This window comes from Bombina bombina, chromosome 1 (assembly GCF_027579735.1).
Source record: "Bombina bombina isolate aBomBom1 chromosome 1, aBomBom1.pri, whole genome shotgun sequence".
Taxonomy (NCBI): Eukaryota; Metazoa; Chordata; class Amphibia; order Anura; family Bombinatoridae; genus Bombina; species Bombina bombina.
In genome coordinates, this window is record NC_069499.1 from 569,614,023 (window position 1) to 569,686,111 (window position 72,089).

The following is a 72,089-nucleotide window of genomic DNA, read 5'->3' on the forward strand; positions in this document are numbered from 1 at the left end:
TTTTTCCCCCTGCACCTTTTAAATACCGCTGGTATTTAGAGTTCACAGAATGGCTGGGTTTTCAGTGCGTTAGGCTCCAAAAAGGGAGTCCAGGACACAAAGTGATGAGCTGCACCAGGGTACTTGTAAAAAACTTTTATTGCAGGTCACAGAAACTCCCCTCAAGAAGCTTTGTTACACAACAACAAAGGACATTGTGGTGTGTGTAGAAATCACCCAAAGAGCTTATCGCTGACGCGTTTCAGCCTAACTGGCCGTAGTCGTAGCATAATGCTCATAATCCCAATCCACCTTTAAATACATTGTGCTAAATTGTGATTGGATAAAAGAATTATTTAACCATTATAAAACATTATTCCTGAATGTTTAATAAATACTAATAAGTAATATAAACATTATGCAATTGCTTATTTTCAGATGAGCTGTTAGTAAGGACTTAAAATAGGCTTAAAGCTTGTGTAGTATAATTCTAGACTTTACAACTTTGAAACTTTTTAGGCTTGATTACAAAGTCTGCCAACATATCCATATCATTCTTTGGGCTCTAAACTACTCCAACTTGATGTTTCCTTATGTGTTTAAGTCCCTTACCAAATCGTTTGATGATTGAGACATTTAAAAACTGAAGAAATATACAACTTTGCAAAGAATTACAAAAAATCTTTTTTCTCAAAAAATTATTTTCTTTTCTCTTTGCTAAAGATTATTGCCAACAAATATATAATTAAATATACTTTAACTTCAAGCCAAACTTAGGTGAAGCCGCCAGACACACAGACCCAAGAACTTTTACTCCCAAAAATTGATTATATCAAATTCTGAATTTAATCCTGTGGGGATTCTAGTCTTGAGTCTGTGTATCCAGAAGGCCTCCCTTTTGGCTAGAAGTTTATCCCTGTCTCCACCCCTTGCCTTACAAGTTACTTGTTCGATGATGGTCCACCTCAGTGTTTCTGCATTTTTATTATGTGTCATTTTAAAATGCTGCACTAATGGCGTTGTCAATTTTCCTGCTTTGATATTGTTTACATGTTCACGTATTCTGTCCCGTGTTTCTCTAGATGTGAGTCCTATGTATTGAACTCCACATTGTACACAGGTCATCAGGTAAACCACATAAGTGGCTCGACAATTCAGGCATGAATAGTGCCTGAATTGTTCACCTGTTACTGAACTTAAAAAACCTTCCCCACACTGTAGGTATCCACAGGCTATACATGACGTGTAACTACATTTAAAGACTCCTTTAAATCTTAACCATGATGATTGATCAGGTTTTGTGGTGCTTATTTGTGTGGGAGCTAAAATATTAGCCAATGTTTTTCCTTTTCTGAAAGCATACCTACATCCCTTAGAGACAATATCACTAAGATCATCATCAGCTGATGGAAATGCTTCCGTATGATGTTACAGACCTGGTGGTACTGGTTACTATATCTAGTGATAAAGGAAACACCTTCAAATACATCCTGTTTCTCAGGCTTCTCTGACTTGAGAAATTGAGACCTGCTTTTTTTGGCTATATCCAATCTAGAAATAGACACTTCCTTTCATTTATAACCTCTTTGACATAAGCGGTCCTCTAATTCTGAAGCCTGTTTATCAAATTCCTCTTGTGTTGTACAATTACGTTTCAAACGTATAAACTGCCCTTTTGTAACAGATCGAAAGACCCTTTTTGGGTGATTACTTTTCGCGTGGAGCAGTGTATTTCCTGAGATAGGTTTTCTAAACACCTTTGTGAACACTCTGTTTTCTCTACTCATAAGTGTTACATCCAAATAGTTGAGTTGCGTAACATTAAACTCATGTGTTAGTTTAATCCCCACCAGATTATTATTAAGGTGCATTAAGAAATCCTTAGCCTCTGATTCGCTGCCTTCCCAGATGATCAGAAGATCATCTATGTATCTTCTGTAGTAATTGATCTTAGCTTTCCAGGGTCCACTACCTCCATAGATGTGGGACAGCTCCCACCAACCAATAAACAGGTTGGCATAGGAGGGGGCAAATTTAGCCCCCATAGCTGTCCCACATCTCTGGAGGTAGTGGTTTCCCTCAAACATGAAAAAATTATGAGTTAATAAAAACTCTGTAACTCTTAGGATATAGCTGCAAAACTGGGGACTATACTCAGTCATTCTTTTCAGGAAAAATGATAATGCTTCTAGACCTTTGTCATGAGGTATAGATGAATATAAGGAAGTTACATCTATAGAAAGCCAACCAAAATTGCTTTGCCAAAAGATAGATTCAAGCTCAATCAAAAGTTGCTTCGTGTCTCTCAAATAACTAGACAACTTGGATACCATTGGCTGTAAGATGGAATCTAACCATTGTGACATAGGCTCTAATATAGAGCCAATGCCGCTGATGATGGGACGGCCCTTAACATTTGTTAAGGACTTGTGTACTTTAGGAAGGAAATTGAAAACAGGCTTCACCGGAGAATCTACTATCAAAAATTCACTTGTTTTCTCATCAAGGTAGCCTGCTTCCTTTCCATCGTCAATAAGGTGCAATAACTCACGCTTAAATCTTGCTGTGGGATCATTTGACAAAAGTGTATACTGGGATGGGTCTGATAGCTGTCGTAGTGCTTCTTGAACAAAGAAACATTTGTCCATGACAACCACAGACCGACCCTTGTCTGCTGACCTAATGACCAAATTTTTATCTCCTTTGATACTTTTAAGGGCTAGAAGCTCTTCTTTATTTAAATTTGGATGTACAGTTTGTTTGGCAACATAAGCTAAATTCGTTAGATCCCTCTCCACTCTTTTCTGAAATTGTTCAAGAACATTTCCTCTTATATGTATAGGATAAAATTTGGAGGCGCTTGAAAACAAAGGGCCACTTGATACTATACTTGTATCTACTTGTGTTTCATTGTTGCCACTTTCAAAATACAAATTTTCCAGCGCCTCCAAATCACATGCCTCTTGAAATGTGAATGTTGTGTTTGAAAGGGATTTATTTTCCTCTTCAATTTTATCATGACTCATCTCTGTACCACCTCTGGCAAAGTATTTCTTTACTGTAAGATTCCTGATTAGTCTGTTCACGTCCACTAAGGTTTGGAACAAATTAAATGTGCCAGCTGGCACAAAACTTAAGCCATAATTTAAAAACTTAGTTTCAATGGCACTTAGTGGACGCGAAGATAGATTAATCACTGAATTTACTGATACTTGGTTTTTGATCTGCCCCTCTTGGGGGGTTGTCGTTGTTGTAAGGGGATTCCTTTTAGAATCCCTTTCCCTTTTGTATCGCTTCCCCCCCTTCGAATCCTTCTGGAACCCTTGAAAAAACCTGCGCTATATCTGATCTATCTTCTTCCCTCTGGGTCCCAGGACTTATTTCATTCTCATGATTTGGCTGATATCTAGAAGTGCTCATTTCTGTATTGGTCCTAGTTGTAGGGGCTAATGTGCAATCTGAGTTACATGTTGAAACTTTATTTTTTGCTGTGTCCTCCTCTTCTCCTGAAGTAGAGCAATCCCCAGAGGACTCAGCCTCACTTTCGTTAAAGGTTACCTTTTTAGATTTAAAAGCTTGTTTATTCTGTTTCTTGCCTGATTTTTTACCTTTGGGAAACCTCTTTTGATCATTTTCTCTTCTATAATTTGTTCTATGTTTTCTATTCCAAATATAGATTTTATTATTTTCAGAATCACTTAAATCCCTTAGATACTTATCGTGTTTAATCTCCATAATTAATGCTTTTGATTCTGCCAGTGTAACCTGCAGTATTGAATCAAATTTCTTAAATTGTAACTCTTTGCTACGCACATTTAGTTCAATTTGCAAAACATCAATTTCTTTTGACACAGTAATTAACAGCTTAGATTTAAACTCTATTAACATTCCCATCAGTTTGAGTGAACAGTCTGATAGCACCCCATTCCAGACCCTTATGAACTCTTCGTCTTCCACCACAAAAGTGGGAAACTTGTTGACCCTTAGGCCCCTGGGTATCATACCCTGATTCAGATACTTTTGCAGTGTCCAAATGTCCCATTTGAGTCTTATTTCTTTATCTAGGAGAGATTCCATATGCTCAAATAGTTTGCTAAGTGTATAGGTGGAAAAATCAGAGGAAAACACATTCTCAATCTCTAAAGTATTCTCCACACGTTCATCTGAACTTCGCAATGAATAAAATTGAATTACTTCAATGTCCCTCAATTCTTGTTCCATGTTGTGTGCTTCTGTGTGACTGTTGCCGCATACAAGCCAGAAACGTTATTAGTGCTCAACCACAATTAACAGGAAACAAACTGTGTGATAATCAATAGTCATAGGTTGTGTGAGCACCTAATATAACTGCCCAGTCTTTTTACTTGATATAATAGGCAATCCCAATTTTGTATTTACACCAAGGTAGAGATGTCTTGTAAATAGACTCACCCCTGCTGGAGAATGTTCCCGGGTTGTTGCCGCTTACCGCTGCTCGCAGAGACTGGCCCGTCCACAGAGAGCTTACTCGTACTCCCGAGGCAATGGGATGGTATCAATCAGAGCCCCTCTTTCTGCCTCCGGCTTATCCTCCGCTCTCCTCCTGGGTCCCTCTCTACTCGCGGTAGCTTGGCGTCTGACGTCACCAGAATCTCCACATTCGGCTTCCTTTTCCTCAGCTGTTCAATCAGCTGTCAGATCCGTCCAATGGGTGCTGGCTGGATAGATAGCGGACACAAGCTACCAATGTGCACGCTCCGTTTCAGTTAACTCCAGGACACAAAGTGATGAGCTGCACCAGGGTGCTTGTTATAAACTTTTATTGCAGGTCACAGAAACTCCCCTCAAGAAGCTTTGTTACACAACAACAAAGGACATTGTGGTGTGTGTAGAAATCACCCAAAGAGCTTATCGCTGATGCGTTTCAGCCTAACTGGCCGTAGTCGTAGCATAATGCTCATAATCCCAATCCACCTTTAAATACATTGTGCTAAATTGTGATTGGATAAAAGAATTATCCTGGGCGTTTTCTCAGAACACACCTCTTATATATATTTAACCATTATAAAACATTATTCCTGAATGTTTAATAAATACTAATAAGTAATATAAACATTATGCAATTGCTTATTTTCAGATGAGCTGTTAGTAAGGACTTAAAATAGGCTTAAAGCTTGTGTAGTATAATTCTAGACTTTACAACTTTGAAACTTTTTAGGCTTGATTACAAAGTCTGCCAACATATCCATATCATTCTTTGGGCTCTAAACTACTCCAACTTGATGTTTCCTTATGTGTTTAAGTCCCTTACCAAATCGTTTGATGATTGAGACATTTAAAAACTGAAGAACTACACAACTTTGCAAAGAATTACAAAAAATATTTTTTCTCAAAAAATTATTTTCTTTTCTCTTTGCTAAAGATTATTGCCAAAAAATATATAATTAAACATACTTTAACTTCAAGCCAAACTTAGGTGAAGCCCCCGGACACACAGACCCAAGAACTTTTACTCCCAAAAATTGATTATATCAAATTCTGAATTTAATCCTGTGGGCATTCTAGTCTTGAGTCTGTGTATCCAGAAGGCCTCCCTTTTGGCTAGAAGTTACACTGGCAGAATCAAAAGCATTAATTATGGAGATTAAACACGATAAGTATCTAAGGGATTTAAGTGATTCTGAAAATAATAAAATCTATATTTGGAATAGAAAACAAAGAACAAATTATAGAAGAGAAAATGATCAAAAGAGGTTTCCCAAAGGTAAAAAATCAGGCAAGAAACAGAATAAACAAGCTTTTAAATCTAAAAAGGTAACCTTTAACGAAAGTGAGGCTGAGTCCTCTGGGGATTGCTCTACTTCAGGAGAAGAGGAGGACACAGCAAAAAATAGAGTTTCAACATGTAACTCAGATTGCACATTAGCCCCTACAACTAGGACCAATACAGAAATGAGCACTTCTAGATATCAGCCAAATCATGAGAATGAAATAAGTCCTGGGACCCAGAGGGAAGAAGATAGATCAGATATAGCGCAGGTTTTTTCAAAGGTTCCAGAAGGATTCGAAGGGGGGGGGAAGCGATACAAAAGAGAAAGGGATTCTAAAAGGAATCCCCTTACAACAACGACAACCCCCCCAGGAGGGGCAGATCAAAAACCAAGTATCAGTAAATTCAGTGATTAATCTATCTTCGCGTCCACTAAGTGCCATTGAAACTAAGTTTTTAAATTATGGCTTAAGTTTTGTGCCAGCTGACACATTTAATTTGTTCCAAACCTTAGTGGACGTGAACAGACTGATCAGGAATCTTACAGTAAAGAAATACTTTGCCAGAGGTGGTACAGAGATGAGTCATGATAAAATTGAAGAGGAAAATAAATCCCTTTCAAACACAACATTCACATTTCAAGAGACATGTGATTTGGAGGCCCTGGAAAATTTGTATTTTGAAAGTGGCAACAATGAAACACAAGTAGATACAAGTATAGTATCAAGTGGTCCTTTGTTTTCAAGCGCCTCCAAATTTTATCCTATACATATAAGAGGAAATGTTCTTGAACAATTTCAGAAAAGAGTGGAGAGGGATCTAACGAATTTAGCTTATGTTGCCAAACAAACTGTACATCCAAATTTAAATAAAGAAGAGCTTCTAGCCCTTAAAAGTATCAAAGGAGATAAAAATTTGGTCATGAGGTCAGCAGACAAGGGTGGGTCTGTGGTTGTCATGGACAAATGTTTCTTTGTTCAAGAAGCACTACGACAGCTATCAGACCCATCCCAGTATACACTTTTGTCAAATGATCCCACAGCAAGATTTAAGCGTGAGTTATTGCACCTTATTGACGATGGAAAGGAAGCAGGCTACCTTGATGAGAAAACAAGTGAATTTTTGATAGTAGATTCTACGGTGAAGCCAGTTTTCAATTTCCTTCCTAAAGTACACAAGTCCTTAACAAATGTTAAGGGCCGTCCCATCATCAGCGGCATTGGCTCTATATTAGAGCCTATGTCACAATGGTTAGATTCCATCTTACAGCCAATGGTATCCAAGTTGTCTAGTTATTTGAGAGACACAAAGCAACTTTTGATTGAGCTTGAATCTATCTTTTGGCAAAGCAATTTTGGTTGGCTTTCTATAGATGTAACTTCCTTATATTCATCTATACCTCATGACAAAGGTCTAGAAGCATTATCATTTTTCCTGAAAAGAATGACTGAGTATAGTCCCCAGTTTTGCAGCTATATCCTAAGAGTTACAGAGTTTTTATTAACTCATAATTTTTTCATGTTTGAGGGAAACCACTACCTCCAGAGATGTGGGACAGCTATGGGGGCTAAATTTGCCCCCTCCTATGCCAACCTGTTTATGGGTTGGTGGGAGCTGTCCCACATCTATGGAGGTAGTGGACCCTGGAAAGCTAAGATCAATTACTACAGAAGATACATAGATGATCTTCTGATCATCTGGGAAGGCAGCGAATCAGAGGCTAAGGATTTCTTAATGCACCTTAATCATAATCCGGCGGGGATTAAACTAACACATGAGTTTAATGTTACGCAACTCAACTATTTGGATGTAACACTTATGAGTAGAGAAAACAGAGTGTTCACAAAGGTGTTTAGAAAACCTATCTCAGGAAATACACTGCTCCACGCGAAAAGTAATCACCCAAAAAGGGTCTTTCGATCTGTTACAAAAGGGCAGTTTATACGTTTGAAACGTAATTGTACAACACAAGAGGAATTTGATAAACAGGCTTCAGAATTAGAGGACCGCTTATGTCAAAGAGGTTATAAAAGAAAGGAAGTGTCTATTTCTAGATTGGATATAGCCAAAAAAAAGCAGGTCTCAATTTCTCAAGTCAGAGAAGCCTGAGAAACAGGATGTATTTGAAGGTGTTTCCTTTATCACTAGATATAGTAACCAGTACCACCAGGTCTGTAACATCATACGGAAGCATTTCCGTATGCTATCAGCTGATGATGATCTTAGTGATATTGTCTCTAAGGGATGTAGGTATGCTTTCAGAAAAGGAAAAACATTGGCTAATATTTTAGCTCCCACACAAATAAGCACCACAAAACCTGATCAATCATCATGGTTAAGATTTAAAGGAGTCTTTAAATGTAGCTACACGTCATGTATAGCCTGTGGATACCTACAGTGTGGGGAAGGTTTTTTAAGTTCAGTAACAGGTGAACAATTCAGGCACTATTCATGCCTGAATTGTCGAGCCACTTATGTGGTTTACCTGATGACCTGTGTACAATGTGGAGTTCAATACATAGGACTCACAGCTAGAGAAACACGGGACAGAATACGTGAACATGTAAACAATATCAAAGCAGGAAAATTGACAACGCCATTAGTGCAGCATTTTAAAATGACACATAATAAAAATGCAGAAACACTGAGGTGGACCATCATCGAACAAGTAACTTGTAAGGCAAGGGGTGGAGACAGGGATAAACTTCTAGCCAAAAGGGAGGCCATCTGGATACACAGACTCAAGACTAGAATCCCCACAGGATTAAATTCAGAATTTGATATAATCAATTTTTGGGAGTAAAAGTTCTTGGGTCTGTGTGTCTGGCGGCTTCACCTAAGTTTGGCTTGAAGTTAAAGTATATTTAATTATATATTTGTTGGCAATAATCTTTAGCAAAGAGAAAAGAAAATAATTTTTTGAGAAAAAAGATTTTTTGTAATTCTTTGCAAAGTTGTATATTTCTTCAGTTTTTAAATGTCTCAATCATCAAACGATTTGGTAAGGGACTTAAACACATAAGGAAACATCAAGTTGGAGTAGTTTAGAGCCCAAAGAATGATATGGATATGTTGGCAGACTTTGTAATCAAGCCTAAAAAGTTTCAAAGTTGTAAAGTCTAGAATTATACTACACAAGCTTTAAGCCTATTTTAAGTCCTTACTAACAGCTCATCTGAAAATAAGCAATTGCATAATGTTTATATTACTTATTAGTATTTATTAAACATTCAGAAATAATGTTTTATAATGGTTAAATATATATGAGGTGTGTTCTGAGAAAACGCCCAGGATAATTCTTTTATCCAATCACAATTTAGCACAATGTATTTAAAGGTGGATTGGGATTATGAGCATTATGCTACGACTACGGCCAGTTAGGCTGAAACGCGTCAGCGATAAGCTCTTTGGGTGATTTCTACACACACCACAATGTCCTTTGTTGTTGTGTAACAAAGCTTCTTGAGGGGAGTTTCTGTGACCTGCAATAAAAGTTTATAACAAGTGCCCTGGTGCAGCTCATCACTTTGTGTCCTGGAGTTAACTGAAATGGAGCGTGCACATTGGTAGCTTGTGTCCGCTATCTATACAGCCAGCACCCATCGGACGGATCTGACAGCTGATTGAACAGCTGAGGAAAAGGAAGCCGAATGTGGAGATTCCGGTGACGTCAGACGCCAAGCTACCGTGAGTGGAGAGGGACCCAGGAGGAGAGCGGAGGATAAGCCGGAGGCAGAAAGAGGGGCTCTGATTATTACCATCCCATTGCCTCGGGAGTACGAGTAAGCTCTCTGTGGACGGGCCAGTCTCTGCGAGCAGTGGTAAGCGGCAACAACCCGGGAACATTCTCCAGCAGGGGTGAGTCTATTTACAAGACATCTCTACCTTGGTGTAAATACAAAATTGGGATTGCCTATTATATCAAGTAAAAAGACTGGGCAGTTATATTAGGTGGTCACACAACCTATGACTATCCAAAAAGGGAGTGTAGAGCATAATTTAACGACACTGCATCTCTCGATACCAGCGGTGCTTACGAACATGGCCAGCTTCAAAAACGTGCTCGTGCACGATTCCCCCATAGAAAACAATGGGGCTGTTTGAGCTGAAAAAAAAACCTAACACCTGCAAAAAAGCTGCGTTCAGCTCCTAACGCAGCCCCATTGTTTTCTATGGGGAAACACTTCCTATGTCTGCTCCTAACACTCTAACATGTACCCCGAGTCTAAACACCCCTAACCTTACACTTATTAACCCCTATTCTGCCGCCCCCGCTATCGCTGACACCTGCATATTTTTTTAACCCCTAATCTGCTGCTCCGTAAACCGCCGCTACTTACATTATCCCTATTTACCCCTAATCTGCTGCCCCTAACACCGCCTACCCCTATATTATATTAATTAACCCCTAATCTGCCCCCCACAACGTCGCCTCCACCTGCCCACACTTATTAACCCCTAATCTGCCGAGCGGACCGCACCGCTACTATAATAAAGTTATTAACCCCTAATCCGCCTCACTCCTGCCTCAATAACCCTATAATAAATAGTATTAACGCCTAATCTGCCCTCCCTAACATCGCCGACACCTAACTTCAATTATTAACCCCTAATCTGCCGACCAAATCTCGCCGCTACTGTAATAAATGGATTAACCCCTAAAGCTAAGTCTAACCCTAACACTAACACCCCCCTAAGTTAAATATAATTTAAATCTAACTAAATAAATTAACTCTTATTAAATAAATTATTCCTATTTAAAGCTAAATACTTACCTGTAAAATAAACCCTAATATAGCTACAATATAAATTATAATATATTATAGCTATTTTAGGATTTATATTTATTTTACAGGTAACTTTGTATTTATTTTAACCAGGTACAAAAGCTATTAAATAGTTAAGAACTATTTAATAGCTAAAATAGTTAAAATAATTACAAAATCACCTGTAAAATAAATCCTAACCTAAGTTACAATTAAACCTAACACTACACTATCAATAAATTAATTAAATACAATACCTACAATTATCTACAATTAAACCTAACACTACACTATCAATAAATTAATTAAATAAAATACCTACAATTATCTACAATTAAACCTAACACTACACTATCAATAAATTAATTAAATACAATATCTACAAATAAATACAATGAAATAAACTAACTAAAGTACAAAAAATAAAAAAGAACTGTTACAAAAAATAAAAAAATATTTTCAAACATTATAAAAATATTACAACAATTTTAAACTAATTACACCTACTCTAAGCCCCCTAATAAAATAACAAAGCCCCCCAAAATAAAAAAATGCCCTACCCTATTCTAAATTAAAAAAGTTCAAAGCTCTTTTACCTTACCAGCCCTGAACAGGGCCCTTTGCGGGGCATGCCCCAAAGAATTTAGCTCTTTTGCCTGTAAAAAAAACACATACAATACCCCCCCAACATTACAACCCACCACCCACATACCCCTAGTCTAACCCAAACCCCCCTTAAATAAACCTAACACTAAGCCCCTGAAGATCTTCCTACCTTATCTTCACCATACCAGGTTCACCGATCCGTCCTCGGAAGTCTTGATCCAAGCCTCGGAAGTGTTGATCCAAGCCCAAGCGGGGGGCTGAAGAGTGACGTCCATCCTCAGGCTGAAGTCTGGATCCAAGCGGCTGCTGAAGAAATCCATCATTGGGCTGAAGTCGGAAGTCCATCATCGGGATGAAGTCTTCTATCAAGCCGCATCTTCAATCTTCTTTCTTCTGGAGCGGAGCAGAGTCATCTTCTTTCCAACCGACGCGGATCCAACCTCTTCAACCGACGCCTACTTGCCGAATGACGGTTCCTTTAAATGACGTCATCCATGATGGCATCCCTCGAATTCCGATTGGCTGATAGGATTCTATCAGCCAATTGGAATTAAGGTAGGAATATTCTGATTGGCTGATGGAATCAGCAGGTGGAGGCGACATTGTGGGGGGGCAGATTAGGGGTTAATAAATATAATATAGGGGTCGGCAGTGTTAGGGGCAGCAGATTAGGGGTTCATATGGATAATGTAGGTGGCAGCGGTGTGCGGTCAGCAGATTAGGGGTTAAAATATTTTAATAGAGTGGCGGCGATGTGGGGGGACCTCGGTTTAGGGGTACATAGGTAGTTTATGGGTGTTAGTGTACTTTAGAGCACAGTAGTTAAGAGCTTTATGAACCGGCGTTAGCCCAGAAAGCTCTTAACTACTGACTTTTTTCTGAGGCTGGAGTTTTGTCGTTAGATTTCTAACGCTCACTTCAGCCACGACTCTAAATACCAGCATTAGAAAGATCCCATTGAAAAGATAGGATACGCAATTGACGTAAGGGGATCTGCGGTATGGAAAAGTCACGGCTGTAAAGTGAGCGTTAGACCCTTTAATGACTGGCTCCAAATACCAGAGGGCGGTAAAAACCAGCGTTGGTTGCTGTATGCTACATGATCATAAAGCCATGAGGTTGCCTCTGGAAGGCTGAAATTGCGCCAAAAAAAATTGTGAGATGTTCGTGCTGTTTAGCAGGTGAGATTTGAATTACTTTGTTGTGTTTTTTTTTTTTTTTTTTTTATAATTATTTATTAACCAATTCAACATTCCATTCCATTGGCAAAGAAAAAAAAAACAATAATGCAATACAAAAAAAAAACATCTGAAGTCCCTAATACAAACGATAGACTTATTCTTAGTGTCACAACACATTATAACGCTGGTTTTGACGGCTACCGCCCAACTCTAAATCTAGGCCTTGGGTAGCACTTACTGATTTGTGGCTAAATGTAGCAAACCAATCAGCAAGCGCTACCCAGGTGCTGAACTAAAAATGGGCTAGCTCCTAACCTTTCATTACTGCTTTTTCATATAAAGATAACAAGAGAACAAAGAAAAATTGATAATAGGAGTAAATTAGAAAGTTGCTTAAAATTGTATGCTCTATCTGAATCATGAAAAAAAAAATTGTGGCTAGTATCCCTTTAATAATGAAATCATTTTTTTGGGGTTTCATGTCCCTTAAAGCTATTGCCCACAATCACTGCCGCAGCAAAGATCAAAACATTACTATTTACCTCATAAAATGCCACCTTCTTGTGAAACTTTTAATAGTGTCTTAGCAAAAGTAAAACATAAAAACAAATCCCCAACATATATTGTTCTCCGCAGCCCCAATATAGCAGTTAATAGGTTAAACACATTGAGGTAATATCACTGTTTAATTTCAGGCTGTGTAACATCTATATGGTATCTATGTGATGACCTGCTACACAAATGCTGAAGGGTTAATAATTTAACCCTTGCTTGTTTATTTTGTCACTTGCTATAAAGATATTCTTCCTATGTCAGTTATGTGCTTGAGAGTAAGAGAGATGCTTTAAAGTTTAACCTGCATTAAAAAGGCTATAACTGTGCATAAAGAAAATGCTCTAATAAGTTTAATTATTGCACTATAGCTTTCATATAACCATGTGTTTAACCTCTGCAAAGTTATTAAACATCATTAAAATCAGTTCTAGAGCAGCAATGCACTGCTGGGAGCTAGCTAAACACATCTGGTGAGCCAACGACAAAAGACAAATGTGTGTAGCTACCAATCAACAGCTAGCTCCCAGTAGTGCATTGCTGCTGCTGAGGATATGTGCATATCCTTTTTTTAACAAAGGTACCCAAGAGAACAAAGTAAAACTTTCCTATCCTTTTAAGCAACGAGTAGGGCTAAATTATACTATTAAAGGCTTGCTTTGGTTTGGATCGGAGTGGGGGAGCTATGGAAACCACACATGAGCATGGCTCTGTTGCAAAGTGTCCTTGAATTTTTTTTTCAAATGTTGGCAACTATGTTTGAATGGTTGTGCATTAAAGGTATGCACAAACATTTACTGATAGCTACATTTTATTAAATCAGTTTTATTTAAAGGGACAATTTCCCCAAAAACATTCCCCCCTTTAAATTGTTCCCAATTATCCATTTTACCTGCTGGAGTGTATAAAATTGTTTACAAGTAGCTATTTACCCCTATTTGGCATTTGATTTAGCCTGTGGTATCCCCACCTATATTGAAAGTTTCTATACTGGAGTCTATGCTATTGACAAGCCTATGTAAACACAGCCAGCAGAAGAAATTACACTCTCAGTGGGGTGCAGTATAGTTAAAGGGACAGTCTACACCAGAATGTGTATTGTTTAAAAAGATAGATAATCCCTTTATTACCCATTCCCCAGTTTTGCATAACCAACACTGTTATATTAATATACTTTTTACCTTTGTAATTACATTGTATATAAGCCTCTGCAGACTGCCCCCTGATCACATGACTTTTTATTTATTATCTATTGATTTGCATTTTAGCCTATTAGTGCTGTGTTGTGCTGACTTTTAAATAACTTCCCGGGTGTGAGCACAATGTTATCTAAATGGCCCACATGAACTAAGTCTCCTGTTGTGTATAGCAAATAAAAAGCATTTGAAAAGAGGTTGTCTCTAAAGGCTTAGAAACAGGCCGAAATTTAGAGGTTTAAATGCTATAAAGTATATTAATATAACTATGTTGGTTGTGCAAAGCTGGGAAAGGGGTAGTAAATACATTATCTATCTTTTTAAACAATAACAATTTTGGTGTAGACTGTCCCTTTAAGTAATAAAATGCTAATTGTCCATTGTTCTCTCTAGTATTGAGCTTTGGTTTAGAGTCAAATATAAGATTAGGAAGCAAGTCTGTGTTCACATAGTGATAACATAATGATATATATTACCTGCAAGCACAAAACCAGCTAATTCATATAAAGAAATAAAACTGAAAACGCAATTTCTTGTACACTTTATAGTTTGCAGCTGGTATAACAAGTAATTGAAAATTAATTTATAGAAAAAAACTATTTTACAGTATACTGTCCCTTTAACCCCTGCCTTCCTGACTTATTTGTCTACATCTGAACAAAGTTCTAAGCCTTCAAGGGTTATGATATTAGCATATGAGTCTTCCAAGGTTTAGCTTTCAACAAAGAATACCAAGAGGAAAAAGCTAATTTGATAAAAGTAAATTGTAAAGTTGTTTAAAATTGATTGCCCTATCTGAATCATGAACTTTTAATTTTGACTAGACTGTTCGATATCATATCCGATCAGTTTGATCAGTTTAGGATGACTGACAAGCCCTGCTATCACCTGATAGGTTGCAGTAAAGCAGCGGGCGGTGCTGTAAAAACAAGTTTTTGCAATGATGAAGGATACATCCTGTTATCCCCAAATCCAGGTCGTCAGGTTGGAACCTAGTTTCTCCAGAACATGATAAATTGGCCCCATAGACTGAAAAAAAAAAAAAACATTTCGTTTATATAAAATATGTTCTTCTTATCTGTCAGTACATTTTCTGAATGCCTTGTGGTATTGGGAGGCCTGAGCTGAGTGAAGAAGACTTGTTGGTAGGATCAGGAGTGACTTTTGGGGCAGTCATAGGTGGTCCATGGGTAGGGTTTCCACCTTTTCTGAGAAAAAATACCAGCTATTCTCATTACCATAAATGTGAATAAATAATTATGTAGAATTAATCAAACTAAACTAAAGCTGTTATTTTAAATGATCAGTTGTTTGTAATTAGATTCCAATAAACTTGAATACATTTGGCCATAATAGAATCTTTGTTACTATAGTTAATCTTTATTTTCCAATTTGACCTGAACCTTAAAAGTAACGGCCATGTCAGTAAAATACTGGGTGGGCAGCAACTCTTTCCCTGGGTGGAGTTGGAGCAAGCCTTAGGCGGAGCTGGGGAAATCCATTGTTTCTAATTTGGAAAAGGAAAGCTGTGGGCGCGAAGTGGGCAAAGTGCCTAAACCACTACAATCCCACAGTGTGGGATTCGGTCGGGAGCACTGCTAATAAATTATGGCCTCAACAAAATGAAAGTGAATAGAGCATTACATTTACATGGCTTATCATAGGATTTTTCGAAGTTAAAGTATTAGACCGCCAGGTGATTACCTATTTATCCTTTTCAAACATATTTATTTTGGCATAAAATTCCCTATACCTTACATGGGGACAATTTACCTGCAGTATTGCAAGAACCAAAAAACAGTTCTCTTTCAGCTTTAGACTTTTCTGCTTCATCAACCTTGATGTTTTCAAAACCTATTTTTCAAACCTATTTGAAAACCTTCTTTCAAAAGCATATTTTGGCTATCTGCACTGATTTTTTTTACAATATTAAAGGTTTGAGATCAGTTCATTGTGTTACTAAACACAATACGTTTTTACTTAAAAAACAGCAAAACAAGGTTAGTTAAGAATCTCCATTGTATGATTGCAATAAACTGGATGTTTTAAAAAAAAAAATGTAGTTTATAAAACGACTCAAAATAACAAAGTTTGACTTGCTCACACTTCATGAATTGGTATTATTGCTTAAAAGGAAACAAAAATGAATTAGACAATGCAAATTCATTAGACAATGTAATTTTAACACTAGCTTCCCTGCTCTGCGACTCCTAAGATGTATTTAACTATGTGTTTAACTGCTTTACAGGGGGTTAAACACAGAGCTTTGCCGGATCAGTAGTGTTAAAATTACATGGTCTAATAAATTAGTTAATTTTTTTTTATTATTATAATGGATCTTTTTTGTGTGTGTGGGGGAATTAAATACATTTAATAAAGTCATTATCAATAGTCAATTAGCTGTCATGTTCTCTTGACTTACAATGGGTCTCTTGTTTTGAAGTTAGTTTGAACAGTGCTCCAAAAGATTATTTTTTTTCACAGCATTGCCTTGCAAATCCACACTTTCCCAAAATGACTAATGTGCTCTTGAAACATAATGTAATAAAATGCACACAAATTGTTTGACTTTGTCTCGCATAAAAAAGAAAGATACAGAGAACGGTCTGTTCAATCATAAAATAATATTATTTTTACTTCTTATAAATGTCATTGATTTAAGATTATAAATTAAACTTTTATATAGTTAAGATCTGCATATAAAATGCTTAAAATGATTGCAATTACATTAGATATACACATACTGTACATAGAAAGGATATGTTGCTTATTTTATTTCGCTGTACTAGGAAATATAAGGAATAACGGAAAATCCTTCATAATTAAGTGTTTTTTTTAACAAGCTTTATTTAATTTAATGATGTCAGTAAATAACAAAGGGAACAAGTAAACAATAAATAAAACAGAATGAAATAAAGTGTACATCAGCATTTAGTATATGTAAGAAAAGATTTAGCAGATCATTGCACCAGTTTTTGCTAATTTGCAATTGCAAGTGACTGGGAGAGGCTTGCAAAGTTTGGTAGTGAAATGGTTATAAAAGCTTTAGCTCACCTCCCAGCAACACTAAGGTAACCGAGGCAAACAGAAAGCTAAGCACTGCCTGCAATTCAAGACATAGTGTGTGTACTAATATAGCCCTATATCTCTGCCAATTTTCTAAGACCACGGTAATGGGATTCAAAACTCCATGTCAGTTTCCTGAACGAGATGGGCATTACAGTGCAGTAGAGCTCAGGTGAGAATCAGGCATCAAACTCATGAGCTTTCAGTTTAATTGGTAAACAGAGGAGCATAAAGCACAGTAACTGTAAACGTGATAATTCAGCGAAAAGGTACAGTTGTGCATAAACAGTAGCATGGTGAGGTATGTCAGAGTGTGAATGTATAAAGTACAAGCACAGGATAAACTAGTTTACAATGGCCACTCATCTATATAATCTCTCAAAATGTGAAAAATAAGTAAGGTAATTACTGTCTAAATTTGAAGTGAGGCTATAAGGAAGTATATGCTTATCTACAGCTGAGTGCTAGGACTTTATGGTTCACAAAAAGTAAAAAAAAAAACAGGACTGTATTTCAATTTGAAACATTCTGTTTTAGATGCAACAGGAAAAATAAGGCATATGATGTCCTTTTAACCCCTAGTTAACAGAAGACAAACCTTTTTCATTCACAAAATCCAGACAACAATGTAATCTTCCTGGGGCATTCTCCTCTGATCTGCATCCTGGGGACCCTTTGCATTGAATTCTTTTTTAAATGTATTTATTTTTTAACACCTGCTGAGGAAGAAACACGCTGTAACACAGGTGCACATCAACCGTGAACTCTTTGTTGAGACAGGGAATTCCAAGTTTTGAGCTTGGGGCCAGGGGAGTGCTTTAAAAGCAGACCCCCAGACCGCTTAAAGGGACAAGCGACCCCTCATTTAAAATAGGTGTCCCTGCACGATGCAGCTGATTTAAACCTTTAGTGACTAGACCATTTTTCAATTTTCCTAATGTTAGGGACCAGGGCTATTTTTACATTTCTGCAGTGTTTGTGTTTAGCTGTAATTTTCCTCTTATTTACTGCACCCACACATATTATATACCTTTTTAATCTCACCATTAAATGGACTTTCTAAAGATACCATTATTTTCATAATATCTTATAATTTACTATAAAAAAATATAAAACATAACAAAATTGAAAAAAAAACCCCACTTTTTCTAACTTTGACCCCCAAAATCTGTTACACATCTACAACTACCATAAAACACCCATGCTAAATAGTTTCTAAATTTTGTCCTGAATTTATAAATACCCAATGTTTACATGTTTGCTTTTTTTTGCGTTATAGGGCAATAAGTACAAGTAGCACTTTGCTATTGCCAAACCATTTTTTCTTTTCAAAATTAGCGATAGTTACATTGTAACACTGATATCTGTCAGGAATCCCTGAATATAACTTGACATGTATAAAAAAATTTTTAGTAGACAACCCAAAGGCCCATTTTGGTATATTTCATGCTATCATTTCACCTACAAATGCGATCAAATAATAATAAAAAAAAATTGTTTACTTTTTCACAAACTTTAGGTTTCTCACTGAAATTATTTACAAACAGCTTGTGCAATTATTGTATACATGGTTGTAAATACTTCTCTGGGATCCCCTTTGTTCAGAAATAGCAGACATATATGGCATTGGCATTGCTTTTTGGTAATTAGAAGACCGCTAAGTGCCACTGGTGGTCACCACAAGTGTATTATGCCCAGCAGTGAATGGGGTTAATTAGGGAGCTTGTAGGGTTTATTTTAGCTGTATGTAGTAGACAACCCAAAATGTTCATTGAGGCCCATTTTGTTATATTTCATGCCACCATTTCACCGACAAATTTGGTCAAATATTGTTTTTTTCACAAACTTTAGGTTTCTCAGAGAAATTATTTACAAAGACCTTGTGCAATTATGGCACAAATGGTTGTAAATGCTTCTCTGGGATCCCCTTTGTTCAGAAATAGCAGACATATATGGCTTTGGCATTGCTTTTTGGTAATTAGAAAGCTGCTAAATGCTGCTGCACACCACACTTGTATTATGCCCAGCAGTGAAGGGGTTAATCAGGTAGCTTTTAGGGTTAATTTTAGCTTTTAGTATAGATATCAGCCTCCCACCTGACACATCCCACCCCTGATCACTCCCTGACCCCTCTCAAACAGCTCTCTTCCCTCCCCTACCCCACAATTGTCTCCGCCATCTTAATTACTGACAGAAAGTCTACCAGTACTAAAATAAGTTTTTTTGGTTTTGATTGTTTTTTGTTGTTGTTATTTTTGTTTTAAATATATATTCCGCAGTGTAGGATCCCCCCTTAGCCCCCAAACTCCCTGATCTTCCACAAACAGCTCTCTAACCCTCCCCCCTCTACCTATTTGCAGCCATCTTGGCTCTCTCTCCATCAGTTGTTAAAGAAAAAAAAAAAAAAAAGGGTATTGCACGATGCCTCCATATCAGGATCGCTTCCACTGCTTGAAACCCGGGGGGGGGGGGTGTCTTTTAAAGAAGTCCCTATCACTTTGCTGCTTTTGCTAGAGGGACAAGTGACACCTCATTTGAAAGGGCAGACTCCCTTCTTTCAATTGCAATGCTATTTTTTGTTTTTCATATTGTTGCATTTTCCCATGTTAGAGTATTTCTACACCCTAAAATTATTTTCTTAATTGTTCTGCTGACAAAAAATGAGGTATAGAGTTTGTGTGTGTGCACCTGACAGAAAAGAAAAATTAAATTTAAGTGTATGCAATGAGGACCAAACTAATGAAAATAGCTCCATGGGTCTGAAATGGCATCAAAAAGGTTAACCTGTATGGATTTGAGCAATTAGTTTGTTTTCTTGCTAAAACAAGTATTCCTCTTTCACAGAAGCATGTGATCATCAAATAACCACTAGCCATTTGAGTAATGTTCAATATTGTTTGATTTAAAGTTATAGAATATTTCATTACATTATAGTCTTTGACTATGTGTTTGTCTAAGGATGTGCAGATGAAATCATTTACTCTAGTCATCAAGCGGGAAGACCTTTTGCAGTTGTGAACAAAACACACTGATTTTCATAGAAGATCCTTTGTGCACACAAACTAAGTAAAAAAAACATTCCCTCTAATACATAAAAATACTGAAACATGACAGGTGTTAGTTGAGCAAATATCTTACGTGTTTTCCTATTATGAATGTAAATCTGAAACATTAGCATAATTTTTAAACCAATTAAAACACGTTTTAACTTATTTTATAGGTCTTCTAATAGTCCTTTTATCCTGTTTTTTTTTTAAAATACACCTTTTTTTTTATCTGAAGCATCAGAGCTTTCTGTTTAGTGTTTTGTCTACCAGTATTTCTTCAACAGATATATCTTGTTAATCTTAAAGGAACATTAAACCCAAAATTGAAATGCAAATGTGTGTGTATGTCTCCTCACACTCCAATTAGGGTTGCGACCGCAGCCATGTTTTCCTGGACACTAATAAGTTACGCATGCTGCAGGGTAAGCAGGGGGTTACATGCATCGGACATCACATGAATAGTGCTGATGAACAGCACAATACATGTTCTTCCCTGCACACCCTACAGCATGTGTAACTCATTAGTGTCCAGGAAAACATGGCCGAGGTAGCAACCCTAACTCAAATCCACCCCAAAATATACACATAAATAATAATAGTATAATTTAGCTTTACTGATTGCTTAAAGGGATATGAATGTTTAAATTAAACTCATGATTCAGACAGAACATGTAATTTTTAAGTTTACTTTGTTCTCTTGGTTACCTTTGATAAAAAAAGATATGTATATATCATCATCAGCAGCAATTAACTACTGAGATCTAGCTGTTGATTTTTCTTTTGTCATTGGCTCACCAGGTGTGCTCAGCCAGCTCCCAGCAGCGTATTGCTGCTCTGAAACTGACTAACTATGTGTTTAACCACTTTGCAAACACATGGTTACATGAAAGCAATAGTGCAATAATGAATTTGCCCTGACATATTAGAGCATTTTCTTTATGCACTGTTATAACCCTTTAATGCAGTAAAAGCATTAATCTCCTCATCACCTCCTTTACTCTCAAGCACATAACTGATCTTTACAGCAAGTACCAACATAAGCAAACATAGGTTATATCATTAACCCTTCAGCATCTGTATAGCAACAACACAAAGCATGCTAGTTTATATAGATGTTACACGCCTGAAATTAATGAGTAATATGACCTAGATATGTCTAAGCTGCTAACTGGAGTCTTGGGGCTGCTGAGAACAATATATGCAGATATGTTAAGGACTTGCTAAGACATTATTGAAAGACTCACAAGTAGGTGACATTTTATGAGGTAGCTTTTCATCCCTCTCTCTCCTCTTTCCCCTGCAATGTGAATGCAAGATTAATGGTGATAATGGCCCCCTGTCTGCTTATAGGCGGTGACAGTGACACCTGCTCACCAACAGGCACCTCATTTAAGTGGCCCCTGCTCACCAATATTCACGTAGGTACCCCTGGAAAGTGGCTCCTGCTCACAAATAGATTCCTAGCAAACTGGGAAAGTAGTCCCTACTTGCTAATAAGTCCCACAGCTCATCAATAGGCACCTAGGAACTCTCGAGGAAAGTGGCCCCTGCCCAGTAATAGCTGCCTATGAACCCTCAAGGAAAGTGGCCCCTGCTTATACCACCTAGATACTCAAAGAAAGTGGCCTCTGCTCACCAATAGTTGCATAGGTACTCCAGGAAATGTCCCCTGCTCACTTATATGTACCCTGGAAAGTGGCCTCTGCTCACCAATAGTTGCACAGGTACTCCAGGAAATGTCCCCTGCTCACTTATATGTACCCTGGAAAGTGGCATCTGCTCACTAGTAGGTACCCAGCCCCCCCCTGAAAAGTGACCGCTGCTTGCCAATAGATTTCCAGACACTCCAGCAAAGTGGTCACAGCTCGTCAATAGGAACCTCGGCAACCCAGAAAAGTGGCACCTGCTTTCTAATAGCCACCTAGGAACCCTCAGGGAGAGTAGCCCCTGCTCGCCAATAGGTGCCTAGGCATCCCAGGAAAGTGGCCGCTGCTTATCAATATGCTCCCAGTCACCCCAGGAAAGTAACCACTTCTGGCTAATAGGTGCCCAGGCACCCCAGAATAATGGTTCCTGCTTGATGATAGCTGCCTAGGTACCCTCAAAGAAAGTCATCCCTGCTTACAAATAGCCACCTAGGAACCATCAAAGAACACGGCCCCTGCTCACCAATAGCAGTCCAAGCACTCCAGGATTATGGCTCTAGCTTTCTAATATGTGCCAAGGGACCCAAGGAAAGTGGTCCCTGCTTGGCAATAGCCACCTAGGAACCCTCAAGGAAAGTAGCCCTTGCACTGCAATATATGCCCAGGCACCCCAAGAAAATGGCCTATGCATGCCAATAAGTGCCTAGACACTCAGGAAAAGTTGGCCCTGCTCATCAGTAGAGTAGCCACCTAGAAACTCTCAAGCAAAGTGGCCCTGCCCCCCAATACCTGCCCAGGCCCTCTGGAAAAGTGGCCCCTGTTTGCCATTAGAAGCCCAGGTACTCCGGGATAAGTGACCCCTGCTTGCTAATTGGCAGTGACAACCTGCTCACCAACAGTTGCCCAGACACCCTAGGAAAGTGACCCCTGCTCACCAATATACACCCAGGTACTCCAAAGAAGTGTTCCCTGCTCGTTAATAGGTACCCAGGTACACCTGGAAAGTGGGTCCTGCTTACCAATAAATGACCAGGCACCTTGGAAAAGGGGCCTCTGCTTGTCAATAGGCACCCAGGCACACCCAGAAAAGTGGCCCCTGCTTGCCAATAGATTTCCAGACAGTCCATGGAAGTGGCCACAGCTCATCAATAGGAACCTAGGCAACCAAGAAAAGTGTTGCTTGCTAATAGCCAACTAGGGACCCTCAAAAAAAGTGGCCCATTCACCCCAGAATAGTGGTCCCTGCTTGCTTAAGGCTTCCTAGGAACCCGCAAAAAAAGTGACCCTGCTCACTAATAGCCAGCTAGGAACCCTCAAAGTAGTCCCTGCTCGCCAACATGTGCCCAGGCACCCTGGGAAAGTGGTCCCTGCTCACTAATAGCCAGCTAGGAACCCTCAAACTAAGTAGCCCCTGCTCGCCAACATGTGCCCAGGCACCCTGGGAAAGTGTCCCCTGCTCACCAATAGCCAACCAAGCACTCCGGGAATATGGCCCCAGCTTTTCAATAGGTACAAAGGGACCCCAGGAAAGTGGTCCCTGCTTGGCAATAGAAACCAAGGAATAGTGATAATTAGAGCATATATTTTTTTCACAATTATCTCCTTTTTAAGCCACTCCTCTGGGAAAATCAGAATTGTGTCTAATTTTGTAATGTATGTACTATAGCTATGGTTGGATGTATATTTTTACTTATTTTCTGTATATATAACACATTTTTTTTTTTTTTTTTTATTATTCAGATTTTTAAAGTATTTTTCATTGTACAGTAAAGGTATAAAGTCCTACATAGTGGTGTTTTGGAATGGTGAACTGATACTAAACCAGCTCAATAACATTGTTAGCCTGTTCTATGGTGAGTTGCAGCTTATTTTTAGCCCAGTAATGCTTTTCACAGAGTAGAACTTTCCTGCAGTACATCAGTCTGATCCCGCCTATTACAGTCACTCCAGTGCCGAAATACCAGGCAATTCCTCTCTGAACAAGGAACACAGCAACCCCAGATGATCATTTCAGTCATTTCTTCCTTCATTGGGCCTCACCAGTGAGGTGAGGCCATATTCCTATAAGCACACTGAGCAAGGAGTCCACGTCTGGTTGCCCCTTTTTCCCTTAGGGAGACAATACATACAGAAAGAAGTGCACTCACAGGAACAAACAACTAGCGCAATACCATTGTTAGCCTGTTCTATGGTGATTTACCACCTGGGTGCAGCTTATTTTAGCCCAGTAAAGCTTTTCACAGAGTAGAACTTTCCTGTAGTACATCAGTCTGATCCCGCCTATTACAGTCACTCCAGTGCCAAAATACCAGGCAATTCCTCTCTGAACAAGGAACACAGCAACCCCAGATGATCATTTCAGTCATTTCAGCCTTCATTGGGCCTCGTCAGTGAGGTGTAGCCATATTCCTCTAAGCACACTGAGCAAGGAGTCCACGTCTAGTTGCCCCTTTTTCCCTACATACCCTATCCAATATTTATTTAGTGTTTTATGCCCTTTTGAAGGGATAGGGAAGTCAAAATTAAACTTGCATTATTCAGATAGAGCATGCAGTTTTAAGACACCTTTAAATTAACTTCTATTTTCGAATGTGCTTTGTTCTTTTTTTTTTCCTTTGTTGAAAAAGAATATGCATATATCCTACACTAGTAGGAGCTAGCTGCTGATTGGTGCCTGCACACATCAGTCTTTGGGGGATATTTATCAAAGGTCTGGCGGACCTGATCCGACAGTGCAGATCAGGTCTGCCAGACCTCGCTGAATGCGGAGAGCAATACGCTCTCCGTATTCAGCATTGCACTAGCAGCTATTGTGAGCTGCTGGTGCAATGCCACCCCCTGCAGATTTGCGGCCCGCCAGCAGGGGGTGTCAATCAACTCGATCGGGTTGAATTGCGGCGATGTCTGTCCGCCTGCTCAGAGCAGGCGGACAGGGTTATGAAGCCGCGGTCTTTAGACGCTGCTTCATAACTGCTGTCTTTGGTGAGTCTGAAGATTCACCAAAAACACGGGCCCTCAAGTTCCATACGGAGCTTTATAAATGGGCCCCTTTGACTAGATGTGGTGTTCAGTTAGCTGCTAATTCCTTCAGCAAAGGTTAACAAGATTTTGAAAATAGAAGAGAATTGGAAAGTTGTTTAAAATAGTTTGTTCTATCCAAATCATGAAAACAATTGTGGGGTTTCCTGTCCCTCTTTAAAAATCTGTATATTATTAGAATTATTTATGTTGTCTGTTACAAGAAACCAGGAATCGTCTCTGCACAATGTTGATACCTTTGTTTTACACATTCATCATCACATATTCACAATACTCGCGTTATCTCCAGACATTATTACTGATTTAATATCATTATTACTATTTATTAATAAAGGACACTGGGCAGGATAATGCATATATGTTGCATTAGATATAACTATATTGTTAGTTATAAATATCTTATTTTGAATGAGAGCTCACAATCACATACTCTTCTTCTCTATATCTTAGATTAAAAAACTAACTAAATACACACAATTACATCTATGCACCCCTTAACAAGCTCATGCACCTATACAACTCTACATTAGTTTTATGCTTCTCTACAAATATTGCCTCACTAATTAATTGATAAACATACACATGTGCTAGTATTTCTTCTACATTACTTGGCACAATCATACTGTATATCTGTAGTTACATATTTGACTGATCTTCTCTTTCTATCTTTTAGCATGCTGGCAGCTGCTCTTGGGGTAAGTAAACATTTGGACACTTAAGTGTATTAGTCTAATTCTATTTTTAGTGGTTCCATCACATCTTTGTCTCTATTCTCTAGAAAACAATTTTTTAAACTAGTGTTGTCCAACCATAGGTCCATATGGTCACAATGCAACATCCCCATTACTTGTGTACCTCTCTCAGTAGTCAACACATAGATGGGTTTTTATGACTCCTTATCTTGCTTATGTTCCACATTCAGTTGCAGACTTTCTTAAGAGGGCCATAGTGCAAAAAAAGGTTTTGTGTCTCCCAAAGGTAACTCAGCTTCCTACATTAATAAAAGGCTCCCCTGCATTAGGATTAGAGCGATATATATATATATATATACTGGCCGTTATTGGCTCCAGTCTGGATGTGCATTCCTTTCTCCTGATTTTGCTTATGTCCAGGGTGATTACATAAGTCTGTGAACCCTGACCTGTTCTCAGTTTATTTAATTATTAGCTTGCATTTGTGTGCATGGCTGCAGTTGTGTGGCTGTATTAGGGACCCAGGTATGTGGAAGAGACCTTGACGTGGTACCTGGGCATGTCACATTTGGCCAAATGCGGTAACTAACTCTTCCAGTTTTGCTTTTTAATCCTAGCTGAGAGCTTATGAGTGAGTACTGGACTTTATGTGTATTGTATTGTGTGTATATATATATAATTTGTTTGTAGCAGCAGTAATAGCTCAAAATTTAGATGTATTTATAGTTGTGAATCATTTTAATGTTGAGTCACTTTATTAACTATAGCAGATCTTTCAAACACATAGTTACATTTTTAGATTCTACCTTTTCTTGCAAATCTGGCAAGAACAGCAAAATAAAGGTACATTTGAAACCATTAACTTTAATGCATGACGTCCATGTCTTTAATAGGACTACAGAACAAATAAAAGTACTAGGTACTTGCAGTCTCCAGTAGAGTTGCCACCACTGTGCCATATAAAGGCTAAACTGCCCAATCCATTGTATTCAGTGGTAGTGTTCACTTGGGAGGTTATTTACCATGGGGCACCGAGCACTTGGGAACACTTTGGAAAATAATGGCTAAGGCCTCTGACTGTAAAGCATGTGGTGTTTTTTTTAATCATCTCTGCTAGTTGGAAGACAGGAGGCTAGAAGCATAAATAGATGTCATTTAAAAATCCGCATAACAATATGGACATGGACGCGATGCACTAAAGTTAATGCATCACTTTAAAGGGACATTAAACTGAAAAATGAATTTGCTATTAAATGATCTGTTATGCATAGTGTAAGAAAAATAAATCAAAACAATTCCCTTTTTATTATGTATTTTCTTACTTTTGTAGGGGTTTTTCACCATACAACAAAGCAAACCAAATTTTGCTATGAATTTTAGATTGAAATGTTTTAAAACATTTATGTGTTGTGTGTGTGTGAGTAGATCACATTAGTTACAAGTGGGATCCCCTTGTAAATTGTTAACAAATCTTCCTTAGACCTCAACTTGAACTTGTATCTCATTATTCTCATGAGCTTTAGCAAATCTAGGACTTGGGCCACTTTTTCATGATCTCATTTATGGTAAAAATAAGATATGTACACAGCCTTTCTTCCTATATTCTGTAATATATGGGAAGGTTTATTACATCTGAATATTTTCTTGGTTTAAAAGTTGCATCAGTAAAAGGTAACAGACTGCATAAAATTATGATTGCTAAAATGAAATGTGCAATTTACACTCAGTTTTATTTTGCAACTCTAGTTTCAACGGAACTCCCTTCAGAGTTGTGTTCCTTCTGAAACCCTGCTGAAAGATGAGATCAGTTCCAAGGTAACTTGTGAGGGGCAATCTGTTGGGGGGGACCACTGGTGATTTGAACGTTTGTTTTCACATTAAATAAAACATTTTTTTTCTATTTACTTTTTATGTTAAACGTCTCTTAAGTTGTCAGTTATTTAGTACATTAATTAAAGTTTGTGTTTCTTTATAGTTAAGTGCAACTTAATTTGATAGTAAGGATTTTAAAAATATAGATAGTATACTGTTTAGCTTTTTGTATTTTAGCATACTTTATGGGGTCGATTTATCAAGCTCCGTATGGAGCTTGATGCCCCTTGTTTCCGGCAATTCTTCAGGCTCCCCAAAAACAGAAGTTATGAAGCAGCATTCTAAAGACCGCTGCTCCATAACTTGTCCACCTGCCCTGAGGTGGCGAACAGAAATCAACCAAAGAGAATACGATTGGGTTGATTGACACCCCCTGCTAGCGGCCGCAAATCTGCATGGGGCGGCATTGCACCAGCAGTTCACTTTTTCTAGCATTTTTCTAGTGAAAAATTGGGATTCCCCCCCTTAAGACATTCAGGGAATTTGTTGGATGTCTGCACAAATGTAATAAATGTATTTATCCGATATCCCTCAAAGGGAACAAATCTTGCACAGTCCAATATATCTTCAGGGAATGTCCCTTTCATTCCCTTACTAATATAAACAAACAAAGAGAGCCTGTAGTACTATATAGAGAAATAGCAAAAAATGGCAAATCACTCACCCCTGAAAGAGTGTGTGCTGGATTCCTTTAGAACTTGTTTTCAGCCTCCTTGGTCCATTTTCCAGTGCAGAGTGAACCTTTAGCCTTGCCGGTATCCTGTACTCTTGCACAAATCCCTGGAGTGCTGCTTTTGTCTTTATAGAGTGTCCAGCTTCACCTATGTTGCAGTGTGCTATATTCTCTTGGCCCCATTTGTTGAGGATCAATCATCCAAGTCAAAAGCCTGTCCTCCACAGCTACACCTTTTAACCTGTGCTCACTGCTAGCCAAATAATATGCGAAAAGAAAAATTTGCAGGAGCACCAAGCTTAAAGATAAAATTGAATACTTTATTGGTAGCAAGTCAGGCTACATACACCCTAAGGGTAAAAAACAGTGATATATCAAATGAAAAATAGGCTGACCGGTTTCGGCATGTTGCCTTTCTCCTAGCCTGCTTAAAATCTAAACATGATCTTCAAACTTAAAACTATTTTAACATTTTCAGAACTCTCTTGGATGTCAATAAATTGATACGTAACTTGACACTAAAAAAGGTTTTTAAAACTAAGGACTCGGACAGAGTCAATGAGAGTCCAAGTTCCAGTACCAGCATTGGTGTGTATAGCACACCTCCTACTACCTTAGATCTAAACTTTCAGGAGATGTGAGATGTGAGGATTTTTGAATCTCTCCAAGAGGAATGATTGGGTGATGTAAGGGAACCATTGGTAACTCCCAATTTAACCAACAAATCCACTTTTTACCCTATTCAGGGTAGGGGGCCACTCTTGGAGAAATTCCAAAAAAGAGTGGAAGAGGATCTTTAAAAACTCCAATATACTGTACAGAGAGGCAAAAATTCAAACATCACCAGGAACCAAAAAGCAGCTTTAGAGAGCCTAAGGAACAATAAAGACATAGTCATCAGGTCAGCTGATAAGGGCGGAGTGATTGTAGTTCTGGATAAAGATTTTGTGCGGGAGGCACATAGACAATTAAGAATCAAACAGGATAATGGCAGCTTACAGCAGGACCCTACAGGGGCGTACCAACGACAATTGGTCTCCCTTGTGGATGATGGGGTTGAATGGGGTTTTATTAACCAGAAAACTAAAGTTTACTTGTTGGTGCAGAACCCAACAGTTCCAGTGTTTAACCATTTACCCAAAGTCCATAAGTCATTGGCAAATGTCCAAGGGAGTAAGTGGTATAGGTTCCCTGTTGGAGCATTTGTCAGAGTGGCTCAATGGCATTTTACAGCCACTGGTAGGTGCCCTTTGGAGCTATTTGTCAGATACGAAACATGTTCTGAATCTACTCTCAGATGTGGTATGGCAGAGGGATTATAAATGGCTTACAGTGGACGTGAGATCCCTGTACTCTACCATACCACATGAGAAAGGTCTGGAAGCATTACATTTTTTCCTAGAGAGAGAGTATGGATCAGACCACGGATTTGTAGAGTATGTGATTAGGGTCACCCACTTTCTTCTCACTCACAACTATTTTGAATTTGATGGGGAGTTCTTTCTGCAGAGACGTGGGACTGCAATGGGGGCGAAGTTTGCCCCCTCCTATGCCAACCTGTTCATGGGTTGGTGGGAGCAGTCCCATGTCTTTGGAGAATAGAACCCCTATAGGCAGGAGATTATATGGTACAGACGATTCATTGATGACCTCCTATTTATATGGGGGGGGATCAATGAGAAAATTGGAAACCTTTGTGGAAGCTCTCAATCAGAACGATTTGGGCATCAGTTTCACATCGGAAATTCAGGAATTTTCCATCAACTTCCTCGATATTACATTAATAGGAAGGGTAGGTCAGAGAATAATTACTGAGACATAACGTATACCCATCTCAGGAAACTCTCTCCTGCATGCCGCCAGTTGCCACCTGAAGAGAGTGTTTGGAGGGGTGGCGAGGAGTCAGTTCATCCGCCTGAAAAGGAATTGTACCTGCTTAAAAACATGTGAGACAAGCAGACAAACTGTCTATTAGGCTCAGAGAAAGAGGATATGACAGGTCCATCATTTCCAAGGCAAGGGATTCTGTTACCAGAATACCTAGAGCAAGTCTCTTAACGCAAGGGAACAAAAGAGAGGAATTGAGCAATCCAAACAGGGTCACATTTACAACAGAATACTCACAGCAGTACACTCAGGTCTGCCAGATAATAAGGAATCCTTTTCAGCTTTTACAAGCTGATGATGACTTGAAGAATACAGTGACGAAGGGAGTCTGGTTTGCCTATAAGAGGAATAGAACGAAAGGGAATCAAATGGCCCCCACCAGATTGAGGAAGGAAGGAACTAGTAATTCCTCATGGCTAAGATTTAATGGCACGTATCGGTGCCATTTTCAAACTTGTAAAGCCTGTGAGCGAGTGATTACAGGGGATTCCTTTCAATCCTTGGTCACTGGAGAGAACTTTCAGAAAAGTTGTTGTTTAAATTGCAGGTCCAACTTTGTAGTGTATTTAATTTCATGCACACATTGTACTCTCCAGTATGTTGGCCTTACGACCAGGGAGGCAAGGGTGAGAATTAAAGAACATCTGTCTGACATCAGAGCAGGCACTCTAACAACTCCCCTTATCAATCACTTCTCTGTCTTTCACCAAAAGGACGTCAGGTTCTTCACCTGGCCGATGATAGAAAGGGTGCCCCCACAAAAAAGAGGGGAGGATAGAACACGCAAACTTGGTGAAAGAGAGGCCTTCTGGATCTTCAGGTTGAGGACTAGGGTTCCAGAAGGTCTACCAAAAATTGATGAGATCAAACTCTGAGTTTAAAGAAGTCCCTATTGAGTCATAGTATGACACCTAACAAGGTGGTTAGATCAAGGTTCAATGTGATAGACTCATTGAATTTAAATTAAAAATAAAAATAATTATATCCAGTAAAGGTCCCTGTATACAAGTACACTTACAATCTATAGGTAGACTCTATTATAGATTCAACAATTCTATTATCACTAGACTATACTGTTTTTATTTGTGTATATCTGCAACTGTAAGTGCAACACTATTATATAATATCACCTAAGGAAAATGTGATACACTGCCATCACTAGGGGAACTATATTCTATATTTTATATTTAAGTTATTTAGTCAAATAGCTACACACTAGTGAACGTGACAATCCCTATAACATTATTGTTAGCTCCCTTACCGGTGGTTAGATATTATGGCAGGAGGAAGACAGAATCTGGCAACATATTACAGTGAAAGCATTTATATGGTAAGAAATATACTTGAATATACCTTAGTTGGAACAGTAGTTACATCAGTGTTTATTGTCTCAGTTAGCTGTAGTGGTATAAACCCCCCCTCCCCGGAGCATAAATAGAGCCCAGCAGAATAGTGTGTACACATCTCAACTATTATGAACAAACGTCTAATCGTTTACCAAATTGGGACCACTAATAAACAGAACCGAGATGAGCCTTGCGCTTCCCCCCCCCCCCTACTCCCATAAAGAATCCCCACTATCCTTTTTAAATCCGTCATATATATGGAACTCTAATGGGATACTTGAGAATTCCAGTTCGTAGCCTAGGGCAAGCAAAGTACGCATAAGGTGTGAATTACGTAACTAGGGACTCCACTGTTGCTAACTTATTTAGTTTAGCACGCCTTGCTGACAGACGTGGTGAGTCTGCACAGCAAATGGAAGATAGGGAGTGGCTGTTTAGACCCCGCTTCTGATAGCGAATACTGTCGGAGTATTAATGTGAGTGGGGAGTATATGATCAGAGCTCCATGTTTGTAGGAGAGTGTTAGGTGTATTTATGAATTTATACACATGCAGTTTAAGCAAATGTCCAGATACAGCCCTGACAATGGAAGGCGTCTGAGCATGTAATAGGGGGGAGAAGTGTACACACTGGGTGTTGGGAAGTGTGGGTGAGTTCAAAGTGTATCATAATAGTAGTAACAACACTTGCAGTTCAATTGTGCTTATACTGATTTTGTACTGAGGGTTTTTTGAAGTACAGAGGCGAGGGATAGGAAAGTGGCTATCCTAATTTGCATAACCAGGGATACAGCCTATAGCGCCAGTACTAAGGGTTGATTAGTCACACCTGGTCGAAAAAGAGGAGTGTACATTAGGACAGTCTGATTGGTTGAGGTGAGGGAGGATAGTGAACCCTACATTCAATAGGCTATCAAATGAATGGTTTTAAGTTTGCAGATCATGTTTAGATTTTAAGCAGGCTAGGAGTAAGGCAACATGCCGAAACCGGTCAGCCTATTTTTCATTTGATATATCACTGTTTTTTACCCTTAGGGTGTATGTACCCTGACTTGTTACCAATAAAGTATTCAATTTTATCCCTAAGCTTGGTGCTCCTGCATATTTTTCTCCCCCCCCCCTTAGTTCAGTAAGCACATGGAGGTCTATTTATGAAGCAGCGGGTGCTGCTTCCGACCCTCTGTGCTTCAGTTCTGACTGAAACGGAAGTTAAGAAGCAGTGGTCATAAGACCGCTGCTCCTTAACTCGTCCGTCACCTCTGAGGTGGCGGACAGCAATCAGCCCGATCGAATACGCTCGGGTTTATTGACACCCCCTGCTAGTGGCCGATTGGCCTCAAATTTGCAGGGGGCGGTATTGCACCAGCAGTTCACCAGAACTGCTGGTGCAGTGATAAATGCAGACATGATTGGCTATAGAGGATCATGTGTATCTGCACCTACATAAATAGACCCCATGGACTTTTGACATATTCTTTGACTTTCTTATCAAATGTATGTACAAGAAGGGAACTGAGAAATACACTATTTCTACTTATTTATCTTTTCTTTTTTTTTTTTATACCACCAAGTTGTATAAGATAATTTCTTTATTATTACTGACTGTGACTGACAATATTAGAGAATACTTGCTAGAATGATTTGTATATAGCAGTGTTATACAAGCAACCTGCAGAAGGAGCTTTAGTGAAGTAACTTCATCCACTCTTAGCAGTGGCTCTAGATTTACAGCTTAAGGAGACAAGAGATTGCATCAGTCGTTGAGTAAGACACATGAACAGTGTGAGGGCGCAGTTGTAAGTGAAGGCAAAGATGCTAGATCAACATCAACAGGATTACATTTAGGGAGCTTTCCTGGGTAGATTATTTTCTTTAAAGGGATACTAAACCTAAATTGTTTCATGATTCAGATAGAGCATGCAATTTTAAGCAACTTAGTTGCTTAATTATCAATTGTTCTTCTTTCTCTTGCTATTTTATTTAAAAAGCAATAATGTAAAGCTTAGGAGCCGGACGTTTTAGGGTCAATGCCCTGGTTAGCGCTTACTTAATTGGTGGCTACATTTAGCCACCAATAAGAAAGCGTAACCCAGGTTCTGCACCAAAAATAGGCCAGCTCCTAAGCTTTACATTCCTGCTTTTTAAATAAAGATAGCAGGAGAATGAAGAAAAAATGATAATAGGAGTCATTTAGAAAGTTGCTTATAAGTGCCTGATCTGTCTGAATCATTAAATAAAAAAATTGTGTTTAGTATCCCTTTAAGTATCCCGCACAGGTCTTTAGGGTTACAAGATAATGGGGTATTACATTGTATTTAAGTGGAAGCTGTAATAGGTTGAAAGAACCTCCTTCAATGCATGAAAAGAGCTCAATAAAATAACCTAAATTTATTATACATTAATGTTAGCAGCAATGACGATAAGACTTTCTAAAATGCAGATGAAATATATCTCTGTGTACAGATGTATTTGTGACTTTACACTGTGGGACTTAATATAAAATAGTTTGATTTGATGGTCTGTAAACGTTCATCTCAACAAATGCTCATGAAGTAACTGGTCCTGCTGCAAATCATGCTAAGCTGTCCCCTGGGTTTCATGCTTCAGTATACTGTCTTCAGTTGTATCTGTTGTGAGAGTGATGTGTTCATTATGAGATACATTTGTGCTTCTCTGTATTGGAGCTGGGAACAATGTAACCCAAAAGAGACAGGAGCGGCCCTGGAGCCAAACTGATGTACATCTTGTTGCTAGAGCAAAATAAACCAAAGCACCACCGATTGACCACCACTAATAGAACAATGATTACATCAAGCACCGCAGTCTGTTTGGGCTAACTAGACTGGGAATGGACAGTATAGCAAACAATTATTCACAATTCGGGTTCTCATGGATGGGAAATTCTTTATACCCATTGCCCTTAGGTTATTTATATAGTAAAAATGTCTGACAAGTAGAAAAGACACTAAATATTGTAATACAATATGAATATAGTAAATGTAGTGTAATATGTACAATACATTTACAGTTGATAACACAACAGTCCAGCATTAAGAACACAGGTTTGCTGCAATAGAAATTTACATTGCTAAGTGTGCCCAAGTGTGAAAAAGTTTGAGAACCACTGGCCAAGTGATTACTTTAAAGGGACAGTCTAGTCAAAATTAAACTTTCATTGTTTAAATAGGGCATGTCATTTTAAACAACTTTCCAATTTACTTTTATCGTCAATTTTGCTTTGTTCTCTTGGTATTCTTAGTTGAAAGTTTAAAGGGACAGTAAAGTCCAAAATTAAACTTTCATGATTCAGATAGGGCATGTCATTTTAAACAACTTTCCAATTTATTTTTATCGTCAATTTTGCTTTGTTCTCTTGGTATTCTTAGTTGAAAGCTAAACCTAGGTAGGCTCATATGCTAATTTCTTAGCCTTTGAAGGCTGCCTCTTTTCTGAATGCATTTTGGATTAGTTCATGTATGTCAAATAGATAACATTGTGCTCACGCACGTGGCTTTACCTAGGAGTCAGCACTGATTGGCTAAAATGCAAGTCTGTCAAAATACTTGAGATAAGGAGGCAGTATGCAGAGACTTGGATACAAGGGTCTCAGATACAAGTATATTGATATAACAGTGCTGGTTATGCAAAACTGGGGAACGGGTAATAAAGGGAGTATCTATCTTTTTAAATAATAAATATTCTGGTGTAGACTGTCCCTTTAACAGCATTTAGTATAAAGTATATCTGGTTAAGAAATTATTAAAAATTCCCTCTGTATATATTTGAGTAATTTATTTTAGGCATCCAGTAATAGCATTATAAAAGGAAATGTACTGTATTATACTGCAATGTTGTCATAAGGTTGCCTGTTAGTGTAAGAAGCTGCCCTTATGATACACCTATCCCCAAATCATACATAACCATATGAAGGTGGGGCTGTTTATTTATAAAGGTATCTACATAGCTTGATGATATCTACATTATGTGAAGTAACTTTAAGAGGTTCTTACAGTAGTGATTAGAGTATAGTCAAGATTGTCACTATATGTGACATCTGAGGTTCCATTTTGAACCCATTCATTGCCTGAAAATGTAATAGTAAATTAACTACAAATACAGAGAATAATGAAAGTGTTAATATTTAGAAATCACATTATTTACCACCGATTTAGCTATGGAAAATGTTTCCAATCTCAGCCACTGAGCTTAAAAGGAGAATAATGAGGCAAGCCAATGTGCACTGTTCCATAGACTTTCTTCCATTCATTTAAATTATCACTCAGCTGTCACTCATAATCGGAAACCACTGGTGCCCTGAATGATTCTCTGAAGCACTGGACTGTTTTGATGTTGAACTACCAGCCAAAAGACCCATGTTGTCTAACACACTAAGATGCAGCAGCATTGTGTTTTACAGGGCTAGACTGGGAATAAGTATGAGCACTGCAGATCAGACTGTATCCCAAACCTTATTTTATGTCTTATGCATATTATTTTTGCATGTGTGTGTTCTGGAGTGTTAATGTATGCATACACTATACATTTGATCATTAGACTAGATTCAAATCCCCTGCGTGCACACACACACATCAGAAAGTAACCGTCCCAGACACATGCCTAAGCACCTTACATTTGTTTGATTCTTAAACACTGACAGATACTGTGACCTCTCTCCTCCATTAATGTATATATTGGATCACAGAACAGAACTATTCTGCTGTAGCTCTTTTGCATTAATGAGAACAAATCAAACTCCAGAGCAGGACCTGGCAGTCATGTAGAAATTCAGAGAGGCAGTAATACTGATGCTTGCAGCAACCCGCATAAGGAACCTGAGACAAGGCTCATACTTTAACACTACCCAGTTCAAACAAAAATACTCCATCAAAGAATTCCTGCCTAAAGGGACAAGAAATCCAAACATTTTCTTTCATGATTCAGATAGAGGATACAGTTTTTTTTTAAACAACTTTCCAATTTACTTCTATTTTCAAATGTTCTTTTTTTTCTCTTGATATCCTTTGTTGAAAAGCATGGAGCTAAGCTCAGGAGTCTGCACTTGTCTGGAACACTATTTGGCAGCAGTTTTTCAAGAATATACATATGCAAGAGCACTAGATGGCAGCAATATTACCTGCAATGTAGTTCACGAGAAACATCAATGCTACTTACCGAGGTATCTCTTCAACAAAGAAAATCATGTGAACAATGCAAATTTGATAATAGAAGTACTTTTGAAACTTGTTTAACACTTTATCCTCTATCTGAATCATAAAAGAAAAAATGTGGGTTCTTTGTCCCTTTTAATTAATTCTCTGTTAACCGTCTCTGGTAAATCTGTTTTATCATGGACTTGTATTATTATTTTGCCAGTGATATTGATATTGCTCCCAACGCTAACATTAGCGCTCCCCATGTATTCTGGAGTGATGTGTTAAACTAGCTCTGAGTAGTGCTTTGCTGCTCCTTCAACAAAGAATACCAAGAGAATGAAGCAAAACTGATAATAGAAATAAAATGTGAAGTTAAAATTGTATGCTCTAGCTGCATCATTAACATAAAAACACATGAGTATGCTATTCAGACATTATTTCTGCAATGGACAACTTCCTATAAGATCAATATTGTTGTATATAAATGTATAACTATTTAACGCACAATTAATAATAGGTTTCTTAAAATTGTCCAGTCCAGGTAGGGTCACAGGGTACCCTTTGCTCCAGAGAATCACAAAACACACATTTTTACTTCTGCTTTTTCCTGGGGGCCTCACAAACTATTGCACACATTCTTCTTTTTCCTGGAGACCACAAAAACTAGTAGAGGGCTGCATGTGGCACTTGGGCCATCCTTGCATTATTTCATATGGAATTATAATATACAGTCCCTGATTTCCAGATAAAGCAGGTCTAGGCAGGTACTCCTTGCTGCATCTTCTCTGAGTGATCAATGTTTAAACTGCCACAAATCAGAAGAAAAACACTTACAAACAACTCCTCCACACTGGGTAAGGAGCTGTGATAATTTTGTAAAAGAGGTGTGTGTGTGTGTGTGTGTGGGGGGGGGGGGTACTTGGCTACTACTGTAGATAATTTGTTTGCATTTCTGCATTATTTATTCAAACAGTAATCTTCAAATTTTAGCACTCTGGATCGTCTGCAGCTTACTGATAAGTTTTAAATGCCTTTGAGAAAGCTTAACGGCGAAATGCGCATCAGGCGTATCTGTTGAATCCATCAGTATTTCTATTTGTCTGTTTAATTGTGACTGTGGGGAGTCTTAGATTATTTTTGCAAACATGAATGCATGGACCCAACAAGTTTTAATTATTGTGTGAGCAATACTACAGATTAGTTAATTGTTTGGGGGACTATGTCCTCTTTTGTTATTTAGTATTTTTTCTGTAGCACTCACACAATGGGACAACCGATATTGATTGCATCTCTGATGCCCTCTTATTAATTGTGCATTGATATTTGACTCATTATACTGTTTGGATTCGATTTCCATTTTGGATTTTTTATATTTTATTATTTCCCTTTTTTTTTTTTTTTAGTATAAATAAAAGTTATGTTTTAGAGTTTTCCTGGAAGATAGTCTCTTCCTGTACTTAGCGAGTGCTTTGTATGTGCCACTTTCTTTCCTTTTTTTTAAATTATTTTTTTCAATTATATATTTGGCATTTAGCACTACCCACACTTATAGATATGGGTTTTTTGTTCATAGTTTCCCTACATTTCTCCTTTTCTAAGTTTTAAACATACACCACTTCCTACACACAGTGCAAAAATATGAAAATTGCTATCAGACTAAAGAACAAAAACCCATTTGCCCCCAACAGCTCACCAAGTCCGGTGCTGTACATAATCACACAGTAAGATCAGTTGCACTGAATGTTTTGTGCCTCTCCTCCCTTTTTTTATAGTAGTTTGACACACTGCAGCTTAGCTCCTCCCCTTCACCTCTGCTCCCAGAGTGTCATTAGGAGTCCAGGATAACGTAGGAAGCCTTGCTGCTGGTTATTAGGACAGAGGATCTAAGATGGTGTATGTCTTTAAACACTCAGCCCTGCAATAGTGTAATATATAAGGAAGTGATAATATATAAGAGCTGGACAATTGATTAGGAGATGGTTTATGTTTCATTATAACTTTAGTACAAGAGTGCTTCTATTTTTATGTTCTTTTGGAAGAATTAATGACTGGTAATAGTAAAAGTTTTATAAATATATGTGCACATGTATTTGTTTAAATTAGACAATTTATACAATTTTGATTAGTGACTGTTTACTGGTACAAATTCTAAAGTATGGGAATTCATTCTATTCTTTAACATTTTTAAAAGTCTGTTTTGCATATATGTGTGTGTATAATTTAAATATAATTAACTCCTACTGGAATATTGTTATTATTATTGAATAGGTTTACAAATTATTTGTCTGCCTAATTTTGATGCTGTGTTGTTACAATAACCATGTGCCCAGAATGTGTTCAAGAGACTGTTGCTGTCAATATTATGAGGTAGGTGTAAAGCTTGGTGCTGTAATCTGTATAATTAGCTATAGATGCATCTAAATTATAATTTTAATATCAAATGGGTCTGCTTTGATCGCAGAACAGAGTGGGCAGTTGAATTGTAGGTCGTCAATACTCTGGTAACTTGCTTGCTCTAATGCAAAGTGTCTCTTTTTTTCAAATGTTAGCCACTATAATATTGTAAATGTTATATTTAAATGTAACTGTTATTTGCTATGTAATCTGGGGCGGTATCAGTGATGCTAAACCTATGTATAACAACTGTTATAATGTGTTTGCTAGATTAGTAGAACATATGATACTAAATGAAATCCATACCTACCTTTGTCACATAGTCACACATCTAAGGCTGGTAACTGTTTCTTTTTTTTATGACTTTGCATTCTCCTTATTTGTCATGAAACCTCCCCTAGGATCTCCGTAGGCTTCTGGACGTTGGATACTTCACATCTGCCTTGCATTTTACCTACAATATGAAGAGTGGTTTATACAACATCAAAGTAGTCACTAAATGCCTCGATCTGCTGGAACAAACTGTTCTCAGGTACAGCAGTAGAGCTTTGGGATTGTAGATTTTTTTCAGTGTGTTATAAATCGCTAAAGAATTGTTTAAACCTACAAAGAACATAATGAGCAATATCATTTTTTTTTTATTTTGTATAAAATTCTTACAACCCAGAAAATACATTTAACTTTGCAAAGAGCTGCGCATATTGTATCCAGGTTTGCAGTAACCACACGTACAGCAGAGGCCAAACACAAGAACAATACAGACATGAAATTGAGGACTAAAGTTTTTCCTTTTTTCAAATGTCAATAAAAATTGTAATTCCTAAGTGTCAATGGCTTGTGCAGGAGGACATCGCTAGAACACAACAGGATAGAAGTTTAACAGCTTTTTACTGCCACTGCCTCTCACTAAAAGGATGTTTAATGCATATTTGTTTTGGAGGTAACGGAACAAAAATCTCCACATGCTGGTGCAGCTGGTATGTGCTCTGTAAGAGAATAACTTCCATTAAACTTAGGTTAGGTTTGGGATTTAGTCAGGATTCAGCTTTCAGGACCATAATGGAGTCTTAAACTGAAATATTTTCTATCACACCTATTGGTAGAGAGACATATTTCCATAGCAAAAAACTATTAGGTTTTCGTGTTTAATGCTATATTAGCATCAAAATAAAATAATCCAGTAGTGTCTCTCTAAGGTTTCTATATCAACCTAGCTGTATGATACTTAGGGCTCCATGTACTAAGAGGCGGGCGGACAGCTTCTTAACTCGCGAAGCTGTCCGCCCGCCTCCGCTACACACGGGCAGCGGATCTATTGATCCACTTGCCCGTATGTATCATTACACACTCAGCGGAGTGTGTAATGCCCGCCCCTTCAGTCGCGCGACCAATCACGCGACTGAAGGGGCTGTCAATCACCGAGAGCGAGCGAGCTCTCGGTGATTTTGCTTCGCCACCTAAGGGGTGGCGTAGGGTGTAGGAAGCAGCGGTATAATGACCGCTGCTTCTTACATTGCGGGAAGCAGGCTCGCATATGCGAACCTGCCCCGCAAAGGCTCCGGAGCAGCTTTCGCTGCTTCGTACATGGAGCCCTTAGTTTAGTTATTTTGCATATAACATGTTTATATAGAAATGTATTATTGCAAACTGGTTTCATTAACATTCATACTTTTTGCTAATTTTGGGCTAGATTATGAGTGGAGCGCTATTTATAGCTCCCACTTGTTCACTAACTCCACTAGATGTAAGGCTTTTTTGTGCACGTTGGGCAGGGCACATATTACAAGTTAAAAGTAAAAACGTTTTCACTCTTGTGCTAACCCGATGCACTCAAAAAGTTAAAGTTAGAATATTGCAATTACATTAATGTATTCCCCCATAGAAGTCAATGGAGCACGAAAAAGTGGAAAAAAAACGCCCTAATCGCTCGCAAACCCAATAGCATTTTCTCAAGTGTGCTAAACTGACATGAAAATATGAATATTTCACATTCCAATGTTCTTCACATAGAAGAATATGTTCTCTCTCTCTCTCTCTCTCTCTCTCTCTCTCTCTCTCTCTCTCTCTCTCTCTCTCTCTCTCTCTCTCTCTCTCTCTCTCTCTCTCTCTCTCTCTCTCTCTCTCTCTCTCTCTCTCTCTCTCTCTCTCTCTCTCTCTCTCTCTCTCTCTCTCTCTCTCTCTCTCTCTATATATATATATATATATATATATATATATATATATATATATATATATATATATATATATATATATATATATATATATATATATAGAGGTATTTTGGTACTTAACTGCAAAGAGCTCAGAATATTGCATATATATATATTTTTTTTTTTTACAGCAAGCTATAAGACAAGAAATAGGACATACAATTCAATGAACTATATAGGAGATAGGGAATCAAAAGATTTAATATCTTAATAATGGAGTTACATCTCTAATCCATATATCACCAATAGTCAAGACATAATATATGTATACCAACACATGACATCAAATTATTTAACCCTGAAGGTGTGCACACCTAGTACAAATAGCACAAAATATGCTAATGGTTTATAAATATTCCAAACACAGCTAGCACACAGTGGTCAGCTAGAACACATGAGCAAATATTATAGGCAGTCCCATGCAATAAGCACAATGTTTAAGCGATATGACACTGGACAGCTAGCACACAGTGATCAGCTAGCTCATAGTGAAATTTTTTTTATTGGCAATCCCATGCAAAGAGCACAAAAATTTAAATTTCAGCGTTATGCATATGACAATATGAATCATTTAGAGAGACCTCAAAACATACTACACCCTACTGCACTCGGTACCCAAGAAATTACAAGGGATAATTACCGGACAGAAACAATCTTGGGATCTAAGTATGATGAGGTGCCTTATATATGGCATACATATGATCCTATTATAGCAATAGTAAAACAGCAGTTACGTGCAGATATTTTCAAACAAATGCATGTCAGCAAGGAAAAAGTTGTTACAGTTCACATGTAGCATATCCAACACAGAGCAATCAAAGTCAGACCAGGCTGACCCTCCACAAATAGCGGTTATTGCAAAGTTAAGTTATTTTCCAGATATTAGCAAATGTAGGTGTTGTTACACTTATCAGACATATAATTGTAATCCACATGAACCGTTAGGTCTCTGCTGTAGTATTCACTTCCAGTGCTCCTTCAATATCCCAGCTGCTACAAAGTGTGCTTTAGACGCCGAAATCCACATGGCAAAAGCAAACAGCATCATCACTTCCGGGCTAGTCATGTGAGTAGTTCATCCAATGCCTACGATCGTTTCACCCTTAGTGTCAATTCAAAAGACAGGGCTTCCTCAAGGCAGATGAACCTATGCCCTGTACATGGAGATTATAAAGGCAAAAAAACTCCTCCTATTAACTTGTTATTTGCTATATAAAACAGAATAGTGAGTTATGTGTATACATATAAAGAACTATTGTCAACATTTGGTTCTATATAAACCCATTCTTATATACAGGGAGTGCAGAATTATTAGGCAAGTTGTATTTTTGAGGATTAATTTTATTATTGAACAACAACCATGTTCTCAATGAACCCAAAAAACTCATTAATATCAAAGCTGAATAGTTTTGGAAGTAGTTTTTAGTTTGTTTTTAGTTATAGCTATTTTAGGGGGATATCTGTGTGTGCAGGTGACTATTACTGTGCATAATTATTAGGCAACTTAACAAAAAACAAATATATACCCATTTCAATTATTTATTTTTACCAGTGAAACCAATATAACATCTCAACATTCACAAATATACATTTCTGACATTCAAAAACAAAACAAAAACAAATCAGTGACCAATATAGCCACCTTTCTTTGCAAGGACACTCAAAAGCCTGCCATCCATGGATTCTGTCAGTGTTTTGATCTGTTCACCATCAACATTGCGTGCAGCAGCAACCACAGCCTCCCAGACACTGTTCAGAGAGGTGTACTGTTTTCCCTCCTTGTAAATCTCACATTTGATGATGGACCACAGGTTCTCAATGGGGTTCAGATCAGGTGAACAAGGAGGCCATGTCATTAGATTTTCTTCTTTTATACCCTTTCTTGCCAGCCACGCTGTGGAGTACTTGGACGCGTGTGATGGAGCATTGTCCTGCATGAAAATCCTGTTTTTCTTGAAGGATGCAGACTTCTTCCTGTACCATTGGTTGAAGAAGGTGTCTTCCAGAAACTGGCAGTAGGACTGGGAGTTGAGCTTGACTCCATCCTCAACCCGAAAAGGCCCCACAAGCTCATCTTTGATGATACAGCCCAAACCAGTACTCCACCTCCACCTTGCTGGCGTCTGAGTCAGACTGGAGCTCTCTGCCCTTTACCAATCCAGCCACGGGCCCATCCATCTGGCCCATCAAGACTCACTCTCATTTCATCAGTCCATAAAACCTTAGAAAAATCAGTCTTGAGATATTTCTTGGCCCAGTCTTGACGTTTCAGCTTGTGTGTCTTGTTCAGTGGTGGTCGTCTTTCAGCCTTTCTTCCCTTGGCCATGTCTCTGAGTATTGCACACCTTGTGCTTTTGGGCACTCCAGTGATGTTGCAGCTCTGAAATATGGCCAAACTGGTGGCAAGTGGCATCTTGGCAGCTGCACGCTTGACTTTTCTCAGTTCATGGGCAGTTATTTTGCGCCTTGGTTTTTCCACACGCTTCTTGCGACCCTGTTGACTATTTTGAATGAAACGCTTGATTGTTCGATGATCACGCTTCAGAAGCTTTGCAATTTTAAGAGTGCTGCATCCCTCTGCAAGATATCTCACTATTTTTGACTTTTCTGAGCCTGTCAAGTCCTTCTTTTGACCCATTTTGCCAAAGGAAAGGAAGTTGCCTAATAATTATGCACACCTGATATAGGGTGTTGATGTCATTAGACCACACCCCTTCTCATTACAGAGATGCACATCACCTAATATGCTTAATTGGTAGTAGGCTTTTGAGCCTATACAGCTTGGAGTAAGACAACATGCATAAAGAGGATGATGTGGTCAAAATACTCATTTGCCTAATAATTCTGCACTCCCTGTAAGTAATATCATTAAAAGGGAGTTCACTAATTTGTCAAAACTAAAGAATTTCATTATTTTCTATTATACCCAATGTTTACATATTATTTACATTTTCCACAAACACAAAATCACAAGAGAGCAAGAAGGCATCAGAGAGAATGCCTACAACATATAATGACCTAAGCTAGAATACCAGTGTTGATCATTTTCAAAAGATATTATTTGCAACAAAATTGCAAAGTGAATAGAGGGCAACATCCAGTGCCTTAATATTAAGCAGCGCATAAAAGATACTTAGATAAAACTAGCCATGTCTAGTTTTTCATTCATACCATTCGGGGAAAGTGTCTTAAGGGTGTAAATCCACTTGCATTCTTTTTGTAGGAGGCATTTGTTATTATCTCCTCCCCTCCCATGCAAAATACCCTTGTCAATCCCTGTGAATTTTAGACAACTTGGATTACTTTTGTGTTTTTCTTGATGATGTCTAGCAACACTGCTCGTTTGAATTTGTCCTTTTATATCGTCCCTATGCTCTTTAATACGGTCCTTAAAGATCTTGGATGAACAATTCCGCCTTAAGCGAAGAAATTGTCCTTTTCGGATTCCATCGATCAAATGTGGTGGGTGGTGACTACTTGCCAAATGCAAGCTATTAGTAGCAGTTGCTTAACGGAAGTTCTCAGTATCTTGCTCAGCGATGAGAGCATCGCTGAGGAGGTAGGAGGCTATCCCAGTCTAACGGCAAAAAGGGCCATGAATTTAAAAGACAACCTGGTCAGAAGCCAAGTCAAACCGACGTTACAACAAGGGGGTTGGTTAAAAAAATATATACCCAGTGGTAACTTTCCCTGTGGCAAGTGTGTCACCTGTGAATATATGAAAAGGACGAAGGTGTTCTCGGGTAACTGTGATAAGGTTTTTCATATTAATCATTTTTTCAACTGCAACACGGAAGGGGTAGTCTATCCTCCTAGAATGCTCATGCCCGGCGTTTTACGTGGGAAAAACTAAAAGGATCTTTAAGGACCGTATTAAAGAGCATAGGGACGATATAAAAGGACAAATTCAAACGAGCAGTGTTGCTAGACATCATCAAGAAAAACACAAAAGTAATCCGAGTTGTCTAAAATTCACAGGGATTGACAAGGGTATTTTGCATGGGAGGGGAGGAGATAATAACAAATGCCTCCTACAAAAAGAATGCAAGTGGATTTACACCCTTAAGACACTTTCCCCGAATGGTATGAATGAAAAACTAGACATGGCTAGTTTTATCTAAGTATCTTTTATGCGCTGCTTAAGTTTAAGGCACTGGATGTTGCCCTCTATTCACTTTGCAATTTTGTTGCAAATAATATCTTTTGAAAATGATCAACGCTGGTATTCTAGCTTAGGTCATTATATGTTGTAGGCATTCTCTCTGATGCCTTCTTGCTCTCTTGTGATTTTGTGTTTGTGGAAAATGTAAATAATATGTAAACATTGGGTATAATAGAAAATAATGAAATTCTTTAGTTTTGAGAAATTAGTGAACTCCCTTTTAATGATATTACTTATATAAGAATGGGTTTATATAGAACCAAATGTTGACAATAGTTCTTTATATGTATACACATAACTCACTATTATGTTTTATATGGCAAATAACAAGTTAATAGGAGGAGGAGTTTTTTTGCCTTTATAATCTCCATGTACAGGGCATAGGTTCATCTGCCCTGAGGAAGCCCTGTCTTTTGAATTGAAACTAAGGGTGAAACGATCGTACGCATTGGATGAACTACTCACATGACTAACCCAGAAGTGATGATGCTGTTTGCTTTTGCCATGTGGATTTCGGCGTCTAAAGCACACTTTGTAGCAGCTGGGATATTGAAGGAGCACTGGAAGCGAATACTACAGCAGAGACCTGACGGTTCATGTGGATTACAATTATATGTCTGATAAGTGTAACAACACCTACATTTGCTAATATCTGAAAAATAACTTAACAATAACCGCTATTTGTGGAGGGTCAGCCTGGTCTGACTTTGATTGCTCTGTGTTGGATATGCTACATGTGAACTGTAACAACTTTTTCCTTGCTGACATGCATCTGTTTGAAAATATCTGCACGTAACTGCTGTTTTACTATTGCTATGATAGGATCATATGTATCAAAAGGAGAGAGAGGATATAAGTAACCCTCAAGATTGGGGTGTGTTAGCACTCATTCCTACTAAATAGTAAAGATATTAAAAAATTGAATTTTTAATTAAATCAAGTTAAAAAACATATATAATGTCATGTAATATGTGATTCAAAGTGGCCTTACATATAGAAAATACCTATACAACTTACAAACTAAACTCACCTTGTCCCCCTGTTTCCTGGCCGATAACTGCTCCCTCGGCTTCAGGTGACAGGGACAAGAGACCAAAAACTAAAAGTTAAGAAGTTTAAAACCAAAGAAAGTGCACCGAGGTGCTTACTATTTACACAACAAACGTGTTTCGGCTGTAAGTAGCAGCCTTTTTCAATGTGGCAAAGACAAGCCGAGGCTCAGGTGCCGCCCCTTCTTATAGTCCTGAACAACCGGTGGGCTGACCAATCACAATGACTGACGCCTAAAAAGAGGCTTGTATTCAATAAGGAATCTGATTGGTTCTAACCCGTTTATTATCGTATGGACATTAGATATCTTATAGTAAATAGCCTATATACCCATGGGAGACACTATTCTTGTAGCGTCTATTTCTGAACAAGCGGAGATTATACTGTGTTGTCATATATTTCATCTATGACTATCCGTGCATGGAAAATAAGTTCACCAATGGAAAGCTTCTCTCATTCCCTCACATTTTATAGGCGATCCTATTGGTCTTAGTGGAAAGCACGAGTCAAATGTAGAACTATACTTATACAGAAATGCCCGCTTATGATCAAAATATTAAAGGTATAACATATAAACCTCAGCTTGTATTTTGCCTAGACTTAGAGGTATATTTCACACAGGTTACACAGCGGCACAAGTGAAAAAGGTCCCTATATAGGTTAACATATATCCCCATATATTTAGGATGCAGGAGTTAAAAATCTTCTAGGTCATCTCTGGTAATGTTGTAACATTGAATTTACAGCTCTATGATAAAAATGACAGTCTCCGGAACTTCCTTTATTGTGCTTAGTAAATTGCCCTTGTGTGATGATCTTTTATAAAATTGGAATAAACCGTATTATATTACTGATACCAGAAAAACCATCTTTAACATTTAGACGAGGTAGAAACATTATGGACAATCTCACCATGAGTCATTTTGATAGAAATAGGAATAAGAAACCAATACACCAAGGTTCCACCCCGTGTGGTCACTGCAAAACATGCCAATATATGATTAGAAAAGACTGCATTATTGATAGGTTTTCCAAAAAATGGAAAATAAAGACACATAAATTGCTAGAGTGATAACGTAATTTATTGCCTTTCCTGTTCGTGTAATTTAATTTACACTGGGATGACTACACGCAAACTACGAACACGAATCACAGAACACCTATGCAATATACGTAATGCAGAAAAAGATCAACTTGATGGCAAACAGATTACCAGTGTGGCCTTACATTTTCTGTTAAAACACTCTGGAAAACCCAACTCTTTTAGATGCTGGGGCCTAGAAAGGGTGAAACCAGGTATTAGAGGAGGCGATACAGAAAATGTTCTATTAAGAAAAGAAACAGGTTGGATCTTTAGGCTAAATTCAGTTACCCCACATGGTATGAATGAAGCAAATAATTACTGGGTATTCCTTTAATATCAATAAAATTATGGATGAATTTTTGTATGTCATATAATATCTAATTGGATCTGAATTATCCTAATCTTTTACTATATCTATGGTGAAATGATGGTATAGATTCTCCATATGTTATCCCTAGGACAACGGAAGCCTAATGCCAGGGAATAGAACTACTTACATAGGCCTAGATTTGGAGTTTGGCGGTAGATGGGCTGTTAACGCTCCGCGGGCTTTTTTCTGGCCGCACCATAAATTTAACTCTGGTATCGAGAGTTCAAACAAATGCTGCGTTAGGCTCCAAAAAAGGAGCGTAGAGCATTTTTACCGCAAATGCAACTCTCGATACCAGAGTTGCTTACGGACGCGGCCAGCCTCAAAAACGTGCTCATGCACGATATCCCCATAGGAAACAATGGGGCTGTTTGAGCTGAAAAAAAACCTAACACCTGCAAAAAAGCCGCGTTCAGCTCCTAACGCAGCCCAATTGTTTCCTATGGGGAAACACTTCCTACGTCTGCACCTAACACTCTAACATGTATCCCGAGTCTAAACACCCCTATCCTTACACTTATTAACCCCTAATCTGCCGCACCCGCTATCGCTGACCCCTGCATATTTTTTTTTAACCCCTAATCTGCCGCTCCGTAAACCGCCGCAACCTACGTTATCCCTATGTACCCCTAATCTGCTGCCCCTAACACCGCCGACCCCTATATTATATTTATTAACCCCTAATCTGCCCCCCTCAACGTCGCCGACACCTGCCTACACTTATTAACCCCTAATCTGCCGAGCGGACCTGAGCGCTACTATAATAAAGTTATTAAACCCTAATCCGCCTCACTAACCCTATTATAAATAGTATTAACCCCTAATCTGCCCTCCCTAACATCGCCGACACCTACCTTCAATTATTAACCCCTAATCTGACGACCGGAGCTCATCGCTACTATAATAAATGGATTAACCCCTAAAGCTAAGTCTAACCCTAACACTAACACCCCCCTAACTTAAATATAATTTAAATCTAACGAAATTAATTAACTCTTATTAAATAAATTATTCCTATTGAAAGCTAAATACTTACCTGTAAAATAAATCCTAATATAGCTACAATATAAATTATAATTATATTATAGCTATTTTAGGATTTATATTTATTTTACAGGCAACTTTGTAATTATTTTAACCAGGTACAATAGCTATTAAATAGTTAAGAACTATTTAATAGTTACCTAGTTAAAATAATAACAGATTTACCTGTAAAATAAATCATAACCTAAGTTATAATTAAACCTAACACTACCCTATCAATAAATTAATTAAATAAACTACCTACAATTACCTACAATTAACCTAACACTACACTATCAATAAATAAATTAAATACAATTGCTACAAATAACTACAATTACATAAACTAACTAAAGTACAAAAAATAAAAAAGAACTAAGTTACAAAAAATAAAAAAATATTTACCAACATAAGAAAAATATTACAACAATTTTAAACTAATTACACCTACTCTAAGCCCCCTAATAAAATAACAAAGACCCCCAAAATAAAAAATTCCCTACCCTATTCTAAATTAATAAATGTAAAAGCTCTTTTACCTTACCAGCCCTGAACAGGGCCCTTTGCGGGGCATGCCCCAAGAAAATCAGCTCTTTTGCCTGTAAAAAAAAACATACAATACCCCCCTCCAACATTACAACCCACCACCCACATACCCCTAATCTAACCCCAACCCCCCTTAAATAAACCTAACACTAAGCCCCTGAAGATCTTCCTACCTTGTCTTCACCATCCAGGTATCACCGATCCGTCCTGGCATCTGGTGCTGAAGAGGTCCAGAAGAGGGTCCAAAGTCTTCCTCCTATCCGGCAAGAAGAGGACATCCGGACCGGCAAACATCTTCTCCAAGCGGCATCTTCGATCTTCTTCCATCCGGTGCGGAGCGGGTCCATCTTGAAGACCTCCATCGCGGATCCATCCTTCTTCTCCGACGACTAGACGACGAATGACGGTTCCTTTAAATGACGTCATCCAAGATGGCGACCCTCGAATTCCGATTGGCTGATAGGATTCTATCAGCCAATCGGAATTAAGGTAGGAATATTCTGATTGGCTGATGGAATCAGCCAATCAGAATCAAGTTCAATCTGATTGGCTGATCCAATCAGCCAATCAGATTGAGCTCGCATTCTATTGGCTGATCGGAACAGCCAATAGAATGCGAGCTCAATCTGATTGGCTGATTGGATCAGCCAATCGGATTGAACTTGATTCTGATTGGCTGATTCCATCAGCCAATCAGAATATTCCTACCTTAATTCCGATTGGCTGATAGAATCCTATCAGCCAATCGGAATTCGAGGGACGCCATCTTGGATGACGTCATTTAAAGGAACCGTCATTCGTCGTCTAGTCGTCGGAGAAGAAGGATGGATCCGCGATGGAGGTCTTCAAGATGGACCCGCTCCGCACCGGATGGAAGAAGATCGAAGATGCCGCTTGGAGAAGATGTTTGCCGGTCTGGATGTCCTCTTCTTGCCGGATAGGAGGAAGACTTTGGACCCTCTTCTGGACCTCTTCAGCACCGGATGCCAGGACGGATCGGTGATACCTGGATGGTGAAGACAAGGTAGGAAGATCTTCAGGGGCTTAGTGTTAGGTTTATTTAAGGGGGGTTTGGGTTAGATTAAGGGTATGTGGGTGGTGGGTTGTAATGTTGGAGGGGGGTATTGTATGTTTTTTTTTACAGGCAAAAGAGCTGATTTTCTTGGGGCATGCCCCGCAAAGGGCCCTGTTCAGGGCTGGTAAGGTAAAAGAGCTTTTACATTTATTAATTTAGAATAGGGTAGGGAATTTTTTATTTTGGGGGTCTTTGTTATTTTATTAGGGGGCTTAGAGTAGGTGTAATTAGTTTAAAATTGTTGTAATATTTTTCTTATGTTGGTAAATATTTTTTTATTTTTTGTAACTTAGTTCTTTTTTATTTTTTGTACTTTAGTTAGTTTATGTAATTGTAGTTATTTGTAGCAATTGTATTTAATTTATTTATTGATAGTGTAGTGTTAGGTTAATTGTAGGTAATTGTAGGTAGTTTATTTAATTAATTTATTGATAGGGTAGTGTTAGGTTTAATTATAACTTAGGTTAGGACTTATTTTACAGGTAATTTTGTTATTATTTTAACTAGGTAACTATTAAATAGTTCTTAACTATTTAATAGCTATTGTACCTGGTTAAAATAATTACCAAGTTGCCTGTAAAATAAATATTAAACCTAAAATAGCTACAATATGATTATAATTTATATTGTATCTATATTAGGGTTTATTTTACAGGTAAGTATTTAGCTTTAAATAGGAATAATTTATTTAATAAGAGTTAATTAATTTCGTAAGATTTAAATTATATTTAAGTTAGGGGGGTGTTAGTGTTAGGGTTAGACTTAGCTTTAGGGGTTAATCCATTTATTATAGTAGCGATGAGCTCCGGTCGGCAGATTAGGGGTTAATAATTGAAGGTAGGTGTCGGCGATGTTAGGGAGGGCAGATTAGGGGTTAATACTATTTATGATAGGGTTAGTGAGGCGGATTAGGGGTTAATAACTTTATTATAGTAGCGCTCAGGTCCGCTCGGCAGATTAGGGGTTAATAAGTGTAGGCAGGTGTCGGCGACGTTGAGGGGGGCAGATTAGGGGTTAATAAATATAATATAGGGGTCGGCGGTGTTAGGGGCAGCAGATTAGGGGTACATAAGTATAACGTAGGTGGCGGCGCTTTGCGGTCGGCAGATTAGGGGTTAATTATTGTAAGTAGCTGGCGGCGACGTTGTGGGGGGCAGGTTAGGGGTTAATAAATATAATATAGGGCTCGGTGGGGTTAGGGGCAGCAGATTAGGGGTACATAAGTATAACGTAGGTGGCGGTCTGCAGATTAGGGGTTAAAAAATTTTAATCGAGTGGCAGCGATGTGGGGGGACCTCGGTTTAGGGGTACATAGGTAGTTTATGGGTGTTAGTGTACTTTAGGGTACAGTAGTTAAGAGCTTTATGAACCGGCGTTAGCCCAGAAAGCTCTTAACTCCTGCTATTTTCCTGCGGCTGGAGTTTTGTCGTTAGAGCTCTAACGCTCACTTCAGAAACGACTCTAAATACCGGCGTTAGAAAGATCCCATTGAAAAGATAGGATACGCAATTGACGTAAGGGGATCTGCGGTATGGAAAAGTCGCGGCTGAAAAGTGAGCGTTAGACCCTTTAATCACTGACTCCAAATACCAGCGGGCGGCCAAAACCAGCGTTAGGAGCCTCTAACGCTGGTTTTCACGGCTAACGCCGAACTCCAAATCTAGGCCATAGTGTGGGAATTTTTATCTATACACTAAACTACAGATGGATCTAATTTATTTAGAACTCATCTCACTATATATATAGAGATTGGGATACAATCTTTGTGCCGCCCATAGTACTCCTATCTAACTTATTTATTTGTAACTTATATAATTTTGAGACCAATCCATGGTTATGTTATCTTTAGGGTAGTACTCAACTTAAGGACACACCATATTTATAATTATGAGACAAGGTTAGTGCAAAGATACAGTAAAAGCTGCAGTAATCTTAACAATATGTATTTTCATACTAATTATGTGGCACTGCCCTAAGGTATGCCCATAGCGTCTTTCATTACCATGACTATAGTACTACACACTAGCCCAATATTGCTGATGTCAACTTAACCCATCTAGAGAGACCCCTATACCCTGTATGCAACAGTAGAAAGGTATTTGCTCAATATAACATCTAACAACGAATATAGATCAATGTACTATATCCTTAGATTCTGCCATATCAAGAGCCATTCACACAAAACAGCTCATCCATCATTGGAGGGTTTATACTGCACAGTGATAGTTGACATTTATATTGTGTGATCAATGTATATAATATGGTTTATTCCAATTTTATAAAAGATCATCACACAAGGGCAATTTACTAAGCACAATAAAGGAAGTTCCGGAGACTGTCATTTTTATCATAGAGCTGTAAATTCAATGTTACAACATTACCAGAGATGACCTAGAAGATTTTTAACTCCTGCATCCTAAATATATGGGGATATATGTTAACCTATATAGGGACCTTTTTCACTTGTGCCGCTGTGTAACCTGTGTGAAATATACCTCTAAGTCTAGGCAAAATACAAGCTGAGGTTTATATGTTATACCTTTAATATTTTGATCATAAGCGGGCATTTCTGTATAAGTATAGTTCTACATTTGACTCGTGCTTTCCACTAAGACCAATAGGATCGCCTATAAAACGTGAGGGAATGAGAGAAGCGTTTCCATTGGTGAACTTATGTTCCATGTCTTATAGTTTGCTGTAAAAATATTACTTATAGGGTCTGCACCATTTACGACTATACTATTATTAATCTATTATTATAAGGTTCCCCTTTGAATCTATATATATATATATATATATATATATATATATACACACACACACACGTGTGTGTGTGTATATATGTTAATATATATATATATATATGCACAGTCCTTTTTTGTTTGTTTTTTATTTATTTTTTTCCCTAGCACTTGAGACCTCATATCTTTGAGACCTTATAACTTTTGTGCAATTTATTTTATTAAATCATTTTATTAGTGTTGTTTGTTGTTGTTGTTGTTGTTGTGATTGTAACTGTAGTTTTAGATGTGTTTTGTGCAACTTTTTTGATTCGTTTAACAGTTAACCAGAGCTCTGAAGTTGCGATGTCCTGACACATGTTAAATTAAATTGCGCTCAAGCCATCGCGTTTACTTTCAACCTGTAATACAAGCGATCCTTCTGACGTGCACAAACAGCCACGATAAACCCCTTTACACTTGCGTGCCACTTGTAATCAAGCCCTTAGTGTCTCTAAAAAAATTACATTAGAGTTTATAGGACAGCAAGTTTTGATATTTTTTTCTGTTTGTTAGTTTTGCTGATATCCAAGAGGTGAAAATGGCTTTCTGTGCATATGAGCCTTTGGATCAGAGGGGCCTGAAGGCGGAACTGAGGACACTGCTGAAAGCGATCAAGGTAGGCGAAGCAAGCATGTGAGCTAACCAGAGCAAGCTTGCACCATCAAATACTCAGGCCCAACGAAATATTTGTACCATAGAATATTTGTACATCATTTACTTACATAATATTTCTAAAACAGGTATGCTTTTACATTATATTAAAGGGATATTGAACCCAATTTTTTTTCTTTCATGATTCAGATAGAGCATGCAATTTTAAGCAACTTTCTAATTTTCTCCAATTATCAAATTTTCTTCATTCTCTATGTATCTTTATTTAAAAAAGCAGGAATGTAAGCTTACAAGCCGGCCCATCTTTGGTTCAGCATCTGGGTAGCACTTGCTGATTGGAGGCTAAATGTAGCTATCCAGGGTGCTGAACCAAAACTAGACCGGCTCGTAAGCTTACATTCCTGCTTTTTAAAAAAAAAGATACTAAGTAAAGCCCATGTGGCTCGACAATAGGTAGTCCACAGCACCATAAAATTTAACCCATCTTTATTAGGAACAGACTAAAAACAATGCAAAGTTTCGGGAGACACCTTATTTATGCATCATGAATAAGGGCTCTCCCTGAATTATCGTATTGTTTTTAGTCTGTTCCTAACAAAGATGGATTAGATTTTATGGTGCTGTGGACTTCCTATTGTATATGGGATATGAGCAGGATCCCTAGTCTTCACGTGCACTGGATTCTCAGTAAGCTGCTGTATTTGGAATAGAGTGATGCCCCTTGTGGCTGATATTGTGTAACACAATACAGATGTATTATTTAAACTAATAAAACTTACGGCTAGATTACGAGTTTTGCATTATGAATAAAAAAGCAGCATTATGGGTTATAACGCTGCTTTTTCACTACCGCTGCTATTACGAGTCTTGTAGGTACAGTTGTCCCGCACACTTTTTTGGCCATACCGCAAATTAACTTACGCAATTTGCGTAAAGTCTTTTTTCAATGGGACTTCCATAGCGCCGATATTGCAAGCTTTTTTTATGGAGGCCAAAAAGTGAGCGATACAGCCTATCCCACAAAATTCTTAACGCATTCTAAAGTCAGTAGTTATGAGTTTTACACTACAAAGCTGTAGCATAAAACTCATAACTAAAATGCTGAAAAGTACACTAACACCCAAAAACTACCTATTTCCCCTAAACCGAGGCCCTCCCGCATCGCAAACACTAAAATAAAATTATTAACCCCTAATCTGCCGCTCCCGACATCGCCACCACTATAAAAAACATATTAACCCCTAAACCGTCGCACTCCCGCATCGTAAACACTAGTTACATATTATTAACCGCTAATCTGCTGTCCCCAACATCGCTGCTACCTACCTACATTTATTAACCCCTAATCTGCCGCCCCACTATAATAAATTTATTAACCCCTAAACCTAAGTCTAACCCCAACACCCCCTAACTTAAATATAATTAAAATAAATCTAAATAAAAATTAATATCATTAACTAAATAATTCCTATTTAAAACTAAATACCTAGAAAATAAGATTTTATTTGGGGGGTTTGGTTGTGTGGGTGGTGGGTTTTACTGTTGGGGGGTTGTTTGTATTTTTTTTTTTACAGGTAAAAGAGCTGATATCTTTGGGGCAATGCCCCGCAAAAGGCCATTTTAAGGGCTATTGGTAGTTTAGTTTTTATTTTGATAGGGCTATTAGCTTAGGTGTAATTAGTTTAAATATCTGATAATTTGTTTTTTATTTTGTGTAATTTAGTGTTTTTTTATTTTTTTATTTAGGTAATTGTATTTAATTTATCTAATTTATTTAGTTGTTGTGTAATGTTAGGTGTTAGTGTAACTTAGGTTAGGTTTTATTTTACAGGTAAATTTGTATTTATTTTAGCTAGGTAGTTGGTAAATAGTTAATAACTATTTAGTAACTATTCTACCTAGTTAAAATAAATACAAACGTGCCTGTAAAATAAAAATAAACCCTAAGCTAGCTACAATGTAACTATTAGTTATATTGTAGCTAGCTTAGGGTTTATTTTATAGGCAACTATTTAGTTTTAAATAGGAATTATTTAGGTAATAATAGTAATTTTATTTAGATTTATTTAAATTATGTTTAAGTTAGGGGGTGTTAGGGTTAGGGTTAAATTAGGTTTAAAGGGTTAATAAATTTAGAAGAGTGGCGGCGACGTTGGGGGTGGCAGATTAGGGGTTAATAAGTATAGGTAGGTTGCAGCGACATTGGGGGCGGGAGATTAGGGGTTAATAAATATAATGTAGGTGTCGGCGATGTTAGGGCAGCAGATTAGGGGTTAATAAGTGTAAGATTAGGGGTGTTTAGACTCAGGGTTCATGTTAGGGTGTTAGGTGTAAACATAAATTCAGTTTCCCCAAAGGAATCAATGGGGCTGCGTTACGGAGCTTTACGCTGTTTTGTTGTAGGTGTCAGGCTTTGTTGTTGCTGTCCCCAACATCGCTGCTACCTACCTACATTTATTAACCCCTAATCTGCCGCCCCACTATAATAAATTTATTAACCCCTAAACCTAAGTCTAACCCCAACACCCCCTAACTTAAATATAATTAAAATAAATCTAAATAAAAATTAATATCATTAACTAAATAATTCCTATTTAAAACTAAATACCTAGAAAATAAGATTTTATTTGGGGGGTTTGGTTGTGTGGGTGGTGGGTTTTACTGTTGGGGGGTTGTTTGTATTTTTTTTTTACAGGTAAAAGAGCTGATATCTTTGGGGCAATGCCCCGCAAAAGGCCATTTTAAGGGCTATTGGTAGTTTAGTTTTTATTTTGATAGGGCTATTAGCTTAGGTGTAATTAGTTTAAATATCTGACAATTTGTTTTTTATTTTGTGTAATTTAGTGTTTTTGTATTTTTTTATTTAGGTAATTGTATTTAATTTATGTAATTTATTTAGTTGTTGTGTAATGTTAGGTGTTAGTGTAACTTAGGTTAGGTTTTATTTTACAGGTAAATTTGTATTTATTTTAGCTAGGTAGTTGGTAAATAGTAAATAACTATTTAGTAACTATTCTACCTAGTTCAAATAAATACAAACGTGCCTGTAAAATAAAAATAAACCCTAAGCTAGATACAATGTAACTATTAGTTATATTGTAGCTAGCTTAGGGTTTATTTTATAGGCAACTATTTAGTTTTAAATAGGAATTATTTAGGTAATAATAGTAATTTTATTTAGATTTATTTAAATTATGTTTAAGTTAGGGGGTGTTAGGGTTAGGGTTAAATTAGGTTTAAAGGGTTAATAAATTTAGAAGAGTGGCGGCGACGTTGGGGGCGGCAGATTAGGGGTTAATAAGTATAGGTAGGTTGCAGCGACATTGGGGGCGGGAGATTAGGGGTTAATAAATATAATGTAGGTGTCGGCGATGTTAGGGCAGCAGATTAGGGGTTAATAAGTGTAAGATTAGGGGTGTTTAGACTCAGGGTTCATGTTAGGGTGTTAGGTGTAAACATAAATTCAGTTTCCCCAAAGGAATCAATGGGGCTGCGTTACGGAGCTTTACGCTGTTTTGTTGTAGGTGTCAGGCTTTTTTTCAGCCGGCTCTCCCCATTGATGTCTATGGGGAAATCGTGCACAAGCACGTAAAACCAGCTCACCGCTGACTTAAGCAGCGCTGGTATTGGAGTGCGGTATGGAGCTCAATTTTGCTCTACGCTCACTTCTTGCCTAATAACGCAGAGTTTCTGAAAAGATGTAGGGAAGTGAGCGGTGACAATAACGTGCAAGTTAGCATCGCACCCCTCATAACGAAAAACTCGTAATCTAGCTGTTACTTAGCTAGTGAAATTCAGTGTTTTATAATATCATGTAAATGGGGCTTATGTTACATAGTCATTAGGATTATATTAACTGAAAATATACATATTATACAAGGCAATGTCACGTAAATCAGGCTAATAATGCATGAAACTGATTTTATAAGCATTGATTTTTATCAGGGAGAGTGTAGCTGACTCATTCACTAAAATATTTTCTTCAGCACTGGCTCTCTAGATGCTTAAGTCTTAATATATTTATTCTAAGCATAATTAAAGGGACATGTTTATACATTCATGGTATATCTAAGCACTTGTATGCAAAAAAAAATATGTACAAAAGAATAAAAAAATAAAAAAACAACTATTGTTAGAAAAATGTGCAGGATTGTGAAATAGCAGAGCAGTTTAAGGACACACCCCTATTAGAATCTTGTGGAATTTATGGACTTGGATTCTGCTTTGAGTTGATAACTGGAGTGTGTTCATCAATGCCTCTGGTCGAGGAACAAAGCACACATTTGCAGACAGAAATCACAAGGCAAAACAACAGGCAAAACAAAATAAATAATTTATGTACTTTGCTATGATTTTTTTTTTATGCTTAAAAACTTTATATTTTTAAGTTTGTGTTAATGTCCCTTTAACATTTGGAAACTGAAAGGGACATGAAAATTCAAAATTAAGCCTTTATAACATAGGCACGTCGACTAATATATTACTGAGTTTGCCCTGCGCAAATAAGGTACCTTAGGCTTTACTCAATAGGTTCCCTAGTGAACCTTAAAAACAAAATTTATGCTTACCTGATAAATTTATTTCTCTTGTGGTGTATCCAGTCCACGGATTCATCCATTACTTGTGGGTTATTCTCCTTCCCAACAGGAAGCTGCAAGAGGATCACCCACAGCAGAGCTGTCTATATAGCTCCTCCCCTAACTGTCACCTCCAGTCATTCGACCGAAGACAAGCAAGATAAAGGAGAAACTATAGGGTGCAGTGGTGACTGTAGTTTAAAAATAAAAAACACCTGCCTTAAAATGACAGGGCGGGCCGTGGACTGGATACACCACAAGAGAAATAAATTTATCAGGTAAGCATAAATTTTGTTTTCTCTTGTAAGGTGTATCCAGTCCACGGATTCATCCATTACTTGTGGGATACCAATACCAAAGCTATAGGACACGGATGAAGGGAGAGACAAGGCAAGCGCTTAAACGGAAGGCACCACTGCCTGTAAGACCTTTCTCCCAAAAATAGCCTCCGAAGAAGCAAAAGTATCAAATTTGTAGAATTTAGAAAGTATGAAGTGAAGACCGAGTCGCCGCCTTACAAATCTGTTCAACAGAAGCCTAATTTTTAAAAGCCCATGCGGAAGCCACCGCTCTAGTGGAATGAGCTGTAATTCTTTCAGGAGGCTGCTGGCCAGCAGTCTCATAAGCTAAGCGGATTATACTTCTTAGCCAAAAAGAAAGAGAAGTTGCTGAAGCCTTTTGGCCTCTCCTCTGTAGACAACAAACAATGAGTAGAGTAGACAACAAACAATGCAGATGTTTGACGAAAATCTTTAGTAGCTTGTAAATAAAACTTTAAAGCACGAACCACATCAAGATTGTGTAATAGACGTTCCTTCTTTGAAGAAGGATTAGGACACAGTGACGGAACAACAATCTCCTGAATGATATTCTTATTAGATACCACCTTAGGAAGAAACCCAGGTTTGGTACGCAAAACTACCTTATTTGCATGGAAGATAAGGGGAATCACACTGCAAGGCAGATAACTCTGAAACTCTTCGAGCTGAAGAGATAGCTACCAAAAACAGAACTTTCCAAGATAAAAGCTTGATATCTATGGAATGTAGAGGTTCAAACGGAACCCCTTGAAGAACTTTAAGAACTAAATTTAAACTCCATGGCGGAGCAACAGGTTTAAACACAGGCTTGATTCTAACTAAAGCCTGACAAAATGCCTGAACGTCTGGAACATCCGCCAGACGCTTGTGCAAAAGAATAGATAGAGCAGAAATCTGTCCCTTTAAGGAACTAGCTGACAATCCCTTCTCCAATCCTTCTTGGAGAAAAGATAATATCCTGGGAATCCTGACTTTACTCCATGAGTAACCCTTGGATTCACACCAATGAAGATATTTACACCATATCTTATGATAGATTTTCCTGGTGACAGGCTTTCGAGCCTGAATTAAGGTATCAATGACCGACTCGGAGAAACCACAATTTGAAAATCAAGCGTTCAATCTCCAAGCAGTCAGATGCAGAGAAAATAGATTTGCATGGTTGAAAGGACCCTGAAGTAGAAGGTCCTACCTCAGCGGTAGAGTCCATGGTGGAAGGGATGACATGTCCACCAGATCTGCATACCAAGTCCTGCGTGGCCATGCAGGTGCTATCAAAATCACTGAAGCTCTCTCCTGCTTGATCTTGGCAATCAGACGAGGGAGCAGAGGAAACGGTGGAAACACATAAGCCAGGTTGAAAGACCAAGGCGCTGCTAGAGCATCTATCAGTGCTGCCTTGGGATCCCTGGACCTGGATCCATAACAAGGAAGCTTGGCGTTCTGACGAGACGCCATGAGATCCAGTTCTGGTTTGCCCCAAAGTTGAATCAACTGTGCAAACACCTCCAGATGGAGTTCCCACTCCCCTGGATGAAAAGTCTGTCGACTTAGAAAATCTGCCTCCCAGTTCTCTACTCCTGGGATATGGATAGCTGATAGATGGCAAGAGTGAACCTCTGCCCATAGAATTATCTTTGAAACTTCCAACATTGCTAGGGAACTCCTTGTTCCCCCTTGATGGTTGATGTAAGCTACAGTCGTGATGTTGTCGACTGAAATCTGATGAACCTGACCGCAGCAAGCTGAGGCCAAGCCTGAAGAGCATTGAATATCGCTCTGAGTTCCAGAATGTTTATCGGAAGGAGTGCCTCCTCCTGAGTCCACGAGCCCTGAGCCTTCAGGGAGTTCCAGACTGCACCCCAGCCCAAAAGGCTGGCATCAGTCATTACTATTGTCCAATCTGGCCTGCGGAAGGTCATACCCTTGGACAGATTTACCCAAGATAGCCACCAGAGAAGAGAATCGTTGCAGCGGTCTGAGATGTAGGCGGGCAAACGGCACTATGTCCATTGCCACTACCATTAAGCTGATTACTTCCATACACTGAGCCACTGAAGGGCGAGAAGTAGAATAAAGAACACGGCAGGAATTTAGAAGTTTTGACAACCTGGCCTCTGTCAGGTAAATCTTCATTTCTACAGAATCTAACAGAGTTCCGAGGAAGGAAACTCTTGTGAGAGGGGATAGAGAACTCTTTTCTTCGTTCACTTTCCACCCATGCGACCTCAGGAATGCCAGAACAATGTCTGTATGGGACCTGGTGATTTGAAAATTCGACGCCTGTATTAGAATGTTGTCTAGGTAAGGGGCTACTGCTATACCCCGCAGCCTTAGGACCACTAGGAGTGACCCCAGAACCTTTGTAAAGATTCTTAGTGCCGTAGCTAACCCAAAGGGAAGAGCCACAAACTGGTAATGCCTGTCTAGGAAGGCGAACCTGAGAAACCGATGATGATCTCTGTGTATTGGAATGTGCAGATAAGCATCCTTTAAGTCCACGGTAGTCATATATTGACCCTCCTGGATCATAGGTAGGATGGTTCGAATAGTCTCCATCTTGAAGGATGGGACCCTGAGAAATTTGTTTAGGAACTTGAGATCTAAGATTGGTCTGAAGGTTCCCTCTTTTTTGGGAACCACAAACAGATTTGAATAGAAGTCTAGCCCTTGTTCCTCCTTTGGAACTGGGTGGATCACTCCCATAACTAGGAGGTCTTGAACACAATGTAAGAATGCCTCTCTCTTTATCTGGTTTTCAGATAATTGTGAGAGATGAAATCTTCCTTTTGAAGAAGAAGCTTTGAAGTCCAGAAGATATCCATGGGACACAATTTCCAAAGCCCAGGGATCCTGGACATCTCTTGCCCAAGCCTGGGCAAAGAGAGAAAGTCTGCCCCCTACTAGATCCGTTACCGGATCGGGGGCTGATCTTTCATGCTGTCTTAGAGGCAGCAGCAGGTTTTTTGGCCTGCTTTCCTTTGTTCCAAGCCTGGTTAGGTCTCCAGACTGGCTTGGACTGGGCAAAATTTCCCTCTTGTTTTGTATTAGAGGAAGTTGAAGCTGCACCACTCTTGAAGTTTCGAAAGGCACGAAAATTAGGCTGTTTGGTCCTTAATTTGTTGGACCTATCCTGAGGAAGGGCGTGACCTTTTCCTCCAGTAATATCAGAAATGATCTCCTTCAGTCCAGGCCCGAATAGGGTCTGCCCCTTGAAGGGAATGTTGAGAAGCTTAGACTTTGAAGTAACATCAGCTGACCAGGATTTAAGCCATAGTACCCTACGCGCCTGAATAGCAAAACCTGAGTTCTTAGCCGTTTGGTTAAATGAACAACGGCATCAGAAACAAATGAATTGGCTAGCTTAAGAGCTTTAAGCTTGTCAAGGATATCATCCAATGGGGTTTCTACCAGTAGAGCCTCTTCTAGAGACTCAAACCAGAAGGCCGCAGCAGCAGTGACAGGGGCAATGCATGCAAGGGGCTGGAGAATAAAACCCTGTTGAATAAAAATTTTCTTAAGGTAACCCTCTAATTTTTTATCCATTGGATCTAGAAAAGCACAACTGTCTTCGACAGGGATAGTTGTATGCTTCGCTAGAGTAGAAATTGCTCCCTCCACCTTAGGGACCGTTTGCCACAAGTCCCGTGTAGTGGCATCTATGGGAAACATCTTTTTAAAAACAGGAGGGGGAGAGAACGGTACACCTGGTCTATCCCATTCCTTAGTAATAATTTCTGAAAACCTCTTAGGTATTGGAAAAACATCAGTGTAAACAGGCACTGCATAGTATTTATCCAATTTACACAATTTCTCTGGGACTACAATGGTGTCACAGTCATCCAGAGTTGCTAAAACCTCCCTTAGCAACATGCGGAGGTGTTCAAGCTTAAATTTAAATGTAGACATATCAGAATCAGGTTGAAGTGTCTTCCCTGAGTCAGAAAAATCACCCACAGATAGAAGCTCTCCTGCCTCGGCTTCTGCACATTGTGAGGGTATATCAGACATAGCTACTAAAGCGTCAGAGAGCTCTGTATTTGTTCTAGCCCCAGAGCTGTCTCGCTTTCCTTGTAACCCTGGCAGTTTGGACAATACCTCTGTAAGAGTATGATTCATAAGTGCCGCCATGTCTTGTAAAATATACGCAATGGGCGCGCTAGATGTACTTGAAGCCCCTTGAGCGGGAGTTAAAGGCTCTGACACATGGGGAGAGTTAGTCGGCATAACTTCCCCCTTGTCAATTTCCTCTGGTGATAAATCTTTTAAAGCCAGAATATGGTCTTTATAACTTATAGTAAGATCAGTGCATTTGGTACACATTCTAAGAGGGGGTTCCACAATGGCTTCTAAACATAATGAACAAGGAGTTTCCTCTGTGTCAGACATGTTTAACAGACTAGTAATGAGACCAGCAAGCTTTGAAAACACTTTAATTAATGTGAAAAAGCAGAATATAAAAAAAGGTACTGTGCCTTTAAGGGAAAAAACAAACAAAAACTGCAAAACAGTGAAAAAAGCAGTTAACTCTATGAAATTTTTTACAGTGTATATAAAAGACTAAAATAGCATTGCACCCACTTGCAAATGGATGATTAACCCCTCAGGTTCAAAAACGAAGCAAAAAAAACGGTAAAAACCGTTATAACAGTCACAAGAAAACTGCCACAGCTCTACTGTGGCTCCTACCTTCCCATAAAATTACTTTTGTAGGCACAAAAACCCTTTACAGAGATCCAATATGTCAGGGGACTCCTTCAGGGAAGCTGGATGTCTCAGAATGTAAAAACAACTGCGCAATAAGAGCGCAAAAATAGGCCCCTCCCACCATGCACTCAAAGTCAGAGGGCCTTAAAAAACTATTCCTAGGAGTAAACAGCATGTGGAAAACTAGGCCCCAAATAAAGATTTATCACCTGAGTAAAAAACGTTCTTTATATATATATGCAAACGTTTTACATACTAAGCCATAATAGAAAGTAATATGAAAATGACCCTGTAATGCAAGCATGATGCCAGTCATTTATTAAATCACTGCAATCAGGCTTACCTTAACTATATCAGGCACTGTCAGCATTTTCTAGTTCTTATCATCCTCTAGAACAGTGATTTTCAACCTCTTTTTTGCCGTGGCACACTTTATTACATTAAAAAATCCTGCGGCACACCACCAAAATCACACATTGGAGCCTAATACCGTATATATATATATATATATATATATATATATATATATATATGTGTGTTCAAAAAAGGACTTGCACTCACTGGAATTTTCAAAAAACAATTTTACTTGTGATACGTATCACAAGTAAAATTGTTTTTTGAAAATTCCAGTGAGTGCAAGTCCTTTTTTGAACATATTGATATTTACTAGCACCCTGGCAGTTGTTTTTGGAGTGAGAGTGCACATCTTGGCTACTATATATATATTTGCATACAAAGAGAGAAGCGCTCTACCAGGAACGAACAACAGCTCAGTGGCTTGATCTATGGCGATTTACCACCCGGAAGCAGCCTCTTTTAGACCAGTGTGCTTTTCACAGAAGAAAACTTACCTGAAGTATATCAGTCTGATCCCGCCAAGTAAGGTCAGTCCAGCCCCGAAATACCAGGCAATTCTCCTCTGAACAAGGAACATGACAACCCCAGACGATCAGACTGATATACTTGGCAGGATCAGACTGATATACTTCAGGAAAGTTTTCTTCTGTGAAAAGCACACTGGTCTAAAAGAGGCTGCTTCCGGGTGGTAAATCGCCATAGAACAAGCCACTGAGCTGTTGTTCGTTCCTGGTAGAGCGCTTCTCTCTTTGTATGCAAATTATTATGACCCTGGGGAAGTCTCCCTATGGGTGATGGGGGAAACCAGACGTGGACTCCTTGCCCAGTGTGCTTAGAGGAATGTGGCTGCACCTCACTGACGAGGCCCATAGGAGGCCGAAACGATCGTCTGGGGTTGTCATGTTCCTTGTTCAGAGGAGAATTGCCTGGTATTTCGGGGCTGGACTGACCTTACTTGGCAGGATCAGACTGATATACTTCAGGAAAGTTTTCTTCTGTGAAAAGCACACTGGTCTAAAAGAGGCTGCTTCCGGGTGGTAAATCGCCATAGAACAAGCCACTGAGCTGTTGTTCGTTCCTGGTAGAGCGCTTCTCTCTTTGTATGCAAATTATTATGACCCTGGGGAAGTCTCCCTATGGGTGATGGGGGAAACCAGACGTGGACTCCTTGCCCAGTGTGCTTAGAGGAATGTGGCTGCACCTCACTGACGAGGCCCATAGGAGGCCGAAACGATCGTCTGGGGTTGTCATGTTCCTTGTTCAGAGGAGAATTGCCTGGTATTTCGGGGCTGGACTGACCTTACTTGGCAGGATCAGACTGATATACTTCAGGAAAGTTTTCTTCTGTGAAAAGCACACTGGTCTAAAAGAGGCTGCTTCCGGGTGGTAAATCGCCATAGAACAAGCCACTGAGCTGTTGTTCGTTCCTGGTAGAGCGCTTCTCTCTTTGTATGCATACTATATATATATATATATATATATATATATACACACACACACTGTACTGTGCTGTCATGCCATGACTCCTGCAAACTATGCAAGACATATTGACATTCATTCACAAACAATCATAATGATTGTCTGTGAATGAATGTCAATATGTCATGGTTGTAAATGATGCCTGATGAGCCTGTCACATACCTCCCAATATTTCAAAATTTGAAAGAGGGACACCCCCGCACTCCAGTCCTCCGGTCATGTTCCTTGTGCTGAGAAGGAACGCGAGTGACGTGACCTGGCTGGAACTGTTCTGGAGTAGGAGCAAAGCATGGGGGATTGAAGTGTCACGTTGTGCTGCATGTAGAGCTGGCACTAGACACATGTTGTAGTGGGTGGGGGTTCCTTCCAAGTGTGAACACGGGTCGGGGAGGTGAGCTGCCACTGCGCAGTTACCCTCAGTCATCATCTCACTCAAAATAAAAAAACGGCCCAGGATAAAAAACAAACAAAATTTAAAAAATATGTCACACTGTTGTCAGTCTGCCGCGGCACACCTGAGGATCTCTCATGGCACACTGGTTGAAAAACACTGCTCTAGAAAAAATATATACTTAACATACCTCAGGGCAGTTAATTCTGCAGGCCGTTCTCCCAGCTGAAGTTTCCCCATACTCTTCAGTTATGTGTGAGAACAGTAGTGGACCTTAGTTACAACCTGCTAAGATCATCAAAAACCTCAGGCAAATTCTTCTTCTAATTTCTGCCTGAGGTAAAAAAACAGTACAGCGCCGGCACCGTTTAAAAATAACAAACTTTTGATTGAAGATAAACTACACTAATTCACCACATCTCTCTAGCTACTTCCCTTGTCGAGAGCTGCAAGAGAATGACTGGAGGTGGCAGTTAGGGGAGGAGCTATATAGACAGCTCTGCTGTGGGTGATCCTTTTGCATCTTCCTGTTGGGAAGGAGAATATCCCACAAGTAATGGATGAATCCGTGGACTGGATACACCTTACAAGAGAAATAGATAATTATATGAGTAGATGAGGGGAGCGACAAAAAGGCTAAGGTAAGTGAATAGTAACCTAAATAGCTGATAGGTAATAAAGTATACAATTTAATAAAATAGAATACATGGATCCATGTCTAAAACACATATATATATATATATATATATATATATATATATATATATATATATAATATATATATATACACACAATAACAATTTGAAAAATTACAGTATAAAATCAGTGTCACAATCCTTGATATTGCATATAAATACAAACAGTTTTTTTTAGATAAATATAAACTAAGGTTGGTTAAAATGGTTTGTAATAAGCAAAGTGTTGCTCCTAGTAAGTGAGCTGTCTTTTCCTGATAAAAAATGTTATAGTGAGGATTCTGATAGTTATAGTCAACTGTCTAAATCCAAGTTTGTCAATGCAAAGTTACTTGTGGGTGATTAACAAACAATAGTGAAGAAATGTGAGTAAAAATTATGAGGTGTCAACAAATATATCCAAAAAAAGTAAAAAAAAAAAAATGTGATATCACTAGAAAATGTGTTTGAGAAAAAACCATATAGTAAAAAAATAAAAAATGCCAATTTAGAGTGGTGTGGTAAATTCCTTGTGTCTTCAAAAGTCCTTAAATAATACCAGTGGGTTTTTTTTTGCGGATGACCTGTTAGAAAAGAAAGAAAAAACAATACTGCAGGATATATAAGTTCTAATATAGATTATGGGGGGTAGTTATCAAGCCGTCTACTTTTCTGGCTTCGCCGGCCCAATACGCCCGCCTAAGCTCGCCTACCTTCGCCGCCGCGGACCTGAAAAAATACGCCTAAGTTATCAAATAAAGCTGTCAAAAAGCTGCGGGCCGATGAGCAGCGGACTGTGACAGTTATCACTCATCCGATCTCGCTGCTCTTCGGCTTTTTCAGCCAATCAGATTGAGCTCGCATTCTATTGGCTGATCGGAACAGCCAATAGAATGCGAGCTCAATCTGATTGGCTGACTTGAATCTGATTGGCTGATTCCATCAGCCAATCAGATTTTTCCTACCTTAATTCCGATTGGCTGATAGAATCCTATCAGCCAATCGGAATTGAGGGGACGCCATCTTGGATGACGTCCCTTAAAGGAGCCTTCATTCGTCGTAGTCCATCGGTGAAGAAGGATGTTCCGCGGCGGCGGAAGGAAGATTCAAGACCCGGCTTGGAAGATGACATCGCCCGGATCGAAGACTTCTTCAGCGCCGCCTGGATGATGACTTCATCGGATGGAAGATTTCTTCAGCGCCCCTTGGATGATCACTTCTGCCGGTCCGGATGTCCACTTGGGTTCCATCGCTGCTCGGCTGAGTGAAGACGACTCAAGGTAGGATGATCTTCAGGGGATTAGTGTTAGGTTTTTGTAAGGGGGGTTTGGGTTAGATTAGGGGTATGTGGGTGGTGGGTTTTAATGTTGGGGGGGTTTGTATTTTTCATTTACAGGAAAAAGAGCTGAACTTTTGGGGGCATGCCCCCACAAATGGCCCTTTTAAGGGCTGGTAAGGTAAAAGAGAGTTGAACTTTATTTAATTTAGAATAGGGTGGGGCATTTTTTTATTTTGGGGGGTTTGTTATTTTATTAGGGGGCTTAGATTAGGTGTAAGTAGCTTAAAATTGTTGTAATATTTGTAAAATGTTTGTAACTTATTTTTTCATTTTCTGTAACTTAGCTTTTTTTATTTTTTGTACTTTAGTTAGTTTATGTAATTGTATTTAATTGTAGTTATTTGTAGGTAGTTTATTTAATTAATTTAATGATAGTGTAGTATTAGGTTTAATTGTAACTTAGGTTAGCATTTATTTTACAGGTAATTTTGTATTTCTTTTAGCTAGGTAGTTATTAAATAGTTAATAACTATTTAATAACTATTCTAACTAGCTAAAATAAATACAAAGTTACCTGTAAAATAAATATAAATCCTAAGATAGCTACAATATAATTATTATTTATATTGTAGCTATATTAGGGTTTATTTTACAGGTAAGTATTTAGTTTTAAATAGGATTAATTTATTAAAGTATAGTGTAGTGTTAGGTGTAATTGTAACTTAGGTTAGGATTTATTTTACAGGTAAATTTCTCTTTATTTTAGCTAGGTAAGCTATTAAATAGTTAATAACTATTTAATAGCTATTGTACCTAGTTAAAATAAATTGAAAGTTGCCTGTAAAATAAAAATAAATCCTAAGATAGCTACAATATAATTATTATTTATATTGTAGCTATATTAGGGTTTATTTTACAGGTAAGCATTTAGTTTTAAATAGGATTAATTTAGGAATCAATGGGATGTCTGTCAGCAGCGAACTTGTACTTTCGCTATGGTCAGACTCCCATTGATTCCTATGGGATCCGCCGCCTCCAGGCTGGCGCTTTGAAAACAAGGTATGCTGGGCCGTAAAAGTGCCGAGCGTACCTGCTAGTTTTTTGATAACTAGCAAAAGTAGTGAGATTGTGCCGCACTTGTGTGCGGAGCATCTGGAATGACGTAAGAATTGATCTGTGTCGGACTGAGTACGGCGGATCGAAGCTTACGTCACAAAATTCTACTTTTGCCGGTCTCGAGCCTTTGATAACTAAGGCGAATCAGCCTCGCCACAAATACGCTGCGGAATTCCAGCGTATTTGAGGTTGACGGCTTGATAACTAGGCCCCAATGTGCTTACTTTGCTATGTTGACGCGTTTTGGCCTAAAACTAGACCTTTATCAAGACTAGATATCAAGTAAGCTAATGGAGCTTTTATAGTGTTAGTTTACCAATCGTTTGTGATTTTTTTTGTGCACCAAAATTAAGTTCTGTCTCCTTCCTGTGAATTACATTATACGTGTGGGCAAACAGTATGAAATGTATATTCGATATCTTTCTTAAATCTCTTTTCTTCTTTATTCTCATGAGTCTCAACTTGTGGCTAACTTTCTTATCTCATTTATAAATAATTTTGGATATCTAAAATTTTTCTTTTTAGGTTTTTATTTTCTGTTCTAGTTTCGGAATATCACTTCCAGTTTTGCAATCTTTAGCACTATTTCCGGAGTGTTATTTCCGGTTTTGGATGTATGACATCGTTTCCGGCGTGAGCATTTCCGGTTTCGGATTAACCGGATCTCTTAGAAAGTGAAACTAAGAGTTTTACTGAGAGTTATCTGGAGGTGTTTGTTTCCTATTTCTTAGTTCATGTGTACCAATTTCTAGATATAAAGTGTTGTACTGGTGAGTTAGTCCCTCAGTTGTATATCGATCCATACATAGTGATATATCGATGTTAAACAGAAGTAGCTATTATGTGTATTTAAATCTTATGTCTATAACAGACTGAATAGACTAAAAGCAAGACAGATTTTAAGTGCAAAATTCCACCGGACAAGGTTTAAAATGCGGGCATGTTTAAAAAAAACATAGTTGTAAAACAGATTTTAATTGCTAAATTTCACCAGACGTAATTCAAAAACAAACATAGATATAAAATAAGCATGGTAAAAGAACTTCCTTTCAAAATAAAATCCGGTGAGATTTGGCGATACTAGACATAAGTGGCTGTTATGTATACTTAAATCTTATATGTGTAAATATAGAAAAACGAGACAGACTTTTAAATTATCTACACCGGACATAGCTTAGGAAGCGGACATTCTTAAAAAGAGACATAGTTAAAAAGCTTTCTTTCAAGTTAAAATTAAAATCTGGTGTAATACGAGTGTAGGGTTATAAATAATACATGACACAACACACTTGGTTAGGGGCTATTAGGTATGCTTAGAAACATAGATGCAAACTTTGTTTATTAGATTCTTAAAATCTAAGAGGGGCATTGATGGCTTAATTAAACAATCTTAAGGGATGGAGCAGAATTGGTAATACCAGGTAACATGACCTAATTTCCAGTAAGGTTTAACATATAATAGTTTAACTACATGTGAAGGAGAGTTAACCATATTATATACTACTAGATGTAATAGTTATCTTGTGATGTTCTTATTTGAAAAGGTGGCTAAGCTTAAGTGTGTTTTCACAATATATTGATAAATTTTAGTAAACCTCCTATTCTTAGCCTAATGTTAAACATGTATTATATGTTAGATGAAAACTTATTCCACTAGTGTATTTTAGTATATAAACCTTTAATGTCTGTTTAGATGGAAAAGGTGTGAAAAGTCTTCTTTATTATTTAATCCTTTTGGGTATAAGCAATCTAAGGCAAAAATCCATTTGGACTCATTTAGAAGTAGTTTATGCTTGTAATTACCTCCTCTACAGTTCTTACTCACTGTTTGTATCCCACAGTATTTAAAATCTTTGAGGTTTCCACCATGTTCTGTTCTGTGTTCTTTTTCTTTTTTTTTCAATGCACAGTATATTCTCTCTAATTCGGTCCCTCAATTAATCTAGAGGTCTGTCCCACATATTGTAATTTACATGAGCATTCAATTAAGTATATGACACCTTTGTCACAACATCTGATCAAATTGTTGATCATGAATTTCTCTTTATTGTGTTGTAATGAAAAGGTGTTGGTTTTCCAACCATTTTTGCATGCTTTGCAGCTTGGACAGGGGTAAAATCCTTTTATTTTCTTATTAAATTGATTTACCGTATTTTCTCTTTTTTGTTTTGGGATACTTCGAGCTATCATATTTTTCAGGTTATTAGTTTTTTTATATATGAATTGTGGATGAGGAGTCAATATTTCAATAATGCCCAATGTTTTTTAAAATTTTTTCTCCATAATCTGTTTATTAGCACAATATTCCATGATCATTGGAACATTTATGGTATCATTTTCAGGCTTTTTCACCTCTTTGTTTTTGTATTTTATGAGGTCTCTTCGGTCAACTGTCTTGACTGCTTCAATCTTATCCTCTAGTAGTGCCTCACTGTATCCTCTTTCCAAGAATCTCTGTTTTTGGACATTGGCTTGTTCCTCCCACTTTTTGGGATTAGAGTAGTTATTTTTACCCTTAGTAATTGTCCCTTTGGAATATTATCTTTCCAGGTGGCATTATGACAACTTAAGTTATGAATGTAATTATTACAACCGACCTCCTTAAAGAAGATTGAAGTCTCTCTATTTTTCCATCTATAATCTCTATTTTCAAATCTAGAAATTTGATAACTCTTTGACTGAATTCATAAGTGAATTTTAGGTTCATCTTGTTCATGTTCATTACATTAATAGTGTGTCGCAAATCTTCAAGTGTGCCTCTCCAAATAAGGAAGATGTCATCAATGTATCTTACATATAGGACCAGGTCCACCCTGGCTGGGCAGGAATCCCAAAAAATTTGTTCCCACTTGCCCATGTAGAGATTAGCATAGCTCTGCGTGAACCTGGACCCCATTGCCATCCCACATAATTGTTGATTAAACTTTTTATCGTTATTAAAATAATTATGAGTTAAAATGTAGTTAATACTATCAAGTATAAAAGTGCGTTGTGCTTCAGAAACAGATGAGTCTTTTTTAAGAAAGAAATCCACCGCTTCAACACCTCCTTCATGGGGAATACTTGTATAAAGCAAAACTACGTCACATGTTGCCATAATGAATGTTTCTTCCCATGTTATTTTGTTCAGAATGTTCAAAACTCGCGTGGAATTTCTTAGGTAGGATGGAAGGCTGGTGACAAGTTTTTGAAGATTTTTATCCACGTATTTGGAGAGATTACTGGATATCGATCTTATGCCCAATATGATAGGTCTTCCAGGTGGATTAACCAAAGACTTGTGTATTTTTGGGAGTTGGTAAAATACTGGGGTAATTGGATGTTTAAACATTATATAGTTATATTCTCTTTGGTTTAATATCCCCCGTGTCTTTGCTTTTAGTGCTAGATCTTCCAACTCTCTTTTAAATGTATCCACCGGATTAGTGGGT